This window comes from Podarcis bocagei (genome assembly GCF_964188305.1).
Source record: "Podarcis bocagei genome assembly, chromosome: 6".
Lineage (NCBI taxonomy): Eukaryota > Metazoa > Chordata > Lepidosauria > Squamata > Lacertidae > Podarcis > Podarcis bocagei.
The window spans coordinates 7872672-7933641 of record NC_138130.1 but is presented as its reverse complement, the minus strand read 5'-3'; the positions used below and the strand labels follow the sequence as shown (position 1 = coordinate 7933641).

At 42.3% G+C, this 60970-nt stretch overlaps 1 protein-coding gene and 1 long non-coding RNA gene across 7 annotated transcripts; one reads left to right on the top strand and one right to left on the bottom strand.

Annotated features, from left to right (window-relative positions):
- Positions 1-23521: 23521 nt before the first annotated feature.
- LOC308589745 (uncharacterized protein) lies at positions 23522-25270 on the bottom strand. Of its 2 annotated transcripts, none has more exons than XM_081199157.1 (2): positions 25151-25270; positions 23522-24469 (listed from the first exon to the last, which is right to left on the bottom strand). In XM_081199157.1, exon 2 carries the CDS (start codon positions 24411-24413, stop codon positions 23715-23717), a length of 699 nt encoding a protein of 232 aa, XP_081055283.1. In that variant the 5' UTR covers positions 24414-24469; positions 25151-25270; the 3' UTR covers positions 23522-23714. The 2 variants fall into 2 exon arrangements, with proteins under 2 accessions (XP_081055283.1, XP_081055282.1); XM_081199156.1 differs by having other exon boundaries at positions 23522-24501; positions 25151-25246.
- Positions 25271-26975: 1705 nt separating this feature from the next.
- On the top strand, positions 26976-41047 carry LOC308589433. Of its 5 annotated transcripts, XR_014009227.1 has the most exons (5): positions 26976-27100; positions 28038-28112; positions 30878-30971; positions 32484-32665; positions 40807-41047. It is a non-coding gene; the product is annotated as an uncharacterized lncRNA (long non-coding RNA). The 5 variants fall into 5 exon arrangements; XR_014009224.1 differs by lacking the exon at positions 30878-30971 and having other exon boundaries at positions 32522-32665; XR_014009225.1 differs by lacking the exon at positions 30878-30971.
- Positions 41048-60970: the final 19923 nt, after the last annotated feature.

Here is a 60970-nt window from a genome sequence, read left to right as displayed (position 1 = left end):
ATTGAAAACTCCAAGCACCTTCAGGCTTTCACTGGTGACTTCTGAGTAGGGCTGACATATTTTTTTTTGGGGGGGGGGCAAGGACACATTTCCCAGGACACATTTACAGGTGGGCCGGGGGGGGTGTCGAAAGGGGAGGAAGAGAAATAGTAGTAATAGTGTGTGTGTGTGTGCGTGCAGTAAAAGATGAAAGGTGTATTCAAATAATTAATAATGACAATTAAAAATGAAAATGACAGACCCTCCAACATTTTGTGAGAAAAGAACGGGGAAACCCCTACCATCCCGCATGACCGCCGCTCGCCCCCTCCCTGCCACTAACACCTTCCTCGTCCACCCCCTCCTTCCCTCCCCACTCTTACCTTTGTTTTATTTGGCCTCCTGCTACTTCTCCAGAAGGTACAAGGCTGAGCGGCCCCAGGAAGGCCACCCCAGTCTGTGGCTGCATCACTCATTCCAGCGGCTGCCAGCTGCCGGTCCCACAAGTTGGATCCTCCTATCAGAGGGTCCATGTTGTGCTCGGTCCCGGATCTCTTCCCTAACTAGTTTGTGGGCAGGGCTTGCCCCGCTCCAAGCCGGTGGTGCCAGTTATGCCACTAGCCTTTAGTCAAGCAGCAGCGTTGGCAAGGCTGGGGGTTGGGGGTATTTATTTGGCAGCGCGATGTAGGGACCTCCTTTTGCTTCGCACTGCCGAACACCCGCCCACCCACCCATTAATTAGGTCGTGTTTGGCCTTGCTTTGGACTTTGGTTGGTCACCTGTTTTGGAACAGGGGCTGGGTAGGAATTTTTCCCAATGTGGCAGATTGGCTGTGGCCACTTGGTTTTTGCCTACCTCTTAGCAATCATCACAACTTTGTAAGGTTTGGCGGTTAGGCTTTGGTTTAGGGGAATGTGGGGAGGGGAGGTGCGGCCATTACCTGCCCCTCCAATGAATAGGGTATTCCGTTAAAGGAATCCGGGGGTCTGGATCTCGTCTGGAGAGGGGCTAGGGCCATGCCAGGACCCCTGGGAACCCCAGGGGTGAGCACCAGTCAATATACACTGATGGAGCTCCCCCTGCTGGTTGTTTACCCTTCCAGATTCCCCGCAGGGGGGGGGGGGCAGGAGCCAGTTATAGTTTTGATACCAATGCCTAAGTAAATACCAGTCACACTTGTGTATTTAATAAAGCTGTGGCCAAAATTTGCCCATTAACATTTAAACTACCGTATTTTTCACTCTATAAGACCACAAGACGCACCTAGTTTTTGGAGGAGGAAAACAAGAAGAAAAAAAATTCTGAATCTCAGAAGCCAGAACAGCAAGAGGGATCGCTACGCAGTGAAAGCAGCGATCCCTCTTGCTGTTCTGGCTTCTGGGATATCTGTGCAGTCTGCATTCGCTCCATAAGACGCACACACATTTCCCCTTACTTTTTAGGAGGGGAAAAGTGAGTCTTATAGAGCAAAAAATATGGTAAATTCTGTCTCCACTGTGTCTTTATTTCCATGGGGGGTGGGGCACAAACAAATGGTACAGAAAAAAAAAGAAAACCCAAACGTTTTGCAGTTTTGTTTTGTTTTTTTAAAAAATCCACCCGTATGGTGATTTTACCTCTGAAAAAGAAAACATGTCTGGGGAAATCCAGCAACCCTAATTCTGAGTTACTTCTTTGAGCCTGGAATCTAGGTTGGTTCTCTGCCTTCACCTGATCCTTATTGCCTGCATGATTTTCATTGCAGCTGTGGATACAACTGGTTTATTGGATTGTACCATTGTTTTCCTCACAGCCAGTTTTATGTTGAAATGCAGGGAACTGGCTGTGATTGGGTTTCAAAGCCTATTTCCTATTGAAATATGAAATGGAACAAACCCTCAAAGTATGCTTCAGTGACTTTCAGTGTTTCATGCCCTCTTAACAAATGCTTATTGTTACCTATTCTGCTTGATATTTAACAGTGGTCAAGTCAAGTATATAAGATTAGTGTGTTCAGTTTATTTTGTTTTCTCCAGCTCTAAAATGTGCTCAACAATTTCTTCTGAGATCCTATTTAGGAGCTTGTTCTGAATGTACTTCTGTGTGTTTCTAATTCATCACATATTTTGTGTCATGACAGGTTCTTAGATAGAAAATATGCACTGTTATTTACTCATGGTTATCCCAAAGGCTGAGGGCGTCTTAAAATACGAAAACAAAACCCCGGTAGGGTGGAAATGCAGCAATTCCAATTCTTTACATTTCTACTCCCCTCAGAAGGAATCCGATATGAACTTTCCCTTCTATTTTATCTCCTCTTCCCACCCCTTGCTCTCTGACTCCATACTACTGCAGAACGTAGTATTTCACTATTTCCAACTTTGTTTTTGGTCAATGTTTCACAAACAAGTGCAATCTTTCGGCAATTTCCAGTGTAAAGTTTTTTCACCCTTGCCTCCAAAAGCCAGACAGTTCTGACTGAGAATTGATCCACAGCTACAAGCCATTTAAGACCATTTTGTTCCTATTGTTTTAAAGCGGGTAACATTTTCTGAAGTGGCACATCAAATGTTGTTTGACAATCAAGCTGTGTTGACAACTTAGCCCCCATTTTGATATGTTTTCAGGCAGTTCTGAGAATTTCTTGCTGTGCAAAGGTGCTGCAAAACATTTTCTAGTTCCAGTTTGTCATGTGATAGAAAGTTTGAAATCCTTCAGATGTTTAGCTAGAGAAGAAGCCTACACATTTGCCTCAAAGTTTTCTGTGGGACAAATTCAGTGGACCTTCAGTCTCAGACTTCACAGACCCAGTCAGGTTTCTTGTATTACCCACAAAGGATCCTATAGGCAAGCCACCATAAAAAGTAGCTGTTAATGTAAGTATGGGTGTAGGAGGTTGCCTTGGTGATAAATAAATGTGTTCTCTGGACATGGGGTGAGTGTCTTAACTCTGCAAGAAAAGTCTTAGCCCTCTTTTATTAACACAGCTAATCTTATGTAAAAAAATTCCGCCCACAGTGAACTCTTCATTCCTTAAGGATTATCACCTTGACAACCATATTGATTTTTGTGTGTGTGTGAGCAGCAAGTGCATTAAAGCAAATTAAGGGTGCTTATAAGTGCTATGTAAGTGCCATGTGGACTCTGATAATGTAGGCACAAGACTACACTCTCTTATTCCGGACTCATTAACACGGAGTGACTTTCTCTTCTCATTCTGTCCACACGATCAGTAGAACTAAATAGCATCAGCACTCCATGGATACAAAAGCCTTTAGAGTAGGGCTGTCATCCAGTTAATGTAGTAGTAGTAGTTGTTGTTGTTGATTATGATGATGTTGATTAGTTATATGGAGACCATGCAAAGGATTTGCTTGTCAACCTTTTGTTGCCTTTTGTAATTTTCCATGACAACATGGATTTCCATGGATAACATGCTCAATGACAGCCATGGATGACCTCACAGTTATAGCAGAAACATGGGAGAGACCACCAATAGGCTAAGAGTCAACATATAAGTTTGTTGGTGATCTCCTGCATGACATGAGTCACTCTACAGTGGGGGCTGGGTTCCTGCTCACTAAACCCTGCTACCTCTTCAGCTTCTGACGCATCCTCCTTCTCCCTCTGAACTCTCACCATCATCCCTCCACCAACCCCCTGGTTCTGAGGCTTCTTCCCCTGGGGGTTTCTTTGGGGGTTCTCTGGCTGGTGCCTCCCACCACTTCTTAGCATCCAGCCAGTCCATGAGAGGAGGCTGGTTAAGCTACCCTTGAGCTCCCAAGCAGAAATGAGTAAGTGGAGTAAATAAATTAATATGAAAACAATATTAGAAAACTGTTTCCGGGAGCAGAGAACACTTAAACAACCTACCAAATTCCATATCCTCATCCCTAAACATATATTTTTAATAATTCATATTCTGTTGATAATTCTAGCTGTACTACTAGGAATAAATGGGCTGTCTTTCACAGGACAGCTCAGCTGCTGATCTCTCTATAATTAAAATAACCTTTCCAATCTGGGTTGTTTTCCATAGCTTTCCAGTCTGGGTTATTGCTGTTACACTGGCTCTCAACAGGCTAATTTCATTGCTGCTTCCTTCTCCATAAGATTTGCTCTTTTTCCAGATTCCCTAAACTTCTGACTTGTTTTGACTGCATCAGCACTCTTTTTCAGTGTTCTGTCTCTCCATTTTCTCTGTTATTATTTTCTTGAGACGATGAAATCTGGCAACCATTCACAACTATTTTGCAAAAACAGCTGTATTTGCTTTTTCTTATATAGAAGTTCCTTTCCCCAGCTATGGCCACCTGTGAACTGTAATATAGTGCACAAAGATAGCTTGACTTTTCATTGAAAGGTTAACAACAAGCTGAAATCCTACAGGGTGTGTTATGGTTTCTTTCTTCCAGTGGGCATTTCCCACCGTGCATTAGCACCAGTTCCTTACATTTTGTGCACTTCCAATTCTTATGATTTTGCTATGAAGGCTGCTGCTCTGCAACTTAATATGGATTGCATTTATAAAACGGGGCATTTTGCTATACATGTTGGTTGCAGAATACAGTTTGCTTCTGGGTTTTTCATTATTTCTTTTCCTTGATCATCAGCACTGTTGTTGTGGGCACCTGTCTGTCTCACGAGACAATGGAGTGTACCTCTGGGGATGAAGTCAAACCGCTGCCTTAGAAGCACCAAAATGACCTACTTGGGGTGCAAGCCTGGTCCATGTCTATGGAGGTCCTGGGCTGGCCAGATGATAAGACCCCCCCCTCTCAGCCTCACTGATGGGGTCCAAAGGAAAGCAGAAGAATATGTTCAGCACCAGCTTGGCTTGCAGAAGTTGCCCATAAACACACACTCTCCCCACCCCTTGACTCATAAACTTTCACTCTATTCAGTTCATTAAAATACCCATCCATATAATGCTTGTGACAGCAACTCCCTTCTGAAGGTTCCTAGGGCTGGAAGTGAGGCAGCACAGGTGAAACCAACCACCCCCTGATGGCAGAGTCTCCCAGTTCTTCTGGAAGCAGCTCCTTTCTGAAGGCTCCTAGGGCTTGGAGGATGGGACAAGGCAGGTAGGAAAAGCCCTACCTGCTGGTCAAAACAGAGGTTCTCTCCTCACCATGACAGTGTGCATACTTCACACGTGGAAGGTCCCAGGTTCAGTCTAAGGGACCTCTGGTTAAAGGTACTGGGAAATACCGCAGCTGAAATGCCATTGCTAGTCAGAACGCATATACATTCCCCATCACTTCCCACCCCATGCTAAACCTCTGCGTGTGGAGCTGCTGTTAAAGACGAAGGGAGGAATTCAATATCATGCTGCTATACAATACAAGCCTTTCCATTTGCTAGTGAAGACAAGCTTCCTGTCTCCCCAGGAACAGAGCCTCTTGGGTGGGGGCACATGGAAGGAGAAGGAAGAAAGCCCTCTTGTGAAAGTGGGACTCATTGTCCCAGTTCCCGCTAGTGCAACTGTTTAGTTGAATCTTTCCCAAGGAAACAGGGTGTTCAGTTTTTAAGCCAGTTATAAAACACTCCCCTGTCGAGGTCTAAAGCTATTGAGATGAAATAACAGACCAGACACACCAAACTTAATTGCATGCTGGCAATCTGTGACCAATATTTTAACTGGTCACTATCTGTGCACACTCCTGCCCCATCAATGGACCAGGAAAGAACACCCATCTTTCTACCCCCTCCCAACTACTTTCCCATGACTTCCCTGCTTCCTATTTTGGCAGCAGTGGCCTTTGCCTAATGGAGGACAGATGTGCAGCCCTGCTTTCCACCACAGACCTCAAAGGATGCCCTAGCCAGGGCCATGATGGTGACTGCTTGTATTGATACATTATAATGTATTATTATATTATTGACATGATTTCCCCCTCTGCATGGGTAGAATCATTGTCTGTTCATACCAGGCTTCCTCAACCTCGGCCCTCCAGATGTTTCTGGCCTACAACTCCCATGATCCCTAGCTAGCAGGACCAATGGTCAGGGATGATGGGAATTGTAGTCTCAAAACATCTGGAGGGCCGAGGTTGAGGAAGCCTGGTTCATACGTTCTTAGCAGGGGAGGTAGAGTATTGAGGGCAACTACCTCTGCTTCTGGGACGCGGGTGGCGCTGTGGGTAAAACCTCAGTGCCTAGGACTTGCTGATCGTATGGTCGGTGGTTCGAATCCCCGCGGCGGGGTGAGCTCCTGTCGTTCGGTCCCAGCTCCTGCCCACCTAGCAGTTCGAAAGCACCCTTAAGTGCAAGTAGATAAATAGGTACTGCTTTATAGCAGGAAGGTAAACGGCGTTTCCGTGTGCGGCACTGGTGCTGGCTCACCAGTGCAGCTTCGTCACGCTGGCCACATGACCCGGAAGTGTCTTTGGACAGCGCTGGCTCCTGGCCTCTTGAGTGAGATGAGCGCACAACCCTAGATTCAGTCACGACTGTCCCGTACGGGCAGGGGTACCTTTACCTTTTACCTCTGCTTCTAAGACATGGACCCAAATTTACTCTTTCCCACCTGCTACTTTTTACTTCTTTTGACGCCTCCCAACACTCCTTTCCCCCTCCATAGAATAGGGAGCCAGCCTCTCTCTCCTTGAACCCTCTCCCTTCCTAGCACATGCTCCTTTCCATGGCAAGGCTTCATTACCACAAGCACAATACAGTATTTGCTGGCACAGCAAATCTTAGGACAGGACAGCTAGTTGCAGGTGGCCTCAGGGAACTGCCATGTCAGACCACTGGCTTCAATTGCTGGTTGCTTTTGCTGGTTGCGTGTCTCTTTTCTCACCTTCACAAGTGTTTCAGTTTGAATGCAAAATATTGAGTCTGCCCTTAGGAGAGAGAGGAAGATTCATACAGCTAAGGCTGGGTTGGCAGCCTTTATGTTGGATTTCTAAGTGTTTGATTGCCTGTCTGAATCTTTTAGTGGAGTAGGTGACTGAGGTTTATACAATAATGAAAGGGAAATAAGACCACATTGTTATGTGGCAGTATACTCTTGGCAACTGCAGAAAAAGACTAAATTGAAGGCACAGACAGGTGGCGTTGAAAAACATTTCAAATATACTTGTATCTCCCACACATAAAGAGCAGGAACATTGGGGATTGTTTATGCAGATACATGACAATGGCAAATGGGCTGAAGCTCAGATTATGTGGCCTGAAGTTGTCCTGATCTGGAATTTTTGTCAGCTGGGAATAAAGGCACTTTCTTTCTTTTTCTTTTTTGTAAGCAGCACAAACAATAACAAAAGCCAAGTTTGTTAATGGAAGCATTTCCACAAGCCATCAAACTTGCTTCATTTTGGCCTGAATAGATAGGGAAATTGAAGGGATGTTTCAGTACATGTTTCTTCAAAACTATAAAAGGCTTAATTGCAACTTAAAAGAAAGCTAATGTAGACATTTCTGTGTCTGATTTTTCTGGTAAGATTGCAGCCATCTGCTTAACACTAAAATACTCTATCTAACCAACATTTAGACTGGACCAATAGGGGACTGATTTATTTATGTCTACAAATCCCACCATTGAGTAATGTTCCACCTTTCTGCTTTTTAAAAAAGGACTTCAAAGCAACTTGCAATAGAATCAAAACATAAAAATTAAACACAGGTAAACATTACGGCATATAACACCCTGATTAAGATAGGAAACACTAACAAAAAAATTAGATTTTCAGGAAGATAAAAGTGCTTTCACCCCGTGCTTACATGTACAGTAGTACCTTGGTTTAAGAACAGTTTAGTTTATGAACAACTTGGATTAAGAACGCTTCAAACTCAGAAGTAGGTGTTTTGGTTTGTGAACTTTGCCTTGGAAGCAGAACATGTTCCGCTTCCTGTTGAGTGTGTTCCATTTGTAAATTGAGTCCCCCACTGCTATGGGAAAGCACACCTTGGTTTAAGAACGCTTTGGTTTAAAACGCTATCAAAGTTTTGATAGCTCAAGAATGGAAACATCAAGATCTGCTGACTATTGAGGAATGGCAAACAAAGATGGTAGAGTACGCAGAATTAGCCAGGTTGATGGGACGAATTCGTGAGCCGGACGACCAGATGTTCCAAAAAGACTGGAAGAAATTTATAACTTACCTTGAGAAACAGTGTTTACATATAAGAACACTGGCAGGTCTGAGATAAACCTTACAATGTATAATTGATGGAGCATTCTATATGAGATTATAGAAAGAACCATGTATAGATATGAACAGTAAGCTGATATAAATCAATGTGTAAATATTATAGTGTGGAAACAATAAAACCAGAAGAGGGGTAGAGGGAAGTGGTAATCATGAGAGTTTTAGGTTACTAATATTGTAAGAATGTATAAATATATAATAGGAAAATCAATAAAAACAATTGGAAAAAAAAGAACGCTTTGGTTTAAGAATGGACTACCGGAACAGATTAAGTTTGTAAACCAAGGTACTACTGTAGTTAACACTGGTGCCAAAAGATTGTCTGTATGGAAGGTATTCCACAAAACGTGTTCTTCCTAACAGAGAGCACGTGCTGCGGTGGGGGCCAGGAGGCCCCCCTACTGTTGCTGGGCAAATCCATTTGGATGTTCTCAGGCAGTGATTGGGTAATTGCGTCTCCGGGTAGATTCCGATGTTGCCAATTTGGGGGTGGGGACAAAGGTTTTAAATACTGGGCACACAGCTTTGGGCGTCCTCTTGGGCTGTGTTCACCGGATCACCCGCCCACCTTCCCTGAATTTGGGTTTGGTTTTTTTTGCTTTGACCTTGCTATGCCTGTCATGGGGTCGTCTGCTTTGAGGCAGGGGTCTGGTAGGAATTTTGTCCATTTGGCTGATTGGCTGGGGCCATTTGGTTTTTGCCTTCTGCATAGCAAATCGTCACAACTTGTAAGGTTTGCGGTTAGGCATTGGTTAAAATTGGTTGGTGGAGGGTTAAGTGCCTACCCCTCCAATGGTGGTGCGGAAAGGGAATTCCGTTAAAGGAATCCAGGGGCTTGCCATGCTTTCGTCCAAATCCCTGGCATCGGGCTTGGACCGTGCAAGCCCCCAGGAGTATGTGGGTAAGAAGTGAGGGTCTGCTGCCCAGCTTCATTTCTCCCCAATATTGTTTTCACTGACTGGCTTCCGCTGGAATCTGGAAGCCAGTTCTGTCCCTGGGGCAAGGACAGATAGTCCTTAATTCCTAAGCAACCACTCACATATGTGTATTTAAATAAAGTTGTGGCCAAAATCATGCCAAAAACCTTAAACAAAAATTGATGTGTGAAGTGTGAGTTTATTTGGGGTGGCTTGGGGACCACGACACGCAAAAGGGGTGTGGCCACCAAAAACACCCTTTTTCTAGTCAGTACTTACTTGACCTCAGAAAATGGGCATGTTCAGATGGGAGCAGGCCTTTCGGGTATGCTGATCCAAGACATTCAGGGTTATGCACGTTATCCCCACCACCCCCAACCTACACTTTGAATTATTGTATAAAACAAACAGGAAACCAATGAAGATGTTTTGACACCGCTGGATTATGCTCAGGTTAATGAGTTCCAATTAACAGCATCGCCACCACAATTCCATCCACTACTGAGGCAACGAAATCCCAACTAACTAGACTTGGAATAAGCCACACTTTCCCAAGTTCACACATAACAGGAACCTATGGTTTAGTCATTCACTCATTTCATTCATTTTCTTGGTATGCTGCTTTTTCACACACACACAAATCATGTGCAAAGCAACGTACAACAAAGCAGGGTTGCACAATTTCATGATAACATAGCAAAACAAAAGCATGATAACAATTTCATAATAACATAGCAAAACAGAAATATAATAACATACAAAACACATTTCAATACCATAAATATAACAGGATCAACTGAAGAACATTCAGCATCCACTAGCCAAGTTGAAGGAAAAACTTTCACTCTTTCTCCTCCATGTGAGGAAGTGGAGAGGAGATGGGAAAGCCTAGGTGGATTATTTGGATTATAAACCACATCTTAGATATGTGTTCTGAAGTGGACCAAGAAGGTGCTAGTACATATCTTGCCCCAGTCACAAATGCAATGGGTAGCATTTGTCAGAGCCACCCTCCCAGCTTCCTATCCGTCATCCAGTAATAGAAGGAGAATAATCTTTCTCTATGTTGTAAGCAGAGTTGGGAGACATCTGGCTGCCTCCAGGGAGTCCAGTTTTATCTGAAAGGCCATTTTCCCATAACCATATTCATCTGCCAGCCTTCAGATGTCACTGCGTGGTATCAGGCGATGGGTTGGGTGGGGGGCGTTGCTGCAGGGAACATGCTGGCAAGGCAGACACCTCCCCCACCCCATGGGTAAACTTTGACAGGTTGGTAACTACCCACCTGTCATCACTATGACATCAGATGAATGACAGATGGGGGTGGAGCTACTCACCTGTCAATGTTGGCCCTTGGGGTAGGGTGGGGAGATAAATATCTGGACCACAGGCGCTTTATAAAGTATTTCACACACATTATCAGGTTGCAGGGATAATGGCTGCGAATCACTTTATAAATATTCTATTCACTGATAGTTATAATGCCACTGGGACGTACTGATGCACACCTGGACTCCTTTTGAATTTGTTCTTGTCAGTTTCACCTTTCTTAATGTTGTTATCGATTAAGAGAAGTGGGCCTGGGAACAAATGTCCCCTCTGTGAAACTCTGAGGCGATACAATCCTCATGTGAGGTCCACATCATACACATTTGAATCTGACCATAAAAGTACATTTATTCCAGTAGCAGAAATATAGTGCTGTATGTCCCAGTCTGAAGGCTGCGGCACTGTGGGAGAGATATTGCTTTTGCAAGCTTCGACTGCCATCTGGTGGGTCTTCTTTTACTAGCAAGCATAGTTCAGAAATAACCAGAAAAGTATGGCCTCTAGACCCCTGCATCTTTAATGCCTCCGGTATGTTGTTGATTCTGTTCGCTTCGCCCTTCTTTCTCCTTCCTTTGGTGGCAAAGACAGATTGTGGCTCTCAGGCGGAAAAGTTTCCCCACTCTGCTGTAAAATCCTGGAGTAAAGGCTTATACCTTACCCTCTTACTGACAGCTTTGTACTGCACACCTCTGACTGAGTAGTCTGAAGTGTGCTTATCTGTAGTCCTGTGGCGAGGGTTGCTCTGGTCATTTCTTGTGCCGTTATGTTTTCCTTCAAAATTTAGATGGCAAGCTTCTTGATGCTGTCTTTGCTTCTTAAGTTACACGGTGATATATACCTTCTTTAAAAACAACAACACACCAATAGCAGTAAAACCTTTCTTCCACCATTCCCAAGTAACTTTAGACTCAGGGGGACTCATAACTTCCTCATCTGCTATTATTGGGTGTTCCTAGAAGTAAGTCTTAAGTTTTAAACTTTTTATATATACCGTATTTTTCGCACTATAGGACGCGCCGGCCCATAGGACGCACCTAGATTTATCCCCCCCCCCCAGGCGCGGGGCTGGGGTGGGGGAAGCCCGAGCTTCCCCAACCCCAGCCCCCAGAACGGGTCCCAGAGTGATGCCGAAGCTTCTGGGAGCTTGCCGGGCTGGGGGGATAGCTTCCTGAAGCCTAGAGAGCGAGAGGGGTCGGTGCGCACCAACCCCTCTCACTCTCCAGGCTTCAGCGAAAGCCTGCATTCGCCCCATAGGACACACACACATTTCCCCTTCATTTTTGGAGGGGGAAAAGTGCGTCCTATAGGGCGAAAAATACGGTATATAAAAATCACCTGCCACCCTTGGGGGCTTCCAAGCAGCCTCTTAGATGATTGCACTTCCTAAAATGTCTATGGGAAAGCAGCCATTCTACTTAAAAATGCTAATATAAACCTGAAAAGTATTTTGACAGTGAGAAAGGAACATACGTAATGCTAAATGTACAACTGTTTCAATATAAATTTTCTTTTGTGTGTGTTCCACAAAAGTTCCTCCTCCTTCAGTTTGGGAATCTTGGATGTTGGGAAAGACCTTTCTCTGCCTCAGACCCTGGAGAGCAGATGTCACTTGGAATAGCTAACACTCTGCCAGTCAATAGGCTGACTCTGTAAGGTGCTTTCTTGCATTCCTGTGTTTTTCATGCTTCACTCCAAATGAATATTTGCTCTCCTCCACTCCTTCAAAATAATGTATTCTGCCCTTTCAAACTAAGACTTCCCTATAAATCCATCAAGAAAGGTAATAGAGGACAGGGAATGGCAGTGCGTGAGAGTGAGAGAAGGAGGGAGGGAGAGGTTTTCATATTACACTTTTAATTGAAAGGCATAGCCAAATGAATGGCTGGTGGATTTGACACTCTACCCAAGATGTGAGTCAGATCTTCCCTTGCACTACATATCAAGACAAAGTCTATTCATGGTTTAAACACTAAATAAAATTTACTGTCTCTTATAGTGTTAAATTAAACTGATGCCTGCTTCAAGTGTGTCAAGGCATAATGTTGGAATACGTCTATCAGTAGCACTTGTAAATCAGATACCTGCTGCAGCACTAAGTCAGGCATCCACTAGGGAGAGCTGTTGTAGAAATATATAGAATAGATGCCAAAATTAAACACAATTTATATACAGATAATAGAAAGGTGTCAGTGGTTAACCCCGGATATATTTTTCAAAGTTCTGTGTAGAAATGATAGTTATTTTCTCCCATGTTGTTTTATTCGGGGGTTTTGTGTGGGAGAGGATAAAGAAAATGTATATTCTTCAAGGATCAAGGTTTTGAGCTCATATGCAATCATAGCCTCACAAAGCAGCTTCTCTGAAGCTTCCTTCTGTTCTGCACAGGTGATAAATCACGCCAAGTGGAATAAAAAGACTTGGAGGCTTCATAACATAGTTAGAAGATTGGGAGAGTTTATGGAATGAAGGTATTAATTTTACAGCATGTAGTACGCTTAAAGAAAATGTTATGAAAATGATGTATAGGTGGTATTTAATACCAGTTAAATTGGCCAAAATGTATAGAACAAAAAAAAAAGATAAAGAAAAAAGAATGTTGGAAATGTAAGGAAAAGGAAGGTACTTTTTACCATATGTGGTGGATGTGTAAAGAGGTAAAAGCTTTCTGGAAAATGATATATAATGAGTTAAAGAAAATGTTTAAAAAGACTTTTGTTAAAAATCGAGAAGCTTTTTTACTGGGTATAGTGGGTAGAGAGATACCGAGACAAGATAAAAAAAATGTTCTTATATGCAACACTGAGGCAAGAATTTTGTTAGCCCAAAGATGGAAACAACAGGAGCTACCAACAAAAGAAGAGTGACAGATGAAAATGATGGACTTTGCAGAACTGGCGAAGCTGATGGGAAGAATCTGGAACCCGTGAGACCAAGCATTCAAATATTATATTTGAAAGACAACTGTAAGCAATTAAGATCATTAGCAGGGTTATCTGAAGATCTGTAAAGTGAAATTGCTACCTATTCAGGCTGAGTAATATAATATTTTAGGTAATGATGTAACAAGGATAGGAAAAGAAGCAAAATGTACCGTATTTTTCGCCCCATAAGACACACTTTTTCCCCTCCAAAAATGAAGGGGAAATCGGGGTGCGTCTTATGGGGCGAATGCCTGCAAGCCTCGCGCACCCGGCAGGAGGTCCCACCGGGTGCGCGAGGCTTGGGGCGGCAGCCTGTCGCCCGAAGCACGGGGAGCCCTCGGGAGGGCTCCCCCTGCTTCGAGCGAGTGTCTGCAAGCCTCGCGCACCCGGCAGGAGGTCCCACCGGGTGCGCGAGGCTTGGGGCGGCAGCGGACTGCTTGCGCGCACGCAGAAGCTTGGGGCGCGCTGAGCTCAGCACGCCCCAAGCTCCTGGTGTAGCGCAGCGATCCGCTAGCCCTGGGAGAGCCCCGCGGCTCTCCCAAGGCTAGCGGACTGCTTGCGCGCACCTAGAAGCTTGGGGCGCGCTGACCTCAGTTTGCCCCAAGCTTCTGGATTAGCGCAGGGGTCCGCTAGCCCTGGGAGAGGCGCCCGGCTCTCCCACGCTAGCGGAGACCTTGCCGGCACGCAGAAGCTTGGGGCGCGCTGAGCTCTGCACGCCCCAAGCTCCTGGTGTAGCGCAGCGCACCTGGGGGGGAAATAATTTTTTTCCCCTTCATTTCCCCCCAAAAAATCTAGGTGCGTCTTATGGGCCGGTGCGTCTTATGGGGCGAAAAATACGGTAAAGATGTAAAGTTTAACTTTGTAAACTATCAGACGGGAGGGAGGGAAGTCGTTAGGCTCAGTTGAGCCAAAGAGATAAAATAAGATGGTATAATGTTACGTAATGTGATTACATGGAAAACCAATAAAAATCATTTATACAAAAAAATAAAAAGACTTGGAGGCTTGTCCATTAATATCAGGCCCTGTAATTGAGAAATCCATGCTTTATGAAGGTCTTATTCCAGTGTCTTCCAGTATCAGGCAATAGTGAGTTTTGCCACTGACAAAGACTGTGTTCTAAGACTTTTACATGAAAAATATTTGGCCTCCTTTCCATAATAAGACAATGGTACAATTTTAGAGTCCAAAAGGAACATTTTGCTTTGTGCTTGCGCTTGTTTCATTTAATATATTTTTCCAAAAAAGTTGCACTTGGGGACAAAGAGAGAGAGTCAGGGTTGTTGCAGCAAAGCAATCAGATTGTGCTATCAGTTTTATTTTCCTTAAGCGATGCACTACTTTTAAGACATTTTATTATTATTTTTGCCAATATTGATATGGATGAGGCCTTTCTCCAAATCTTGTCCCATTTCTGCATTGTCAAAAGACTCTCCCAGGTCTTTCCCCCATTGAATCTTCAATGCCATTAGAGGAGTCAATGTTGCCCCTGTAAATCTGAAGCAGTCTTCATCCCACCTCAAAAGTACCATATTTTTGCTCTATAGGACGCACTTTTTCCCCTCCAAAAATTAAGGGGAAATGTGTGTGTGTCCTATAGAGCGAATGCAGACTGCGTGGCTAAGTCCAAAGCCAGAACAGGGAGACGGAGTGCCCCCACCTCCCGCAAAAGCAGGGAGGAGGTCTGGGAGAAGCGCACAGGCTGTGTGCAGCCTGTCCGCTGCTCCTAGAGCTGGGTGGGTGGTCATGTTTTTTTCATTGATTTCCCCCTCTGAAAACTAGGTGCGCCCTATGGTCAGGTGCGCCCTAAGGAGCGAAAAATATGGGACTACTTTTGTTGGTGATGAACAAGATGGGATGGAGCTGTCTTTGAGGCAAGAAAAAGCAGTCATAGGACAGAACTGTGGTGAGCTGCCTATTCCTACTCATGAACAATGTGACTTTTGCAGGGTACTACAACATTCTTGGCTCTCAGCCTGATTAGGAAGAACACAGGAAGTTGCCTTATTCCAAGTTCAACCATTGTGCCATCAGCTCAATATTGCCTGCAATAACAGAGAGCAGCTCTCCAGGATTTCGGAGAGAGTGCTTCCTAGTCCCCCCCCCAACAATTTATTTATTTATTTATTTATTTTTAATCCAGACCTTCACAGCCTCTTTCGCAGCCCTATCTGGAGATACCAGATATTGAAGCTGGAAGCTTCTATCCAATTCAGGTGTTTTCCCACTGAGCTATGGCTCTTCCACATAGGGATGGAAGGATAGATCAGTTTTGATTCTCTCAGTTTCCCATTTTTTCAGTCTTAGATTCAGTTCTCCGCATTTCACTTAAAAAAAACCAAATGAAAATTCAGTAGAATTTTCACAATACAAACATTTTATATGCCATTTTGACTAATGTACACATATTGGCAAGCAATGTTCTCTCATATAATGTATTATTGCATGGTAAGTTCACTAATCATCTTTTCATTTCCATCTATAATTTCCTCTAATAAATGCATTCTTGTAAACGCTTTTGGTTGGAGAGCAGCATAGCAAAAGGTGTGTTTCACTTCGTGTGTGTGTGTGTGTGTGTGTGTGTGTGTGTGAATTTGATAGAATCAGCTTTAAATATGTACTGAGTCAAATTTCTCCTCTACCTCCTACTTCCACACGTACATGAGCACTCTTGTACACATAAAAGATTGCAGGCTCAAGCAACAACACACAGTTAAGTTGAACAGACTGATGAAAGGGGGAGTTTTCTTTTGAATATTGTTTCTTAGGCACAACATCTCTAACTATTTGAAGTATCCACGTTCTTTATACATAGTCTTCATAAGTCTACATTAAGTTCTCCTTGAACAATGGCCTCTATAATATGTTTCCCCACCTCAAAAGGCTACATTTTAAAGTTTCTATTGAACTGTGATAAACATTGAATTAGAATACCCACTTTTAACAGATACCAAGCAGCTACCACTTATTGTCTCCTTATTTACATCTCACTCTTCCTCTGAATTAAACGGCTTTCTGACCTTGGGCTACAGAGCTTAAAATGTGACTCATTAAATGTGTGTGTGTGTATTCCTCAGGGATGGTATAAAGAATTCCAAATTTGTACTGGCTTCATATTTATTCTTCTTTAGGCATTCTCTCAAGCCACTGACAGACTAAGAATAAATATGAAGCCAGTACAAATTTGGAATTCTTTAATAGTTAGGTATTACTGCACTCATAGTGATATGTAATCCACATACGTATGAGAGCTAAAGACACAATGGATAGGTATCAATTTTGTATTTAGGAATAAAAATTACATACTTTCAGCTACAGATAAGTATAGATTTTTGAGATAAATTATGTGAAGCAGTTTGAGTCCTTAGGAGCCCCAGTCGATCAGATACTGGTTCATCTTTTTCAGAATGCTTTAGCTGAGATTCCTACATTGCAGGGGGCTGGACTAGATAACCCTTGGGTCCACAATTCTTTGATTCTGCGAGTATCCTGTTTTCCATTGTGGTTACAAAGGTGCTTCTGAGGGGTCTATAAAGACAACATGAATGAAAAGCTCTCTTACTCACTTCTACTATATGCACTTGGGAAACTGGTATCCACAGCCGGGTAAACAATATGGTGCCCTTGAAATGTTATTTGATTCCAACTCCCATTAGTCCAATCAACATAGGCAATGGTCATGGGAGGTAGGAGTTATAGTCCAATAACATCTGGAAACCACCATATTGGCTATCCCTGTTTGAAATCTTCCATTTGGCAATTGATAACCTTCACCTTCCAATAACTTGTCTAACCCCCTTTTAAAGTCACCTAAGCCAGTGTCTGTCAGTACAGCTCAGAGCAGTGAATTCCTTATAAGAGAACTATGTGTTGTGTGGAGGAAAAGCAGTCCATAAGTTCTGAGATCACAATCCATCCAAAATGAATCACTCTGAAATGGTCATTGATTTCACTGGGAGACACTGAAGCTGAGCTTAACTTTCCCCATTCGCAACAAAGGGCTTAGGTTTGGCCAAATTGTGTCCTGTGCTGATGCTGATACAGAACCTGTGGCCAATAATGCTGGATACACACACACAGTCTGCAATAGGGGTATCAGGATGCCGGACTAAATTAACCATTGGTCTGACACCGCAGAGCTCTTTTCCAGGTACAAAATATTGGAATTTATTGCTCGGAGAATGCCATCTCTCTCTCTCTCTCTCTCTCTCTCTCTCTCTCTCTCTCTCACACACACACACACACACACACACACACACACACACACCAATCCCACATCACATCACAGAGGTGTAGCAAGCCCAGGTGGTACCCAGTGTGGAAATGTTTTTGTCACCCTCCCCCCCCACAACAGCTAGGTTTAGGCTTGGGAGTCGTGGGCAGGTGCCGAATGTCCGCCCCCTTCCTACGCCTCTGCGCCCCCACTCCCATGACTCCCGAGCCATCAGGGAAAGGTGGGAGCTATGCCACTTTGCGGGGCACTGGCAAAGCTGCACAGCTCGTCCGTCTCCCTCCCTCCCTCCCTGGCTCGCTGTAAAACAGCAAAGCGGGAGCCGCTTACAGGAAGCCAGGGAGGCTGGGAGGGGGCCCCCCTGGCTTGCCGTAAGTGACTGCTGCTTGCGGCAGAGGGATTGCCACTCGGGTGGCGCCGGCGGCAAACCACTATGTACAGCGCATGTGTAGCATCGCTATGCAGAGCGCATGCATGTGGCATGTGTGACATGTGTTGTACGTCGTCGCCGGCATGTCCCAAGAACCATAAGGATGATGGCAGGCTCCTCTGCTCACAGCTGCAGCTGCAAACGGAGGATCCTCCACATGCGGCTGCACCACCGTAATGGCTGCTCGCGCCACTGTGCCTCGGCCGGGTGGCAGGGCAAGCACCCCACGGGGTGCCTTCTTGTCACCACCCCCAGACATGGAACATGGGGCACACCACCCCTCTGCTCCCACCTTGCGATGCCACTGATCACAGATACCTCACCTAAGAAGAAAGCATTTGATTCCTTGAACAAAATCTTACAGAATTACAGTATTGGCTTTGGTCCTTCTTTCTCAGACAATTGTGCAAGCCAAAAGCCTGATCTTGTTTTCCTAATGAAAAATTAACAGCGAAAGGATTGCCAAACTAAACAAGAGATTGCTGCTCAACTGCTGAAGGGTACAGCATTACTCAGAAGGTATCACTAGCAAGGCTGACAGGAGGCATCCGTTTGACTTTAACACCGGGTACAATTGCATTGGAGGGATCTGCAACTGAAGCAGCTGAATTGCTGTTAAGTGCCTGGCTTCCAATTAAAGTGCTTATTTCTGGATCTATGCCCAGATTCCCCACCAGCAAGGTTAGATTTGAGTAAGCAGCCTGGGCTGAAAGCCAAGGATAATTTCCTAAATCCCCTTGTCAAGCTCATATTCATAGAAGCTTCAAGGAAAGCAGAAGCAAAGAAAGTGATGGAAATATCATGACCCAACTTGGGCTGCTTAAGACTTAGGTGTGGAATGGCCTCTAATGTAAGGAAACCCATCTGAGATGGGCAATATCACTCTAGTTCTCTAACGCCGCCATAAGATTAATTTCATTCCTTTACCAGCTAGGATTCTAGTCTACCAGAAACAAAATAAACATGTGCGTATCTATTTTATTTTAAATGTTTATATGCTGCTATAGTATAATAATACCAAACAGGTTTACAATAATAACTATATATAATAACCAAAACATAAAAATTAAAATCAGAGGCCATCAACTAACCATGATGGAAATATGTATCTATTAATTGCTGGTGTAAGCCAGGGGGCATAGAAAAGTTTTCAGCAGGTGTTTAAAGGTTGAAACAGAAGGTTCTTGCTGAATCTCTATTGGCAGAGCATTCCACAGATATATGCTAACAGGTTGTGTGTCCTTAATTTGCCTTCAGACCAAGCAGTTTATGTAACAAAATTTGGACGGAGGAGCTGAAATCAATTTGAGATGGACCCCAGTTATTTATCAACAGAAAATCTTTTTAAAAACAAACAAACAAACAAACAAACAAACAAACAAAATTAGGATTGTCTTTGTTGCTGCAGGCCTGCAAAGCTTTGTGAGACAATGTTAACAATTATTTAGCAACACTCTGCTGCATTGTATCATTTTGTTTATTTGTTGAATTGGCACTTGCCCAAGTTGATTGTAAAAGAAGGGTGGGGAACTTCTTCCAGCTTGAGGGCCACATTCCCTTCTGGACAAATTTTCAGGGGCCACAATGGATAGGCATCAATTTTGTATTCAGGAATGAAAATGACATACCGTATTTTTCGCTCCATAAGACACAATTTTCCCCTCCTAAAAAGTATGGGGAAATGTATGTGCATCTTATGGAGCAAATGCAGGGGGGAGGCAGGCAGGAAAAGTCCCCAAGAACTGCACACAAACTCCGCGTGGCTCTTCCGGGCTTTTCCCCAGGAGGGAGAAGGGTCTGACATGGCCACTCAGTCCCTTCTCCCTCCTTGTAGAAAAGCCCGCAGGAGCCGCACACTCTTTAAAGGGTACGCGGCTCCTGTGGGCTTTTGCGGGAGGTGGGGGAATTGCCATAGCCGCACGCAGCCTCTCCCGGCACGAGAGGATGCGCGTGGCTAAAGAAGCCAATACAGCGAGCGCGATCCATCCCGCTGGCTGTCTTGGGTTCCTCTTTAGCTGCACGCAACCTCTCCAGCCGGGAGAGGCTGCGCGCGGCTATGGCAGAAGCCAAGACAGGCAGCGGGATGGATCCCGCTTGCTGTCTTGCCTTCTTTGCTCTTTGGGGCTGGGGGCCCGGGCTTCCCCCGGCAGCCCTGAGAAGCTCTGGGAGAAGTGGACAGGCTGCACGCAGCCTCTCTGCTGCTCTTTGGGGCTGGGAGAAATAATATTTCCCCCCCTTGATTTCCCCCTCTAAAAACTAGGTGCGCCTTATGGTCTGGTGCACTTTATGGAGCAAAAAATACGGTACTTTTTTAAAAAAAAGATATTTTATTAAATTTTCACAGTAAAAAAAACAAAAAGCAAAAAAGTACCAAGTCACACAAAACAAAAAACAATACGATACAAAAATACAGACATAAAACATACATCATACTTAAGCCAACTTTCCATAACCCTCTTTCTTGACTCCCTCGCATCTCCCTTTCCTGTGTTCCCATTTACCAAATCATGTTCAGCAATACTTCACCTTCTCTCAAAATTTGTTTTAAATTAAACATTTCAACTATTATGTCTCCAATTTTACCCTTTGTTATCAAATATTTAGATATTTAAGCTTGACATATTATTCAAATCTCATCTTTGTTCTTATAGTTCAATTATTTTCATATTTCTTTCAACTGGGTTACTAATGCCATGTTGTCTTTATATCCTGCATCATTCTAACATTCATACATTTTACAATACTTTTGCAAATAGTCCTTAAATTTTTTCCAGTCCTCTTCCACTGTCTCTTCTCCCAGGTCAAAAAATACGGTACTTGCAGCTACGGAGAAATATTGATTTTTGAGGCAAGAGTGGGCAGCGCAACAAACGTGCCTTTGACTAGTTTCCAGATCTCACTCTGCCCTCGATTCACTATCTAGGCAGGCAGGATCAGAGTTTAAGAGCACCTTCCAGCCACGGAAGCCGGGTGGCTGTGGGATGTGGCCTAGAGGGGGGGAGGTTCCCTGAGGACCAGATAGCAAGGTTTAGAGGATCCCCATCCTGCCATAAAACAATACAAAACATCTGTAAAGACTGACAATTGTAAATCTCAGCACAAGACATGCTAGCTAGCAGAGTTCATATTTTTTAAAAAAACCCAACAGATTCCAACTGCAGAAGTCAAAACCCCTTAAAGGACAACAGATTTTATGCAGGGCAAGAGAGAGTCAATTAAACAGGCCTGCCTTGATATGCGTTGTACATCACTAAGAAGGCTTTGGACCTGGTAACTTCTTACTGAATGTCAGAGTTCAGGATGTGTGTGGTTTTTTTAGCCATGAGAGGAGACACAGAGGGGGATGCACTCCTCCAGATACTAGGGACACAGACTGTTTTAGCTTTTGAATTCAAAGCCAGCACTCTGAATGGAGCCTAGAAACTAATTGTCCCAGTAGGGCCATAGCTGGTGTACAAAGAAAGCCGGAAAAAGATACTCCTGGCCACAGATGTTACCTGATCATCAAGCAGTAATGCTGGGTGGATGACAAACACCAAATAGTTCAACTCATAGTGCTCTTGTAAATGTTGCTCAGTTTATAGAGGACTTTTCTTATTAAAATATGAATCAATTATTATGTTGTTTGACTCGGATAATTATTCTATTTGTGAGGAGCAGATAAATACATTTTGCCTTACATAACCCTTGCAATCCTCATATCAGATGCCATGTCTGTGTCCAGTCATACAGCGGAGGGGAATGGAAAGGCCATTGTGTAAATTCATTATGATTCAATTGTCATTTGACCTTATAGGAAACCCATTTAGGTGAAGCAGGTCAAATTCTCTAATACAGCTAATTCTCTCTTGACAGCATTTTCCCTCTGCCTTGGGTCTTCAAATATTCCAATTGCATCATAATAAAAAGAGGAGTAAAACAATAAAAAGCACAATAAACACCCCATTCCAAGCACACATAATTTATGCAATAATTCAATATATGTAGCAGCAGCAGAAATTGCATAGACTCCAGAGCCCCTTAAGATATGTCTCCAAGTCAAATGCTTATCTCTGTGGCACTTCCGATTTGGATGGATTCCAACTCCTACTATCCTTTACTATTGCCTGATGGGAGATTTATGTCCAGCAGTACCTGAGGGGCCACAGTTCCTCCATCCCTAAACATAACGGTTTTAATTGGAAAGATGAGCTCTTGGGGCTGCAAATTCTACAAGCATGGGGGACACTTTGTAGAAAGATAGCAGAGGACAGCCATGTCTATGATGGCAGTGGAACTCACAACAATGTTTTAGCAGGTGTGCTCAAATGAGCAATGTGGGCAGCTAAAATCTGTGCTTTCTTTATGTTTCCCAAAACATTTGCCCAATTATGGATAACATCTTTGCATATTTCTAAAACTTTGAGATTGTTATTTTATTGGGCAAACTTTATCAAACTGCTAAATGAATACACTTGTGTATATTGTCCCTGTAAATATATTGAGAACAAAGTTTTAGCTTAATTATTCACAGGAAATAAGCAGATCATTTTTAAGTGCCGTTAATCACATTTAAATTTCCCAATAATGCATGATAATTTACTAATGTATTTATGGAAAGTAATTAATTTCCCTATGTGAAAGTAAATTTCATCATATTAATTCATGAAGTCTAATTAGAATACAGTGCTTGTTCATTATTTAAAAGCTTGGTAGCTGGAAAATATTTTCTATAGAATCAAATTTTATAGAAGTCTAAATAATGCTGTAGAAACTGCCTTTGTTGGATCACACAACAGGTCCAGATATTCCAGCATTTCATTTCTGAAGGTGCCTCTGAGAAGCTTAGAAGCAGAATATGAAGGCAACAAAATTATAATGGCCAGGTTATTAATATCAGCTTCACAACAATCTTATATGTATTTTCCAAGGGGTAAGCTGCACTGAACTCTGCATTGCTTATTTCTGACATAATTCATAAGGTCACTTGTAATGCACACTGAGGTTTAATGTCACATCTTCATAACCTCTTCTTAACATCCCCAAATGGAGAGCTATCTTAGGCAGGTTTTTGGAGCATTGGAAAGTGATATTTTCGTATATTATTGTTTTAGAGTTCCATATTTTTTCCTGAAATCCAGTACACATCTATTTAGGATGATGCCTCAATGGGCACCATTGGAATTACTTTGAGGTAAGTAACATTAGGGCTTGACCGGTCTTTTAAATTATGTTGGAATCAACTATTGTATCAGAAGGGCAACAGGCTAGAAGAGGAGGACTAAGACCAGATTAAGAACTTTGGTGAGTTTATTTACATGGATGTTGCAACCCACCTGCCCGTATTCTTTGGGATGGGACTGGGAAAAAAAACATTCAAATGAATATATCATTTCTATAAACCAAGCCATGCCTAAGAAATATGTTGGAGCATTCACTTAAGGGTTGGTGTTTTGCTGAAGAGTCAAAAAGTAGAAAAGGAAAGGAAATAAACACATGGATGCTAGCAAGGGGCAATTACATGATGGAGGGTGGGAATGTGGCAATCGGGGAGGATTTTTACTGGTCTTGAAATTAACTGAAGCACAATTAGAAAAGAAATCTTACAAATAAATGATGTCCATGACATTTATTAACACCCTTTGGAATTAAGGCTGCAGACATCAAGTTGTTTTAGTGCATATTAATGCTTAATTCTTGGTAAATACCTGTAGCACAATTATTTTAGCTTGTTGGGGTCGCTCTCTCCCTTTTAACCAGTATGCCAGAAGAACCACATGTTTCTTGGCTGAATATTCAGATCAGGGCTCCCTGCCCTTCTATCTGCACACTGAGGCTTCCTTGGAGGAGCGTCTTCCACTGCTGCAGAACTTCATTCTCTTCCTTCAGGGCTTTATCCTCCTCTTCAAGAGCTTTCCTTTCTTCTCTAAGAGCTTTGTTCTCTTCCTGGAGGGCAGCTTCTTCTTCTTGGAGGGCTCGCCTCTCTTGATGGAGACATTTTTCCTCTTCTAGGAGAGCAGCACTATTCTCCCTGAGAGCCTTGATCTGTTCTTGGAAGGCCTTGTTCTCCTCCCACAAAGCAGTGAGCTCCTCTTGAAGAGCCTTCTCTTCCATTTTGAAGGCCTCATCCTGCTCCTGGAGGGATTTGATCTCTTCTCGTAGAGCCTTATTCTGCTTTCGGAGAGCCTTTTCCTGTTCCTCAAGTGATTTTCCCTCATCCAAAGCGTCCAGTTTGTTCTCCTTGAGGACACTGCCCTCCTCCCAGTCAATATTGTTTGCGTCTCGGAGAGTACGATTCTGTTCACGAATAGCTTTGTTTTCCATACGGAAAGTCTTGTTGTCTTCGCGAATAGTCCTGTTCTTTTCCCAAAGGATTTGCTTCTCACCCCGGAGTGATTGCTTTAGCTGTCTCTGGTAGGACAGGTAGGTAGAGGAGCATGTCAAAGGATGAGAGCTACTCTTGCTTAAATATTTTCCATCCTTGGATTCTAGCATTTCATCCCCCAGGGCAGGGGCTTCATTCAGTCTGCTGGATCCACTAGTTCATCAGACTGAAAGTAATGTGAAGTGTCAATGAAAACAACTACAGGAAGAAGGCAAGTAATCCAAAATTAGGCAAATTACATTCATTTTGGAAACTTTATACAGAACAGAAACAAACCTAATTCACAATCACACTTGCTCTTTCCACAAGTCTATTGATTTCGCTGAAACTAACAGGCTGAACATAAAATGTTTTCTTGGAAGCCCATGCCAGGGCCCATATATAGGGAGCAGAGCCCGTGGTCTGCTCATACAATGTCCTCAGGTTCAATCCCTGTTAAAAGACTCTCAAGTAGTGGGACTGGGGAAGACTTTTGCTTGAAACCTGGGAGAGCTGTCTCAAGTCAGAAGAGATAATACTTGACTAGACCAAATGTCTGACAGTTAAAACCTCTGTGGGTATCCAGATTCCAGGACTCCCAATTTGTGAAACATTATCCATTAAAATTGTGTGAACACCTTCTTCTGTTTCTAGAAGTGTTACTACAAGATTAACACAGCCTAATTAACTATAAAGGAGCTTCATATGTTCAGTGTCTCATGGAACTTGCTATTTCATCAGTCACAGCCCTAAACAGCTTTAAAATGGAGAATGGGTAATATAATCTGTTGGGAATCCTTTGGGGCTTTCCCACTTTATCAGATTCCATGCCCCAAAATGTATATTTTCATGATCAGATAGCACTTACCTATACACTAGTCTCAAGTCAATTTGTTGCCTAATAACCTTTGGCGACTGGAGCTGAAAATGTGATGTTGAGTGGCCCAAAGTGATGTCATTACACACTGGCAACCTCCATGAGGCAATAATTAGGGGTCTTCATAATGGTATCCAAGGGGAACTTTTCAGTGGAGACAAATTTGCATATGACATAAGAGCTTAAGGCAGGTCTATCCTTTGGCAGTTTAAGAGACATGTTCACCAGCCAGTTGATGTCTTGATGGGCTGACAGAACGACTGCAGATCAACTACCACAGATGTGGTGTCCCCTCACCTCACTTCAAATGTACCATTTCTCCATGGCACCAGTTCACCCATTTAGTTTGAAATGCTAATCACATGAACCAAGGTCGCCTCCAGGTGACCTGTTTATTGAGCAGCCATCCCCCATTGGTTTGCACAAAATTTGCAGAGGGGCTAAATGATGTCAGTTATTTATTGAGAATTCATTTTGTTCGTGTGGAGGTTCAATGCTACTGCATTGAGCAAACATCACCCTACATTTCCCAGCGCATTCTCCTCTCTCTTTCCTTTTTGCAAAAAGTAGGATACTTGTCTTGGACGTGAGGTTGTTGTACAAGAGCTCCAAATCATCTTTAATTGCACCACCTGAATTTGCCAGTATGTGACTGAATCTCACTGAAAAACAGCAACGGTCTGGAAATGCCCAAAATCTACTAAGAAGCTTTGTGTGTTAATAACAAGTCCTAACAGTTGTGTAGGATCTGTGATGGCCTTCTCATAAACGGAAGTTATCTTGGAATGCTGCAATCATTTCATAGTGATTGTGTAGGTGTGAACTAGACGCATGTGCACACATATCAGTGAAGTGCATGTGTGCGCGATCCAAATGTCAGTGATGGACATATGTGTGGGAACATGCTGAAATAATTCTAATTAATCTTTATATCTCTCTCTGTGGAAGCACAGGCATATGTCACAGAACAGGTATCACAGAACAGAATTTTAGCCCATATTTAAAATGTGTGCTAAATGTTGGTTATGACAAACCATACAAAGCATTTTTAATAGAATAAAGGTAAAGGTAAAGGAGGGACGCGGGTGGCGCTGTGGTCTAAACCACAGAGCCTAGGGCTTGCCGATCAGAAGGTCAGCGGTTTGAATCCCCATGACGGGGTCAGCTCCCATTGCTCGGTCTCTGCTCCTGCCCACCTAGCAGTTCAAAAGCATGTCAAATGCAAGTAGATAAAGTAGATAGGTATCACTCTGGCGGGAAGCTAAATGGCATTTCCGTGCGCTGCTCTGGTTTGCCAGAAGCGGCTTAGTCATGCTGGCCACATGACCCAGAAGCTGTCTGCGGACAAACGCCAGCTCCCTCGGCTTATAGAGCGAGATGAGCACACAACCCCAGAGTCATCTGCGACTGGCCCTAATGGTCAGGGGTACCTTTACCTTTTTAAAGGTAAAGAACCCCTGACAGTTAAGTCCAGTTGCGAACGACTCTGGGGTTGCGGCGCTCATCTGGCTTTACTGGCCAAGGGAGCCAACGTTTGTCCGCAGACAGTTTTTCTGGGTCGTGGCCTGCATGACTAAGCCTCTTCTGGTGCAACGGAACACCGAGACCAGAGCAGCACACGGAAACACCATTTACCTTCCCCCTGGAGTGGTATCTATTTATCTACTTGCACTTTTTGGCGTGCTCTTGAAGTGCTAGGTTGGCAGGAACTGGGATCAAACAACGGGATTGTATTCTTGGTTTTCTCTGTTTGCCAGCTTCCACAGTTGCTATGTTTATATCATTGTTCCATGATTACCATGTTAGCAACATTCCAGGACAGGATAGCTCTGTTATGTTTTGTTTCCCAGAATTCTTCTCTGTGAGAAGGTGAAACATCTCTACATTGTTATACAAAATTCTGATTGTATCCCTATACTGCATGGTGGCCAAGAGGCACAGGTGGGAAGCTCTGTGGTGCGCCTACATAAGCCACTACCAGACTTTTACATTGGGAGTGGGGTGTAATTCAATGTCTGTCAGGGACTGGGCAGAGGAGGAATGATGGAGACTGCCTCCCCAGCCCAACCCTTCCAGAGAAGAGGAAGACAGTTCAGAATTACAACAGGGGTTTGAGGGAGGCCACAGCTCAGACGCAGATGAGGTGAAAAGTTGGGAAACAATGGGAGAGGAGGAGGAGGGAGAGGAATCACCATGGGGGTGACAGCTGATGGACACAGTGTCTTTAGAAAGCATTCCAGACCGCCCGCCCCCCAGAACACGGAGGGCCTTGAAAGTAGAAGAGCAAAGAGCTCAAAGGCAGAGGGCATTTGTCAGTACCCATAGAGGTGATGACGAATGTGGAAGTGGGAGAGCCGGGTGTGTGTGTGGAGATTGACTCGGGAGAATGCCATTATCCAAGAGGCTGGGTTCTAAAGCATCTCTCTGTAAATACTGAATAAAAAGCAGACGGTAAGAACATTCCTTGTCTTTGTACATTTCTGGGCAAACGGCCATGACTAAGCCGTTTCTGGCACAACGGAACACTGAAACCAGAGCAGCGCACGGAAACACCGTTTACCTTCCCACCGGAGCGGTCCCTATTTATCTACTTGCATTTTGGTGTTAGGTTGGCAGGAGCTGAGACAGAGCAACGGGAGCTCACCATGTCGCGGGGATTCAAACTGCTGACCTTTCGAGTGGCAAGCCCAAGCAGCACAGTGGTTTAACCCACAGCGCCACCCGCGTCCCTTGTAGGGCATCTTAGCTAGCCTTTAAAAAGAACAACAGGCTATCATTCACAATTAGGGTCTTATAGCTGTTTTGACACCCCAATAATAATAATAATAAGCAGAAACTGAGGAGGAGAAAACAAAACAAAACTATTTGTCCCATCCAGACTAATGAATTCTCCTTGCAAAATCTTGGCAATGAGCTTCTCCCAAGAATATTAAGGAACTAAGTGGACACTTCTGTGAGTACAATATTGATATCTGTGTACAAATTTGTTATTCCATAAGCGAGAGCATATAAAAAGTGAAACGCTATCCCCCCACCCATGTTGGAAGAAAGAGTGACCTTTCAGATTATGGGAAATAACTTGAACCAATGAATCCAAGTCACAAGAAGGGAGATTCTGGCTAAACACCAGGAAGAACTTTCTGACAGTAAGCTATTTGACAGTGGAACAGGCTTCCTCGAAAGGTGATGGACTCTGCTTCATGGGAGGTTATTCAGCAGAGGTTGGGTGGCCATCTGTCTTAAATGCTTTAGCTGTGATTGCTGCATTGCAGGAGTTGAACTGGATGACCCTCGGGGTCCCTTCAAATGCTACAATTCTACGATTTTTATGATTTGGCAGTGAAGCAGCAGAAAGTAAGCTACACCATCAGTGTGCTTTGACCCACTTGCCCCAAAACCAGGGTACCTTTTATGCAATTAAAACTTGCTGCCTAGACAAAGTGATTTTTATCTTCATAGTATAATTTCATGCACAACGTGTGCTTGCAAGAGCACACACAAACACAACGTGCAACTGATGCACAATATAAAGAGCATTTTAAAATGTTCCTCTGTTTTATTTTCACATACAGACATACGGTAATTTCATATTAACATTTGGCTTCTTTGGTGCTTTTCCAACCTTAATAATGTTGCGCTGACATGGCTTGGTATTTTTCGGGGTGGGTGTGTGTGTTTGGTTTTAAAGGCTTTCAACCCCAGTGATTTCTTTCCCCAGTGGCTTCTGAAATTTATGTTGTTGATTTCAACAAGCTGAGTACCTGGATGAAGATGGACTGTTTGCTTGATCTGCAATAGATTAGCTGGGTACCACGGAGAGCAAGAGCTGATGGTCTGGCCCATCTGCGCCTCCATCACTGTGGCTTGAAGCCACTGCTCTCTTTTTCTGCATGACCAACTGACTAATTACTATTCCTGGCCTCTTCCAATCTCTTCAATTAATGCAGTGCACAATTGCACATAGCTACAGAGTCACCCATCATGCTTTGGAATCTGGGCCAAGAATTAGGCTCAAAGTCCCAGAAGCACCTGTTAAGAATCCAAAACATCCAGATGGCACGGTCTTTTAGGGAAGCGTCAAAGATTGACTTATTTGTCTGTCTTATTTTTGGTTTAAGGTTATAGACACAATTGTCTAGAAGCCACAAGCCAAAGTGCTTCACACAGAACAAAAGATAAACAATACCTCCCTCCCGATCTATGGATTACAGCAAGAAACCTTTAATTTGTATATCTAAATCTTTATACACTGGTGGGGTTCATTGGTTTTTTGGGTTGTTGTTTTTTTGCTTTTTAACCCCAGAAGCATATAAATGGGATTAGTCTGTGATTACAAGGAAAGCTCTGGAATAATTAGAAGGATTTACTCACAGCTGTAAATCACGCACACAAAAGGGAATTATTTCATGATTCTACAGTATAACTTCCAATTTAAGAGTTTGTTCATTAGAAAACATCGTTCAGGTTGGCCCTGTTCTCACTTGGTTGCAGTTACAACAGCATCATGTTATTGGATATCACATACCCTCCACAAATAGTTGTGCAAGTTTTTAGTTACAGAATATCAGAAATTAAGATATTACCATCAGATCTTCTTAGGACTCAGGTGGCGCTGTGGGTTAAACCACAGAGCCTAAGGCTTGCTGATCAGAAGGTCAGTGGTTCAAATCCCTGTGGCAGGGTGAACTTCCGTTGCTCGGTCCCTGCTCCTGCCAACCTAGAAGTTCAAAAGCACGTCAAAGTGCAAGTAGATAAATACCGTATTTTTCGCTCCATAAGATGCACTTTTTTCCTCCTAAAAAGTAAGGGGAAATGTCTGTGCGTCTTATGGAGTGAATGTGTGGTCAATCGCTGGCTCCCTTTCTTGCCCCGCCCCCTTGCCCAGGCCTCCATTGTTGAATGTTCTGCAGACAGAGGCTGTTTGTTTCCCCAGCGACATGTGACTGGCTGATTAGATTATCTGTCTAGAAACTGTAGAAACGTCTCCCTTTCCTTTCCTAAAGAAGCTGCAAAACTGTGAGTTGAACCCCATAAAAACAGGATTTTTCCCCTTTGCAAAAGAAGTTGCACAATTGTGAGCTGATCCCAAAAAAACCCAGGGCTTTCCCCCTTTCCTCCTCTAAAAACTAGGTGCGTCTTCTAGTCAGGTGTGTCTTATGGAGCAAAAAATATGGTAGGTATGGCTCCGGCAGGAAGGTAAACGGTGTTCTGGTTCGCCAGAAGTGGCTTAGTCGTGCTGGCCACATGACCTGGAGGCTGTATGCCAGCTCCCTCAGCCAGTAAAGCGAGATGAGCACTGCAACCCCAGAGTCGTCTGTGACTGGACCTAACGGTCAGGGGTCCCTTTACCTTTACCAGATCTTCTAGGGTGTCGCAGGATGCATTTGTTTTTCATGGACCCCCCTCTAAATTAAAAAAGTAAGCAAGAACTTCTGAAATAAACACTGTAAGTAAGCAGAATATTTGGAACTGAAGCAAAGGAAGCATCCAAGAAGATAATAGGACATGTGTTCAACATTAAATTTGTGGCATACGCCAGGGTTCTAATTTCTTTGGACTCCTTCTTTACCACAGGTTCCCTTGAATGCTCCAACACATTCATTATGGTCTTCCCATGTAATCTTATTTGTTCAAAGCAGAGTTAATGGAATCTGTAGATGGCATATTTTATCACTGTGGCCCAATCCTGCTAGAAGATATTTTGTGGGCTTTCCACAGGAACTACTCATGGAGGAAGAGGTGTCAACAATACTCCCCTAATGTGCTTCAGACCATGTCATCAATGCCCAAACATCTGACAACTGAAGGAAAGGTGTGGGTTGCTGTTGTTCTTTTAACTTTTACCCCTGAAAATAATTTAATAGATATTATCTTAATTGACTGAAAGATTGGCACAGGCATTCCCCAACACACACTCAGAGCACCAGTTACAGATCTTGTGTAATTCTGTTAAATTAGAATTGCAGAGGTGGGATTTGTTTGTTTGTTTGTTTGTTTTAGAATGGAACAAACAAACAGCAGCTTAATCTTGGAAACCAACTGGGGAGGAGGGTTTGAGAGGATAGACCAAAACAAAAAGAAGCATGCATGGATATTTTCCGTCAAATTCCACTCATTGGTTTGGATTGCAAGGGGCAGAATAGAAAGCAATAAGGTGACTGGGGTGAAAAGCAGGAGTGTGTGGAAGGGATGAGAGAATTTATCAGTTTTGGTTTCCTTCAGTTCCTCATTTTACCAAGCTTAAATTCAGTTCTCCACATTTCCATATCAGTTTTTGATTCCCTCCCCCCAAAGTCTTCATGAAAATTCACTTGCACATGTTCACATGCATTTTTGTGTATTACAGTGGTACCTCGGGTTAAGTACTTAATTCGTTCCGGAGGTCTGTTCTTAACCTGGAACTGTTCTTAACCCGAGGCTAATGGGGCCTCCCGCTGCTGCCGCACTGCCGGAGCACGATTTCTGTTCTCATCCTGAAGCAAAGTTCCTAACCCGAGGTACTATTTCTGGGTTAGAGGAGTCTGTAACCTGAAGCGTATGTAACCCGAGGTACCACTGTATACATTTCATTGTAAATCAATTTCCATTAATATAATGCATTTGTGTGTGTTATTTTTACAAATATGTGCATTCCTGTGCACCCTTTACTTGCCTATGTGGCTACACACTAATAGGAACTGAATTAAGGGCCTTTAAAAAAAATGTATGACCTGGAGCTATGTTTTTGTGTTGTGGTGATGGGTCTTCTGAGGAGATTAAGAGAGTGCATATTTTACTGTACAGAAAGCATTCCTCTATTTGTTAACTAGCTGGCATGGTGCTACCTTCATCATAATTGGTATTTGTCTTCCTAACCCAATGTAAATAAATAAGAATAATTACTCCTGTTCAGTGCACCATTTGTCATTTCTTTGGAGCGCTGCCTTAATTACACAGTGCATGCAAATAAGTGCCAAGATACCCGGACTTGTAATAAAATGCTTAACCGATGAGCAGTTTTAGAAGTGTAAATTAAAATGTAACATGTTGTTTCTAGCTATTGTGATTACACTACACATGTATTTAATTTCATGTAGAATGCTTCTTCACATTTGCTTTTGTTTTCAGATATCAGCATGAGTGAATAAATGCTTCATATTGGAAACAAGAGTACATTAAGTTAATCGGCTTCTGAATGTGCATTTCTTTAAATAGACCAATACGACCAGCTTCCTATTTGAGCAACAGACTGTTTTGTCTATTCAGGTCCATGGAAGACACTATTTCACTCATCAACTGTATTATTTTTATTTATTTGTTTGTTTGTTTGTTTATTTATTTCTAGGCACAATCCACCACCACCCCATCTCATGCTGTCCTTAGGTAGAATGAGGCAGCCACCTCAAGCGGTAGATGCTGGGAGCAGCCCCTCCATTTCCCCAGACACTCTGAAGCTTGCCTGCCCTGTGCTCCCTAAACTAGCCTGAAGACCCCAGTGGGGAACACGCTCTCATTGGCAATATTGAAGTAAGGATTTGATGCATAGAATGGGTGGGTGCCATCTTGTCTTTGTTTCCCACAGCAAGATGGCTTGTATCCAGATTTTCAGCTAAAACCTGAAAATGATCTTGGGCAATATAATGCAAGGGATACATTAAAAACCATGCACTTGGAAACGTTCTTTCCCCTCCTGCATTCCTTCCCACAAATAAGTTAGGTGGTCCTGAGGCAGGGAGGCAGACATTTCAGCTAGACCAGGAACATGAGTTGGATGTTTGCCATCACATGCCTTCCTCTTGCTGCTTTTTGCAGGTGGCTAACACATGACCTGGAAGCTGTACGCCGGCTCCCTCGGCCAATAAAGCGAGATGAGCGCCGCAACCCCAGAGTCGGCCACAACTGGACCTAATGGTCAGGGGTCCCTTTACCTTTTTAACACAATACTCCTGCTTTATCCACCCCTCCATCCCTCTCCCAGGGATCTCAATGCCCACAGAAAATTCCACAAGTATATTTTGGAAAGATGGATCTAAATTCCAAAATCCATAAAGCGTGGGTGTATATATATTTGGGTTGGCTAGGGCTCTGGGGAAGAGAGGACTAAGGGGTGGATATTTAGGAGTGGACACCTCTGTCTGGCCCAAAATACTGACCAGGCCTTTGTCACGCAAAGGAGAGACAAGAGCTCCACTGAGATCTGTGCAAATTCCGTACCACAGGCATAGCTGCATTCATGAAGGGTAAATAAGTGCAGATTTATATTCCTACCAGATTCTGGGATATGTTTAATGGTTCCAAGCACTGTACGTCTCATTGTTGGCCTGACTGAACTGAGGTGATGGCCTTAAGGACACCCAACTCTTTCCTGCAGTTGTATTTGCAGGGGAAGGATTGGGGCGGAAGAATCAGCATATTGTTCACCATTACTGAATCCCTTCATTAAGTAACTGCTGATAAGCTTCTGATACACCCCCAGGATTTGCTCATACACAGTTTGAAGACTACTGTAGGTAACCCAGGGGACATTTAAAGGAAGGTTTTCTTGTTAGATATGCAGGGTAACATACCTTTCGAAGGAAGCATCCTTATTCAGGAACCTTTGGGGTTTTCAGTTTCTATCTATTTCTCTATCTGTTCTGAACCCTCTAAATACATCATCATCAGCATAATCACCTTGATCAGCAACCATTTTCTTTTCTCACAAGGATGGCTGGAAACTCTTTGGCATGGCATTAATAGCTGGCAGAGAAGCGGCTGTATCTGATTATCAAGATTGATTGATGACATTATCTGGATACCTTAAAATGCTCAGGCCCGAAATAGATCTATTAGTTTTTGAAAAGGCAATACATTTTGTTGTTGACAAAATTTTCCAGGATGTATATTTATCACCAAGATGGTATCAAAATGAGCTAATTAGTTATTTTAGTGGTATATTTTTGCCTCCACAATGGAAAACACACATTCCTGACATGCACATCTAAGGCTGTCAGCTATAACCTAACATATCTTTGTACTTGCCAAAGTAATACAATGCAGTGCACACAATTTGGCAAAATTCTGTCTTAACGGTTGACAACCTGTTAAGAAGCAAAACTTTTATACAGTGGTACCTCGGGTTACAAACACCTTGGGTTACAAACACTTCGGGTTACAGACTCTGCTAACCCAGAAGTAGTGCCTTGGGTTAAGAACTTTACCTCAGGATGAGAACAGAAATCGCGCGGCAGCACTGGGAGGCCCCATTAGCTAAAGTGGTACCTCAACGGTTTCAGGTTAAGAACGGACCTCCGGAACGAATTAAGTTTTTGAATTAGTCTCTCCATACTTTATGAAGTAGATAGGAGCCTCTTTCATTTTTAACTGTACCTGTACCATACTCTATGTGCGGCTACCCTTCCAGTTGATTCAGAAGCTGCAACTAGGTTGCTCCCTAACATGCACATATGACATGCGTTGGCTGCCCATACCAGCTTTAAGGTATTGAGTTTTAGCCACAAAGCCCTAAACATCTTGCAGCCAACTTATTTCCAAGACTGTCTTTCCACGTATAGTTCGCCTAGGCCACTGTCAACTACAGGTGGAGCCCTCCTGACAGTGCCATGGCCTACTGAAATTTACTTGGCCAGGGTTCAGAGGAGGGCATTTCTGTTGTGGAATGAGCTCCCTACTGAGATCAGGTATACATTGACTATGGGGTGCTTTCACAGACAGTTAAAAGACCTTTCTGTTAACCTTGGTAATTCCTGACTGTTGATATCGAGTTCTCTCTCTCTCTCTCTTTGGTTCTGGTTGCTGTATTTGCTGAAATTACGTGTTATGACTATTTAGATGTGTTGTTGTTCTTTATCAATTTTGATTATTTTTATGTAAACTACTTTGGGATTTATAAATAAGAAGTAACATGTAAGTTTTTAAAACCAACCCGCCAACCTGTCCCAACCCGTCCCAGTGGATCCAAAAGATATTTTGCACCCCTTTGCTAAAGGCAAGATCAGAACCCAACTGTAGCAGTACTAATTTGTAGTGGCTAAATATTTATGATTTGGGTCCACACAGCCTAGAAGTCATGTCACTTTATATGAGTTATGCATAGTGAAGTTCAAAACTACCTGGACATAGACTTCAAGCCTTGGGTGCCTGCTGTCACCTCGGTGTGTTTTTCTGTTCTGGTTCGTAAATCTCATCTTACAGCTATTCTCAGGCAACCCTAGAACACGATTGGCCTCCTTTTTTCTTCTCATCATCTCCCACTCTTTTTTATCAATAAGATGTCTTAGAAAGCTGCTGGGAGAAGTAAGAGGATAAGCCAGTGCGTTCTCTGCCTTGCTCTGATAAGTTTCCAAGGCCACATGACACTGCCTGAATAGCTGGTTACCTTCCTGGTTCCATGATATCTGATTTTTAGCCACACAGCATCATCTGTGTGAAAACCCTGCATTTAAAGATGGTTAATAATAATAATAATAAATTTTATTTATACCCTGCCCTCCCCAGCCAAGGCCAGGCTCAGGGCGGCTAACAAGCAATAATAAAAACAAGTTGAATGAATACAACTGAAAAACAAGATTGAAATACAACATTAAAACATTGAACATTAAAATGCAGCCTCATCACAGGAGGAGAAAGGAAAAAAGAAAGAGGGGGAAGGAATCAAATTGACTCCAAGCCAAAGGCCAGGTGGAACAACTCTGTCTTACAGGCCCTGCGAAAGAAATCAGATCCTGCATAGCACCTCTTAATCATCCCCCCCCAGGCTAAATATGCTCAGCACCTTTAACCTTCCTTTATAGCTAAGGCCCTTCTCTTTGTAGCCCTCCTCTGACACAATACAGTTTCCTTCTTAAACATGCAGCCCAGAAATGGACACAGTGCTCCAGGTGAGGTCTGACTAAAGCAGAAAGAGCAGTACCACTATGTCTCATGATCTGAACACTATACTTCTGTTCTTGGTCATAACCTTTAAATCCCTAAACGGCTTAGATCAGGGCAATTTAAGGGCCATCACCCATGATACAATTTTGTTCATCCTCTGTGATCAGCTTCTAGTTCTATCAGCTGCTGAGGCAGAGATGGTGAAAATTCTGATAGCACCCAGAATGTGGCACCCATTGCGCCATAAGATTCACTGTACCTTGTTTCTTATTGTGTCCCATCTCTAAAGAAAAGTTTGGTTTTAGACTCCTGATTGCATTGGTTTTAACCAGCTTCTCACCTTTAATAAAGTATTGTCATTTTAATATAATTCCTTAGTGCGGAGACACACACATTGAACTTGCTTGCAGGAGCAACAGCCTAAAATATTCTGAAACTGACTCTCTCTCTCTCTCCCATCACTAATGTGTGCTCTATTTGATTGTGTTTGGTCTAGATTTATTTTCCCTTTTCAGAAGAGGGCAACCAAAATGATCAAGTGGCTGAGGAAAGGTTACAACATTTAGATTTATATATTTTTAATTAAGAAAGAGAGAGAGAGATGATACAAGTGTATAAAAATATTCATGTCATTGAGGGAAAGGATAGGGAAGAAATCTTCTCATAATACCAGAAATCTGCTGTCCGATGAAGCTGAATCTTGGAAGATTCAGTATAAACAAAAGGAAGTAATTTGTTCACACAGTATATAGTTAAAATATGGAATTTCCTCCTAAAAATGTGAAGGCCACTAACTTGGATAACTTTAAAATAGTATTAGACAAGTTCATGAGGGAGGAGATGGCTGAGATACCCCTTCAGGAGATATCAGAACAACAATTAAGGCAAGCATAAATTGGATTATTTTTCCCCCTACCATCCCCAGAATTGTTTCTCCAAATTGCAAAGATATTCTACCACATCTCTAACATTAACTGCATTTGGACATGAACAGGCTACAGTTCCCACAAGGAGATTGAACCTATGATGCATTTTCTCATGAGATGTATCATGGATATGTGTTGCATTCTAATAAGATGAGTAATCAGATAAGCATTGGGAAAGGGAATTGTCAGATTTTGGTCTTTGTTTTAGGGATGGAGAATCTGCAGCCTTCAAATGTTGTTGGATTCCAACTCTCCTCAGCCCCAGCCAGCATGGTCAATGGTTAGGGATTATGCGAACTGTAGTCCAAAATATCTGGAAGGCCACAGACTCCTCTTCCCCATTTTAGTTGTATTTTGAAAACGAGGACTGGGCAGAACGGCACATAAAATAAAATAACAGAAAGTAAAAAAAGAAATCACGACACTAAAACAGTTGATAATATAATTTGCAGGCACAATCATTTCTTAAACAAGGAAAGCAAGGACATAAAAATAAACTATTATATCAGTATGAAGTCTCTAAAGCATAATGGAATGGAAAGCCAAACTGCACGTGCAGCAATTTTGTATGTGCCACTGAGCTGGCTTTAAAAGGTCCTCTGGCAACTGCCTGCTAAATTAGGCATACTGTGTTGCACAAAACAAATTCACTGTATGGAATGCCCACTTGTTCTAGCAGCTCAAATTGATCCCTGGAACAGCATTTCCATTTATTTCCATTTAGGCAATTGCACCTTGGTGCATGATTAAAAAGCATTCTCTGGAATTTAGCACAGTTTTATTTCAAAGGCAGGTTTGAATTATGATGAAAAGCCTGCCGATATTTCCAGAGAGTAACCTGAGACCAGAGATTCTCATGAACACATAAAACTGCCATTTCTTCATCTAGCCCAGTGGTTCTCCAAGGTCTTAGGCAGGGACCTTTCCCAGTTATGCAATCTGAGATCCTTTGGGAACGCTGATGATTAAATACTCGTTTAAAAAGTCATACACCTTAATGAAACAGAACTCTCTAAGGGGATTACACAAAGCTATAAAAAGGCAAACAATTTTCTCAATGCTAGATAAAAACAAAATGCCACAGTTGAAATATGTGCTGTACCTCTGAGATGTGATCCCTCCATTTAGAGGGAAAGATGGGGCTCATCAGTCTGGGAAGGTAGTCCACCTAGAAGGAAAACTCTGATCCAAAACCTCAGCTGCTTTGAAGGATGTCTTTGGGAGGAGAAAAGGCTAAGGAGTAAACCCTACACAAATCTGGAGTAGAGTCCCTAAGACAGTTGGATGTTGTCTTCTATGCCTCTTTCTGGCAACTCCTGCAGCCAAGCCAGTGCCAAATGTGTTGCTCTGCTTTCCTTTGAACCACATCAGTGAGGCTGATGTTGTCTGGGCAGACCAGCACCCTAGAGAGGTCACTTTGGCGCTGCTAATGCAACAGTTTGACTTCATTCCCAGAGGCTCACTCCATTGTCTCTAGAGATAGGCTGATACCAATAATGTTCCCTAGAAGACCACACTGAAACTGCTGTGGGTGACAGTTTCCCTTGCAGATGGATGCCTTGTACTGGATCAGCTCCCCACTCCCATGACTGACTCCCCAAAAACCTGAGTTCACACCCGGGTCAAAAATGTGAGCTCAATCATGAGTGAAGCATCAGAAGTGTTCACTAAACAGCAACAAACCCAGGGTTTTCATCTGTGATGACATAGGTCGTAGTCAGTACCACAAATGGGATGGGAAGCAAGCAAACCATGCCTCTCTTACTCAGTGCTGCCCCCAAGTATATACCATTTTCTTTCTCTGCCTGGCTCTACTAAACAGCCATTGAACTTTCCAACCTACTCCTAATACAGCAATTAAATGTGGGGTGAATATTAAGGCTTTTCCAAAACAAAACATGATTTTACTTTAGGTTTTGGTAAAGTAACATTTGAATAATTTTTTTTGGGGGGGGTGGGTAAAGAAAAAAACCCTTATTGTACAGTTTGACTAGTTATAAGAACAAATAATTTTATTTTTAAAAATAAAATAAACAGAGATAAACAGATCCAGCCATGCCTGTTTTGGCTGTTTCCCTAATTAAGCCAATGTTTTATCAATCTTTATCCCTCAATTCTGTTTCTGCTGCAGTTCACCCTTGAAGTGCTTCAAGCTCTGCCTCTCTGACTCCACAATCACAGTCTCCTACCAAATTTTCTAGTTTGATTTACATACAATATTTTCACACACCATTCCCAATGTTTCAACCAATCAGAAGGATAAGTCTAGTTTCCCCTTAGTTTCCAGCTTCCTGAGCTAAATCCTCCTGTGAGGAACATTCTGAGGTAAAATCAGTGTTGCAGTCACACTTTGTGTTTTCAACTGAACAAAAGCCTTAGGAATACGCATAATGTATGAAGAAGACTAGAGTGACAGCAAATCTAGATTTGCTCCTCAATTCATCAATCTCTTGATGAGCTTAAGCTAGTCTTCACTGGTATACTGTATCCTTTCCCCAAGCATAAAAAAACCATGCGGGAATTCTTTTATGTAGCGCTGTTAAATAGCTTAAAGGATCACTTCTTATACAGAGAACTAAAGGGTTCATTTATATATAATATTATGTTCATTGCAGCTTTCAGTTTGTGAATTTGAACAGATGTTACATATAATTCATTTTTGGGCTAGAGTCTCCATGTCTCTATAGCATGATTATTATAATTGTGAATGATATTTCCAATGGCTGGATAAAAACTCAACTAACTGTGTAGGTCGGATTATTTCAAACAGGTGCTCCCATTGTTATACTACTAAATATGCCAATTAGGGATATTTATAGACTCCACACAATTTAAATTAGATGTAACTAATCTTTTTTGGCATCTCTGAAATACAGCAAAGGGGGAAAACATTTAGATTTATTTAGAGCAATTTAAAAATATGCAATCTGTATTTCAAGGGGCAGAAGAAACATTTTTATACATGTGTAGTTTTGTTTGAGTGTGCCCTACTGTAGACATTTAGCTTTCAGAAAAGGTCTATGTCTTGGGATGTTGTGAGTTTCCATGTTTCTTCTGCCCCAGGTGTGGAAACTGTGCACTATTGCAAGGATGCTCACTGTCACAGATAAATGTCCTGGGTGGCAGCAGGTTTGAGAATGCTGCCACTGGAATCTAGAAAAAGATGTGTGGATGCACACTGAACTGGGTGTTGAGCAACAGTTCATCAGATGTGCCTTGTGCCAGGCACCATATGATGAATTGTCAACAACAGGAATACACATATGAATTGGATCCCCATGCGAATCTTAGGGAGCAATCCTATGCTCAAGAAGCTGATGGAAAGCAAGCTGGTGTACAGACACATTGAATCCAAACTCCATTCAGCAGTGGGGCTACTGCTGGCTGAGGGAAGACAAGCCACCCCTTTTTGCCGTCTTAATTTATGCTGGGCTGCCAGGTCATGTGCAAGACTAACTGGATTAACTTTTTAAAGCTAAAGTTCAGCCTTCAACTGGGATTGAGATTGTACATTTGTGTTCAATTGCCATGTTTAGAATTCACATGGGAGGAGCCGGCATCACAGCTACTTCTCATGCCAGTGTCACCAACCTTGAATCAACACTAAGGATGAAAGAAGTCATGTTGATGACACCTTTCATGTGACCTTGAGATTTTGAGGAAGCAGAGTAGTGTGGGAAAGTGTCAGGGTTTTGCCGTGGGTAGAAGCCCAGAGTCAGGAAACCCAAGTCAGAAAGATAACAACAACAACAGTTGTTGCAGCACCAGAGAATGACCAAAAACCAAGTTTGCAAACGCAAGAGACACCCAAGTAAGACCTTGTTGCTCAGAATTTTACTGGAACTTTTTAAACTTTTTCCTTCCCAGGAGGAGACCGTGGTTTTCCTGGGTAGAGTCAGTCTGGATGGTTCTGCCCCTAGCAGTTGTGGTGATGGAGCTCACCACATGGAGCAGTTTCTGACAAAAAGAGGGAAGATGCAGCAGCTGCCATACTGCTGAGGTGATGTCAGAAGGAACCCCTAATTGTTATAAAGAGAGCTACAAAATGCCAAGAGCTTCATTTTGTTGTTGTGAAAAAGCTTTTTAACATATAAATGGCTAACTCAGAGTTTCCACTTCATTGCTATCATTTTCTTTCCCCTTCATCTTTTCACAATGACATGCCCTGCATCATCCACTAGTGTGAAAATTTGAACAAATAGCCTCAAATAGCAGAGGCATAGCGTAAGTGAAAGTTTTTATAATCTTTTAGGCTATTCTTCACAAATTGCATTTCTGTCATGGCAGCTACATTTGAACCTTATGCTTTTTCTGACAAAATGGAAACAGGTCATCTTTATTTTTTAAATGGCATGACAACTTAAATGCATTTCCTAACTACAAAATCATATTTTCAAGGAGAAAAAGAAATAGAAAGAGGTATCAGGCACAGGTATAAAAAAAGTTAGAGATGTCATTTCAGTTGTATAAATGAAAAATTGCATACAAAGAACTCTTAAGCCACCAATAATTACTTGAAACTCATTTTTCCCCATTGGCAATTTCTCTCAATATGCAGCTTTTTAATTTTAAAATGGCATTGTTAAAATTATTTTTTACTCCTGCAAATGAGAAAAGATATAGAGATAATAATATACCATAAAATATACATATAGGAATGATGGAAAATACAGGGAAAAATTGAATTCTTGCTTACTATCTGTATTAATGAGTTTCACAGTGTAGCTGGGATGCTTAATCTGCCATGCTTGGAGTCATATGAATAGTATAATTTCCCAGACAGAAAGGGGGGGGGAATGCAAGTTGGTTTCTTGTAATTTAACTTTATAGAACTGCTGCAAATTAAGTATAAAATATTGCTGGCAAATTAGAGTTGCAGATTTAAATAGGTTTGCTGCTGCTCAACAGCATAAGATATTCCATCTCTGGTGTTTCATTAGTAGGTGAAAATTCAGCGCTGCATTAGAAAACAGGGGAGTAAGTGCCCATATAATAGGAACTCTGCATGATTCACAGTTGAAAGTTGTATCCTATTCCCATTCCCCCCAAAAATAAGCATGTTAATGATCATGATCTCTGTAGCACATAATGGCATGGAACTGATAGCAAGTTTTAGACCTTTTATTGCAATGTGGAAACCTCTTCTTCCCTCCCCCACAGCCACCCCATTTGTTTGTCTTTTTTGCTCTGAAATTATGCATTGAATCAGGTATAGCTAGAGCATCTATTATATGAAAACATGATGTTCATATGCAATAACGTTTCACACATGCATCACCTACTCAGTTGAGAGCATGTAACTGATGGCGTTGCAGTGAATGTAGACTGCAGAGACCAGGTTCTAATCTCTGCTTGGCCATGAAGTTCACTGGATGACCTATGTGATCTACTCCCTGTCTCTTAGCCCAGGCACGTCCAACTATGAGTAGGGTGTGATTTACAATGCAATATCAAAAACTGGCAGTGATCTACCACCCTCCGAAGTCATTTGAGTTAAGTAAATAAATAAATGGATCTTCATTTCACAGATACAGTAGTTATGTTTGGATATCATTGTGACAGATCCACATAGTTGTTAGATGGGCAAGTAACTAAACAAGTGAGAATAGTCAAACTATATTTTTATATTAGTTTACACAGATGTGAGGAGCCAGTCAGAGTGCGCCGGGCTTCTCTGTCTTCCCCCTACTGTTGCTTTAAATCGCAGCTGACTTCGTGTCAGCATCCCCATGACTTTCCTCCACCTCTCTTCCTCCTACTGTTGTGTTAAAGCCTTTTCCTCCCTCAGACTCATGGAGTGCTAAGGGGGCTTTCCCCCATGTGTTTTGTTCTTTGCCTTCCTCACTTTTTTTTTTGGGGGGGGGGACTCATTTCTTATTCCTTTCATTGCATTTGAACTAGTGGGTGAGCAGGCACAGAGAGTTTCGTTTCCTGCCTCCCCCTCCCCCCACCCCCTCCCCCCAACACTGAAGCTCTAACCCCCAAGAAGGCAAGCCGGCTTAAGGAGGAGGGAGGAGGAGGAGGAGGAGCCTGCGATTGGTCAGAATCAGTCCCTGGATCTCCGAGTCGATCTCGACTTAGCCTAACCAACCTCTAATGATTTTTGTAGAAGTAAAAGGCGACAAGCCTATGTCATTGCCCTGAGCTCACACAAGGAAGGGTTGGTTACAAATTTGATTTTGTAAACAAATAATTAAAAACCCAGTTCTTTGGACGGCAAACACAGGATTCACCCCAAGGCAAAACGGAGCCTTCCTCAATGGAACCCTTCCTCTTCTTTGGCTTTCATTTCTGTTTCCTCATCCAGTACTTCATCTCTAACCCAGAGATTCAGCTAGGCATTGACTGAATCAGAAAACATGAAGAAAATTGCCTGCTAGGTAGTGTTCTGTCCTTCTGTTGCCGTATTGGCTGGTATTATGTGTATCCCATAATGTGCACTAAGAAAGAAGGTGGGTGGGCACACGCTGGTCCCAACATGGTTCTGCCCATTGGGATGGATCATGCCCATAGTTTCCAACACAAGATTGGATGTTTTGCATCAGACAGATGGCCACCAATGTATAATTTGCCAGTGACAATCACCTGTTACGATGGGAGTGAACAACTAAATTGATGCCCAGCTTGCTCCAATGAAAAAAGATTCTTCCATTAGTCCCCAAGTTAGTTTCTTTTGTGAGCTAGCTTTGGCAATCACACAATCTGAAAATCACACATTCATATTAGTGGGAAGGGGAGGGAATCCAATCAGTAGTTGACAGTCCCAGATGCCGAAATCCAATATATCTTTCTTAACTACTTTCCAATGAGGCAAGGGCCAGAATATTTTACTTTAAATTCATTAATAATTGCTTTCACTTTAATGCAGCCCACAAGAATTATTTGCTACTAAATGTAATGAATGCACTAAAACATAGAGGGTTTTTTTCCCCCAAATTAGCAAAGTGTGAGCAGAGTCTGTGGCTAAACCAGTGTATTAGTATGTTGATCTGTAACTTGTAAAACTATACAGTTCTGCAAATAAATTAATAAGTAATCTCACATTTATAATGTTCCCTCTTTTTTCGTTTCTGGATTCAGACAATATAAACTACCAGGTGTATTTCATTCCTTGTTTCTTTGGGCTCATGGGAAATATATATCAGAGGAACAATTTTCCATTAGTTGCTCCATTATTCCTCAGTTAGTCTTCAAATTAATCAGCATATCGGCCATTATTACCACACACAGACACTAAATACAGAGTTAAGGCTATGATTAGTGCTTGCATTCCCCCCCAATATAGATTTCAATTTTAAAACCACCGATCACCATATGTTATTAGAAAGAAGGGGCTCATTTAAAGCCACAAATAGCAAATAGTTCAGAATTCGGGAAGAAATGTGTAGTTTATAAAGTACTTCACAGTCTACATTAGTACGAATCAGTGCCCTTCCATTTACATGCCTATTACAAGACTGTTCCTTGAAGTCTTGAGGCTGAAAAGAAATTCATGCTTGGTTTGATCTTATCATATTCCTGTGAATCAAACCATTATAGCTGTTCTCATATTTCTAGTCTTCCTTTTCCCCACTCATAAGAAGATTTTCTCCAGAAGATGATATCCTAGGCATAATAACCTATTCTTAAAGGGCATTTGTGAAACTTAGATTGCATATTTAAGGATGCATGGAACATTGTTGAGAAACTTTGCTTGCCTTATCTACACGGTAACACAGCCACTGTTACTGTATTATTGCCATCCCCAGGGGCACTCTTGAAGTATAGAACAACAAAAGTGTGTGTGTGGGGGGAATAGTTTTACAGGATTGGAGATTGATTTGGATTATGTATGGATCCCAACCAAGCCTGTGGTTTTGTATCTGTAAAATGGGGGTTTATAGTAGAAGGGACCGCAGGATTGATCAAACCAGGTTCTTTGTTAAGTTAAAGGCCCTAGCCATGCTTGCAAGCACTCTATTTAAATGTCTAAAGAGATGGTCAAGAACCTGGTGGTGCTTCCAGAGGAGAACAATAGGCCAGAAGTTAGCCTTTATCTGCCTGTGCTAGAGGTGGGAGACACAGAAACATGCTCTCTGTGCTGAATCCAAAGCTATGGCTTTGGGAACCCCCACCCCCATAAAAATAAAGGGGAAATAAGATTTGTTGGAGTGTTAATGTTGCAAGCCCTACCATCATACGTATGCTCATTATGTTGTTGTTGTTTAGTCGTTTAGTCATGTTAAACTCTTCATGACCCCATGGACCAGAACACACCAGGCACTCCTGTCTTCCACTGCCTCCCACAATTTGGTCAAACTCATGTTAGTAGCTTTGAGAACACTATCCAACCATCTCGTCCTCTGTCGTCCCCTTCTCCTTGTGCCCTCAGTCTTTCCCAACATCAGGGTCTTTTCCAGGGAGTCTTCTCTTCTCATGAGGTGGCCAAAGTATTGGAGCCTCAGCTTCAGGATCTGTACTTCCAGTGAGCACTCAGGGCTGATTTCCTTCAGAATGGATAGGTTTGATCTTCTTGCAGTCCACGGGGCTCTCAAGAGTCACCTCTAGCACCATAAATCAAAACCTCATTATGTATCTATGTGTAAATAAAACCATATATCCTAAAGACACCAGAGTCTCCAGTGACCTTCATTCCAAAGAAACCAAACCATGGATAAGTACTGGAACCCCTGAATTCTTGAACATTTATGATAGGAAAAGGTTACAGGATTTCATGAGGAAGTTACAGGACATGCACAGATTGGCAATGAAGCTGTATGACTGTATCACAGCTTTGGCAGGCACAAACAGTATTGAAAGAAGAATCACTTTACACTGCCCCGATACCATCACAAGCACAAATAAACATGAATTCACAATAAAAAATATGTCTGAAGGGACCCTTCTTCTTTGTCTCTCCGATAAATGGAAAGAGAAATGAAAAGATGTTGAGGAAAATATAGACTAAAAGGTTGTAAAATGGAAGAAGTACAATATTCTTTTTACATTTTCTAATAGACGAACTGGCTACCCCTCTGAATTTATATTTTGAAGATTAGCTATTTGACTGGAAGCAGACAAATAGATTTTAGGAGTCATAATTTCAAACAAAAAAACCATTTCTTTCTAATTATCAGTGTGCAATTTTTTATTGTAATAACTTTGAAATCTTGCCACACTTTGATTCCATATATTAAGTTTTTTCTTAGAGATAGCACATCTTAAATCTCATCTACCATCTGCCCTATATTATAAATTTAGTTTAATTTAACACTGTATATTTAAAATTCCAAATTAAAATTACAGGATGCATTTGTACAGCAATCTTCTTCAACAACTTTGCTGCATCTGACTTAAAATTAATTCCCCAAATACGCAATAAAAAATAATTATTGCAATCTGTGCAGTACAATTGATTACTCCCATCTCCCATCTAAATGACTGGGGTAATAATATAGGCCTACACAACAGGGTTGTTTTAAAAATAACCGAGATAAAGTATATGAAACACAGCACTTTAAAGCTCAGTATCGTTACTAGTGTGAGTTACATGTGGGATTAATGGTTTTCTCATCTCAAGCCGTTTTGATGAAGATGCTTATATAAAGAAGAAGAAGCAGAAAAGGGACGGAAGTGTCAAAAGACAGGTAAATCAACAGCATCAAAACAAAACATATTGAAATCAAATCAGTGGTTGTGTTTACACTGAGTTATGGTTCAATGTTGACAGTGGAAACATTGTTGAGTTAAGAGATGGATTTAATTTAGAAACGTTCTGTTTGTGTTGCAGAATTGCATGAACACATGAGGGCCACTGTTCTGCTGAGCTGAACAATTTCAAACTTCTGTTTCAACAGATAAGCGACTTTGCAGTGTGGCTCTTTACAGCATCGCCATTTCTTGGTACACAGAAAGCCCTGTCCTGAGCTCCCTTTCACTTTTGATAGGTGTAATTTTGGCCTGCTGGAGTTACGGGGTTTTTTGACCACCTCTCCTAGGAGTTGTATTGATGCTGCCTTTGTGTGTTTCATTTGTTGCAATACAGATGTTGCTTCCCCTGTTCTACATTTTTTTTAAAAAAGACATCTTCTTCCATGCCTAACAGACATCAATAATAGGAAAGGAGATCCCGTTTTTTTGTTCAACCTTGTTATGCCACAACTGCTTTTTCCTTAATCCCTTCCTCTGCAATATTCAAGAGCTGGAAGCTAAAGATTTTTTTCCATAAGACATGGTACCTCTGGTGAACTTTCTCATTTTATTTTGGCATGTGTGGAATTTGCTAGATGAATCTGGCTTTGCAATTCCAAAAGTGTTCCCATCCTGGGAACAGGGACGGCTTCTTCCCTTGAGCAGACAATCTGCCCACCCCCAACTCATGATGGGACTTGGTTGCAGAGAGAGGTAGACTTTACACCAAAGGCAGGAGAAGATCTCAATCAACTTTATTTGGACACCGAAAGGATGAAGCATCAGCAAGAACAAAACAAGAAAGCCTACAATTTCATTTTTGTACCTGTACAGCTGTATTTTACTGTTCTTACAACACGTTTTATGTTATTTTTTATTATATACAGATTTGATGTTTTTTAAACGTTAGGTGCTCTAAATTATTATTATTTCATAAATGTAAAGGCTAGCAGCAGACTCACAGCTTACATTTTCTTGTAAGAAGTGATCCTTAAAAGATACCACAACATTATTTTGCAGATCTATCCCATCTACCACAGCACACAGTGGACTGGTTCAAGGTCACTCAGTGCAAATCATGGTCAGGTAGAGTCCAGAGATCTGAATTAAATTACATTAGTTAGCTGGTGCTAACCTTTAAAGCCCTAAATGGCCTCGGCCTAGTATACCTAAAGGAGTATCTCCACCCCCATTGTTCTGCCCAAACACTGAGGTCCAGGGCCGAGGGCCTTCTGGCAGTTCCCTCACTGCGACAAGCCAAGTTACAGGGAACCAGGCAGAGGGCCTTTTCGGTAGTGGCACCCGCCCTGTGGAACACCCTCCCACCAGGTGTCAAAGGAAAAAACAACTACCAGACTTTTAGAAGACATCTGAAGGCAGCCCTGTTTAGGGAAGCTTTTAATATCTGAAGGACTATTGTATTTTAATATTTTGTTGGAAGCTGCCCAGACTGGCTGGGGAAACCCAGCCAGGTGGGCGGGGTATAAATAATAAGTTGTTGTTGTTGTTAGATGCACGCAGTTCAAGGTCAATGCTCGACTCATGACACTGGCTCAGTCCAACCACAGGTATACATCCAAGGCTGTCTCTGTGTTGCATTGCTGCTGCTGCTGCTGCTGCTGCTGCTGTTGTTGTTGTTGTTGCTGCTGCTGCTGCTGCTATTTCCCCTGAAGGGACTCAACCTATTAAGAGGGAAGCAGTCATATGAAACAGGCATGCACACAGTTGTGATGAGCCCCTTTCTCAATCTGTGTCTTTGCTTTGTGTCACTAAGGTCACATCCCCAACGTGCACCACATTGAAAGCATGTTGTTTTCCACAAAGAATCCTGGATGCTGTAGTCTGTTAAGGTGGCTGGGAATCGTAACTCTGTGAGGGATAAAATACATATCCCATGATTCTTTGGGGGCACCATGTGCTTTAAATGTGCATTACCTGTGTGTGGTGTGGACATGACCTGAATTATTTATCCTCTGTTTTTACTAACACTCTTAATTTGGTCCTTGTATATGGATACAGTATATACACTCAGTGGCGTAGCGTGGGGGGTGCCAGGGGTGCCGGCCACACTGGGTGCAACATTGGGGGGGGGCGCGTTTGGCTGGCCCTCCTCGAGGAAGCAGGAACCCCACTGTCCTCGGACCTCCTCCGAAGGCTGGCGGTGGGGAGGAGAGACCTTCTCCCCGCGCCAGCCTTCAGATGGCTGTCCTGAAGACTTGTGGTGGGAGCAGTGGCGTAGCGTGGGGGTGCAGGGGGGCCTGCTGCACCTGGCGCAACATCTGGGGGGGCGCGGAAGAGACTCGAGTGCTAAAATCCACGGGTTAGGGGGCGCAAATTACTTGCCTTGCCCCGGGTTAGGGGGCGCAAATTACTTGCCTTGCCCCGGGTGCTGAGAACCCACGCTACGCCACTGTATACACTCATGAAATGAAAGTGTTTCAGAGATTTCTAATAACAAGCTTAGAATCTCCTCTAAAAGATGTGCTTTTCTGTAAGGATGTATGGATTTGTCCTAAGAGGTCTCGGACAAAATAAAAAAAGATACAGAAATCCATTTTCAAAAATGGTTGTGTCCCCATACCTTTAAAAGCAGGGGACATGAAGATATTAAGTACCTAATTAAACACCTGCTTAATTTCTGCCTATCTGTCTACCCTTACAGGCACAAAAATAGTAAAAAAGAAAAGAAAAGTTGGCAACTCTATTTTCAAAGAGCTGAAGTTACTACATTTAATAGATTAAACTGGAAAAAATGGAAAGTTAATGGAGGGATTTTTCAAGAAGAAAAGACATTCTTGACAAGAGAAAGTGGGAGAGGCAAAATATTATTACTTTGAAATTACAGATCAGCTTTCAATCCAACTCTGCAATTAAAACAATGCTCATTTAATGAATAGAAAGATTAACAGCATAAAGCCACCTATTCTTTTCAAGAAATAGGAATTAAGAAACAATGTCAATAGCTAACTATCCACCTTTCTCCAATACAATTTCCATGACAATAAGGAATGTGGCTTTTCTACATTCTTCTGTTCTTATCAAACCAGACTAGGGTGCTACTTATTATGAAATCTTACAATGGTTAATGAATTGAAAAGTGTTTGCTTGAGAATGTGCTTGGTGAATGCGACACAAATGTGGATAAGACTAGTTTTCTCAAAGTAATTCTGTTTATAGAGAACAAACGGACATTTGAAGGGAGCGAGGAAAGAATGCTAATCTTGGTATGGGCCCTCATTTTTTTGCCCTGTGCAGCAATTGAAGACCTGAGGTGTGCTAGCACTGCTAGCAAGGGCTGTTTTTTAATCCCTGCTCCTACCATCACTGTTTTTAATGCTCTCTCAACTCCTGAAATTAGTATCAGTTATGCGGAGGCTCCTCCTGGGTTGCCCCTTTTCAAGATAGCATGTGAATTAAGCAATCATGGCAATCTCACATCTTCCAACATTTCACTGATGAAAACAGGGACATGCCTGAAGCAGCAAGGACCATCACGGACCCCACTCCCCACTGCTGTAACTCTTTCCTAAAAGCTGTACCCCTTTTGATGCATGCTGTGTTCCTTTATTACTCAACAGGCTGCCCTCATGAATTGAAACAAGAGGCCCTCGGCTTTTCTGAGGTTATGCCAGGAAAAAACAAACAAACCTAATTGCCTGCAAGATTTCTTCAAAATCTACTTCAGCAGGTGGCTGTACGCTGCCTTGATGTTTGTGACTGTGCATTCGTATGGATGGGCGCAAGGAACACATGTTGTGGGTTCACCTGAGAAAAGCGCATCATGCACACATCCCCACAGAATATCAGCAGCAACTTCTTTCCACCCCCCTCTTTTTTAAAACAGGTAAAAAGAATGCAAGTTTGCCTCTTGTTTGTGATGGCAGCAGCAGCACCAAACTTCTTTTCAGCAGCTGCCACTCCCATTATCTCTGTCCATTGCCCACATTAGCTGGGGTTGATGACAGCTGGTATTCAGCAACATCTGGAGGGCAGCCCATTGAGTACCCCTGCTCTGGAAGGATGTTAACTCACTTCATTCTGCAGAGGAGAGATACCAGATGCCAGCTGGTGGTTAGCGAGAAGAGGTTCATTGCTCCTGCTTTTGCAACGGCTACTGCGGGTGGCGCAAGGGACGTGGGTGGCGCTGTGGGTTAAACCACTGAGCCTACGGCTTGCCAATTGGAAGGTCGGTGGTTCGAATCCCTGCGATGGCGTGAGCTCCCGTTGCTCGATCCCTGCTTCTGCCACCCTAGCAGTTCAAAAGCACGTCAAAGTGCAAGTAGATAAATAGGTACCGCTCCAGCAGGAAGGTAAACGGTGTTTCCGTGCGCTGCTCTGGTTCGCCAGAAGCAGCTTAGTCATGCTGGCCTCATGACCTGGAAGCTATATGCCAATAAAGCGCGATGAGCGCCGCAACCCCAGAGTCGGCCACAACTGGACCTAATGGTCAGGGGTCCCTTTACCTTTTTGCAACAGTATCAAAACTACATTTCTTCTGCCTACTTAAATAGATGGGGAAGGGAAGATGAAGCTGCCACAACCTGCCCTTACAGTCAGTGACTCCATCAGTAAAATAATTCAAATAATTATTCCCCAACACAATAAAAATGATCACCTTCATTCCAAAACACACACACATTGCCACCTATAAAGGGCGTAGCAAAGCTCAGTTATTCATCTCATCCAGCCCTAGTTTTAGCAACTGTATGTAAGAAAGACCAGGAGTGTTTTCTCCATCCATAGGAAGCAGGAGGGCAATCCATTCTAACCCCCTGCTAGGTGCAAAGCTGCTGTAACATCTAGAGCCCCATCACACATAAAGGTCAGGGAGGAAGGAGAGACAGGCAAATTGCTGTGCCAACCTGGAACTGGTGCAGCGATCAGGCCCAGAATGGGCTGAAGGCCATGAAGTGATGAGAGTAGGATCAGTTGGAGATGTGGCAGATTCCAGGCCAGCTCAGCGCCTCCCCACAAATGGAAAGCCCTATTTGGGGGCTTTCTGCTATTCCCCACTGATGGGGATCCCACCAACATTATTCCACATATTCAGTGAGCCTCATGTTGGCTTGAGCAAAAGGGTGCTGAATGGGTGTGGGGAATTCAAAGATATTAAATATGTACCAATTCACATTAGCTGAAATTTTGTTTGGGTACAAGATTTGTTTGTTTGTCTTGAATCTATTGGCAAACAATTCAGATAAAGCCTATACTGACTTAAGCACCGTATTTTTCACTCTATAAGATGCACCAGACCACAAGACACACCTAGTTTTTGGAGGAGGAAAACAAGAAAAAAATATTCTGAATCTCAGAAGCCAGAACAGCAAGAGGGATCGCTGCGCAGTGAAAGCAGCAATCCCTCTTGCTGTTCTGGCTTCTGGGATAGCTGCGCAGCCTGCATTCGCTCCATAAGACGCACACACATTTCCCCTTACTTTTTAGGAGGGAAAAAGTGAGTCTTATAGAGCAAAAAAATACGGTAGTATAGCCAAGATTTCATATCAGAGCTCTATGTACCAATGTTTCAATAACTGTTATTATAAATATACTGATAAGTACTCTAGCCCTTACACTGCTGAAAAAGAAGTAGCTTTGATGAAATCATGAAGCAGAAAAAAACAGTTAATAGTAAATTTATGTAAATACTACATTATTTTGACACAGGGTGCTCAGTGCATTGAGTACTTAACAAACTCTAAAAGACTAGCAATTTATAGGGGGGGGGGGAAACATACAACTGAGCCTTAATCAAAGAAAGATCCAGAAGGTGGTGTGATGCTTCTTTCTGGTGTGGTGTCAGTTCACTATTATAACCAGACCTGCAGGTCACACATTCCCTGTAACATTTGGTGCAATACCCAGATTTGCTCTCCTCTTCTTTCCTTAGCCCCTCTCTAAACTATTTTCTTCCCCTCTGTTTAAACCTGGGTAGGAGAAGGTTTTAAACCATAATGTAAAGGAGAAGGATGAGGAGAAGTACTTTGCAAATGACTTTTTTTTAAAAAAAGATATGGGCTTACCAGTGTTCTGTCAAGTCTAGAGAATAGTGTTCTGTCTAATACTGGAACAATACCTAAGAACTGCCCAAGAGAAGTGAATGTTCCCATTGAACTCCTGCCTGCCCGCCATGTGAAAATCCATTGCGCTTTAAAAGTATCCCTATTCAAAAGTTACCAACACACCAGAGGTGGAATTTCCAAAAATCACACAATTTTCCAGGACAACCCAGCTGTATGGCAACCCATTTCCTTAACAAATACCTTTTTGGGAGGTGGGGGGTGAAGCTCAACAAAGTTTTGTATGGATTTTCACTTTTTGAAAAATAGCAATAGGGTCCCCCCCCCTGTATTTGTGGAGGTTCTGGCTGGGGCAACTAAGAACTCTGGAAAATCAAGGTTCTTCATTGTGTAGGAAGCCAGGACAGAATTAAAGGCTCCATGGGGCAAATATTCACCCCAAACATATGAGGGGCTGGCCATTAAGTCACTTGACTTCAGAGGCAGAACTAAAAGCACAGCCCTGTTTTAGCTGTGTACTTCATTTGAAGAGGAAAACCTGAACAGGGCTAATGTCAGATTACGGAGAGATTTCTTGAATACCTCTGGTGATCAATCAAGTGGAGTATACTTTTTTTTGGGGGGGGGGTATCTTTCAACCATAGCTGACCAAAATCTGCTGTATCATAAGAATAATTATATATCTGTAGTGATTCTGATTTGTTTTTAAAATGAAGAGGAGCTGTCATTCACAGTCGTTTACAGGACTAGGTAATAAATTAGTTAATGTCATAGTGTTATGGTGGTTGTGGGGCAAGTAATAATATAAATCTGAGATTTAATCAAAGTATAATTATCGCCCTTGCACAAGTTCCTATGGTTTTATATCCATAAGGATATGCATTACACATTTATTACCAGGCTGCTACCATCGAGACGCCTATTTTAATCCCTGGTCTCCACTGAGATGTTTTAGGAATATTTTAAGCAAGAGATACATGCTCTTCCTCGGTGTCTCCTTAAATACCTGGGTGTAGGAAAAATATTTTAAATGTTCTCTCGGTGGTAAAGATATCCTTTTGATTATAAGCATTTAATTATACCTTGTTATCTTCTTGGCAAATGGCCGCGAATCCTTCCTGAATTTATATGGGAGATATTTCCACTGTAATTGCTGTTTGCAGGTATTCAGAGAACCCACTTCGATTAGCGGTGTTAAGGTCACTACTTGCTGGCGGTAAATCTTCATTGTGGCATTTTCTGTAATACCAAAGTTCAGCTTTTTGGGGGGCCAACATTCCGCCTGCTAATTCTGTTGGATGCACAACGAGTAATTTAATATTATAACACCCTCTGTACTTCCCTATGGGTGAGAAGTTCTAGGGAAAGCACCAAGTGGGTTTGGCTTCCTTTTGGAGGAGAGGAGTACCAGGGAAGCAAAGTGTTTTCATAATATTATTCATGATTTTACAATTTGAGGCTATGTGGAAGCAAGTGATGTACACGGTCATACAAGACAGCAGATCCACTACTTCGCCCCATAAACTGACTCCCTTTTAGCCTACTGTTCACTCTGTATTTCTCTCCCACTCTCTGAAACAAACACAGCATCTTCTGTGATGGCCTTGCAGAAACTTGTGTTCGCTGCCTGTCAGGGGCTCCAAAAATAAAGAAAAGAAAGAAGGAAAGGACACTAAAGAAAACAAAGAAGGGGCATGATGCAAGCAAGGCTGACGGGGACACCTTTGGCTGACCTGTGCACAAATCCTCTTTGCAGAGGTGGACTTTGGGCTCTCATATTTCAGTGCGACACTAAAAACTGGTGCCCCCTGCCTCTTGCGTTCCTGCAGAATGACGCTCAGTCCTGCCTCACCGGTTGCACCTCCCATTGCCATTGTGCCAGAGATGGCACCCTAAAACCGTCTCTGCTCTTTGCTTCCCACAAGTGGCTTTTCATGCATATCACTTCCATGCAGGAAAACCTTGTAGACCTCACCTACATTATACTACAATGTAGGTCAAGTCCATGGGGACCCAACTTGCCATGGGTAGACTTGGTAAAGAAGTGGCTTGCAAGGTGGGGCAGACCCACTATACTAGCTCTCCAGCAGGTGGTTTACTGGGAGGTTGGTTTACTGGGCAAGGTGGCAGGGAGGTTGGCTCAGAGCAAAAGGTGGAATGCAGTAATTCTGGATTGGCTCCGCCTGTGCCTTTCCACTAAATCTCCCTGCTGCTGCCTCTTCCTCTTTCCCAGTAAGCACTAAGGACCCACCTTACCAGGAAGCTAACATGGTGCATCTGCCGCAGCCAGAGCACTGTTTCTGTTAGCTACAATGCCAGTAATTCTTTCTCATGTTTGTCAGATGTGCTGATTGCCACATGATCTGCATGCACTTTCCCTACCGCAAAGTGATATAGTGAAAGCTGTTTTGTGTTACACAACCCAGATTAATATTGATTATTTATGGAATGAGTTATGAATACAGTGGAATCTCAGGTTGTGAACGTGATCCGTGTGGGAGGCATGTTCGCAACTCACAGCATTCATAACCCGCAGCGCCACATCTGCTCACAGGCACGACACGATTCAGCACTTCTGCGCAAAGCGTGATTTAGTGCTTCTGCGCATGTGTGAGCGCATGGAAGTACCTGTTCCAGTACTTCTGGGTTCGGAGCATCTATAACCTGAAAATGCGCAACCCACAGCATTCGTAACCCAAGGTATGACTGTAGTCCAAATAAGTCATGGAAGCAGAGTGTTGAGAGTAGTGTTGTTTCTAAAATTATTTCTTAAAAATGTAAATACCAAATAGGGCCTTTGGGCGGCTCATAAACAATAAGGTCAATAGAGTATCAAATAAAACAACCAAATAAAAATGGCAACGTCTTGGCCAACCAGCTAAAAGTCTCTAGGGAACTTCCCAGGTTAGTTTCTGTGTAGAAATAATTTCACAACATAGCCCTGCACTTTGTCTCTATTCTTTTATCTCAGCTAGTCTGGAACAGGGCCTGCCCTTGTGCTTTTAAGGGCCATATTGACACAGATGCAGAAAAGAAAAGATCTAAACTACACTTGTCTCATGCATGCTTTCTGTAGAACCTACCCCTGTGCTCCACTTCCTTCATTCTGCTCACCTGTGTGATGAACAAATTGATGCTGTTTTCTCCCTTGCATGAGGAGGCAGCACAAAAGCTGGCCTCTTTGTGGAGAACCCATCCAACTTCTGACATCATATGCATTAGGAAAAGGTTCTCCTCTGTCCAACTCTATCACATAAATTAGAGTCTCAACCCAGAAAGCAGGTGTCTCATCTAGGTCAATAGTCACTTAGCAACCTCTCTCTCTGTTTTTCAGAGAGAGCTCCTGCCCCTAATTTGACCCATGTCCCAGCACATTCCTCTCCCTTAAACTAATGGACAATACTGAGCCCTCCTTGCCCAAATCCCCCAGACTTAACTTCCCTTTGAACCTCATTTCCTAGCCGTTCACTCATACACCGCCACCCTAGAGGTAAAAATATGTGAATCATATATATAAGTCACAAATAAGATCTGAGCCCATCATTCATTTCTATGATGATGGGTATTTTTTAAGATACTTAATTTTAATTGCTGTGTGTGTTAAACTATTCTAGCATTGTTATACATCACTCTTACTCCCCCCCCCCCGCACAGTAGTTTTCACTGTGGAGACTTAACGGCAGTGAAAAGATAATTTTATCTAATGGTAGCAATAATACTGTGGTAAGTCAGCTGTGATAAGATCAAGGCACATAAATCACACTCCCTTCCTCCCTCTTTTCTGATTAATATCACAGGGTCTTTTGCTGTGCAGGGAACAGAAATCCCACCTCCAGCTCTGGGGAATTGTATTCAGAAACACTTCCCTCTGCCTTCCCAAATTCCAGCAGAGATATCCACCACCATGCCCTTTGAAACATACTTGCCACAAAGGCAAGAAACTTGCTTTTTTTAAAGGAAGAAAGAAAGCATCTAGCACAGAGGATCAAGATTGCTGCAACAGGAAGCAAAGTCTCATTTGTGGTCCTCCACAGCTTTTAATGTTTAATAGGATATTGTATTTTAATGTTTTGTTGGAAGCCGCCTGGAGTGGCTTGGGAAACCCAGCCAGATGGGCGGGGTATAAATATATTATTATTATTATTATTATTATTATTATTATTATTATTATTATTATTATTATTATTATTATTTAGAGTGACTTAACAACAGCCCTGCAAAATAGTCCACTGTTACTATTGCAGGTCATATGTGAGACTGAGACTCATTTGGATTTTGAGCCCAAAGTCTGCCATATAAAACACCCTTCAGCTTGCAGCAAACGTCTGCCCAATTGCATAAACTGCTTCCTCGGTTCCTGCTCAGCCCCAAATCAGTGTTCAAACGCATGAAGAAGCATACATGTAGACATGCTGTGCTTTTGTTTTGCTTTCTCTGTTTGTCTGTGTTTATTAAAACCCCAAATTCCCTATTGTTTCCTACTGGCAACTCTCACTTCCACCTCAGGGGAAACCAAAAGTTATGCCCAAAGTGAACCGAGGAGCTGGGCTGCCGAACAATTACGAGTCTATGCATGTACTAACCAACAAGAAGATGAAATGTACATTTTCTGAACTCCCTTCCTTGTCAATCAGCACTCAGCTTATGTTCTTCTGAAAACTTTAGCTGAGGGGAAGGAAAAATCAGGTGTGCTAGCACTCTGCCTAGCTCTTCTGCTTCCAACACTTTAATTGGGTTCTTAAAATAAACCATTGCAAGGGAGGGGAATCTCAGATCCTGTTCGGAGATTTCAGGTGAGCCCAGTCTTTAAGCCAGTGAATAACAAGGCTTCTCCTGCCTAACCCCAGTTCCCATTACCCTCAAAATGATTTTAATCCTGAATCCTAAAGTACCACGTACACAGCTGGGGAGAGGAGGAGGGCTGCTTTTGTGCCCTAAAACTGGCGAAGAAAAGTTTGCACTGTGTTTAGTACGTTAATTGTGTGTTGTTAATTTTGTTTCAGTGTTCCTGTCAGATATAAAAATACTTCCTTAGATGATTATTCTCCAAGTTTTCAAGGTAGTTGCCAAGAGCAGAAACAGACCCTCTGGCAGACAATTTGACATCTAAGGTTGTTGAGATGCAGTGATTAGGCAAATTGGCACAATATCCAAACTCGGCCATTGATTGAAGAGCTAGAACATGGCAATCCTAAATCAATCCCTTGCTCTTTGCTTTACAGAGTCGCAGGTACTTAGAAAAAAACCAAGGGATTAATGTTTTCACACTCAGTATTGTTGGAACATAGTGCAGCATAGCACCCTTTCAGAATTGTAATGAGAAAGTGTTGCTTCTAGTGTGTGTGAAACTCCAAATTATGTGCCTGGAAACAGCAGAGCAGACCAAAGGCCTTAATGTGAAAGAATGGGAAAAGAAATGAAGTCTCTTTCACAGGGACTAGTAAGATTAGACATATAAAATGACGAACACTGGGCAACCAGACAAGTAAACACCATTAATCTTTAAGCAGTATTTCTTTATGGGAGCCAAGAATTTAGGGAGACAAGAGACATTAAAAAAAAAAGACCCTGCAGATGGCACTCTTACACCATGCATGGTTTGAAGAAACCAAAAGTGTTATTGTTTTTCTCCTTCAGCCTTCAGTTTGTATACTTTTAGGGTTATTTTATCCCGACAATGAATTAAAATATAGTCAATGCCTTACAGTTTTAAAGAGTTTCGTGTAATTGCCATGGATTCATTCATTCATTTGACCTAAGAGTTATACATAATCCCAAAGCAATAGACTGCAATTTTTAATTTAATATATTAACATGAATCAGACCAAGTGTCATACAAAGAAGGCTTTAAAATTATACAAATTAGATGACAAATTGCATGGTACATTGTTGGAGATGGTTGCAGATCAATTTTTAACCCATTTCCCTATTTAAATAAATCTGCATTTTGAGGGATAATTTTTATATCTCTTTCAGTGGCAGCGCCTACAATGGCACCGCACTGAGTTTTCTGCAGTGTGTTATCATCAGCAAATGATTTAACAATACACATGTCTTCCTCTTCTTTTTATCAAATGCCAACTAGTTTGCAGGTGAAATCTTAAAAATAAATATATCAACAACAGTGCATGGTTCCTTGAACATGGATTCTTTTGTTGGAAAAATATAACAAGGCACCAGACAGAATAGACATGCATTCTTCTACATTTTTAACCACCAAAAAAAGAAAAGAAAAGAAATCAATTTTGTGAACACATCTTGTCTGAAAACTATGCCAGCGAGTTCAATATCTGTTGGGCCTATTAATACATTCCCAATCACTGCCCTACTTTATCACAGGCAATTAGAGCCGCAGTCCAATTTGGGCCACAGTGGTTTTGCACATTTATTCCCAAATCTTGTGCAATGGATATGAGCAGCAATCCAATGACCTCTTGTGCTGTCCGATAATAGTTTTATTCTTTACAAATGATTTACAGATCTGTGACAAATGATGCAGTGGAGAGGAACCCTGGCTCCAATTATGAAACAAGATAAATTCCTGATTCCAGTGACCCACATACGTTAGCCTCCAATCTTAATAGCTCTTTGTCTCTAGGCTTTCCACTCTAATGCAGTTTCCTTCATTTCGGCTATAAAAATCCTCCAAAATGTTAAGCAATTCATTTCTGTTTCAGATTTCAAAGGACAGACCAGTTCCAATTATCACTATGTATATATTTTATCCCTCTCAATGCTTTGTGGCCTCCTTTCCAAAGGCACAAGGCACGGAAACCTTGATGGTGTCTATTCTAGTGCTAACATTATGTTTCGTACTCCACTTTTCCTATTATACATTGTGATATTTTAACCAAGGTGCACATAAGACTAGATTCTCAGCATCCCCACAATCTTACCAGCAGCTAGTGAGAGAATAAGCCCACTTTTATCATCCTTTTGAGCAATAGGAAATGAATAATGTAACTTTTTGGCCATGAGTAGCTGAGACACTTGTTAGGCCTATGAAACTCATCACATTGTTGCTATTATTGTTTGATTTATTCCCTTTCCTTCACCCTAAGGTACCAGGGCCAGTCACACCAATTTATAAATACAGCATTAAGTACAATATTAACTATATATATATATATATATATATATATATATATATATATATATATATATATATATATATAAAATAGGATAGCCAATCTTGTGGCAGCCAGATTACTGGCTGGAAGGAGCTAAGCCAATACACCTTGCCCCTAGTATGAAATGTCCATGCCAAGTTTCAAGAATGGAGAAAATGGGCAACATTGGACATGCATATTTATTTATTAAAGACCGTTTCTAAACTGATAGCTCAGCTGGTTAGAGCGTGGTGCTGATAACGCCAAGGTTGCAGGTTCGATCCCCGTATACGGGGACAGCTGCCTGGTACTGCATTGCATGGGGCTGGAAGATGCTCAGGGTGCCCTCCAACTTTCCAATTCTATGATTCTATGAACAACCAATAATAATACTGTGTTGAGCTGTGTTGAATTTTCTCAGAGAATTTTTTCTCTGACAATCTTTGAAAGTTCTGTTTTGCTTATGAAATAATTTTTAATTCATTTTACAAGTATAAAATTATGACAAAATAACATAACACATATCCATAATTAAGAGATTCCTCTGAATCTCTGGACTTCCCACCTTCCCCTCTATGGATTCTGTTATTAAATCTTTTCTACTGCATCTCTTTTCAGTATATTTATAACGTCATTATCTCCATAATACTTGCTACATTGCAAGTGGAATGCCCTCCCATCAGATGTCAAGGAAATAAACAACTATCTGACTTTCAGAAGATAGCTGTGGGTAGCCCTGTTTATGGAAGTTTTTCATGTTTGAAGTTTATTCTGTTTTTAGTCGTCTGTTGGGAGCTGCCCAGAGTGGCTTGGGAAACCCAGCCAGATGGGTATGTATGTATGTATACATACATACATACATACATACATACATACATAATAAAGTGTTATTGCTATCCTGCTAATGCTCTCATCTGTTTACAGTGGTCTCCAAGATAAATTATAATTTTTTCCCATTCCTTATTAAAGTTTTGGTCTTCTTGGTTCCTGAGCTTTCCGGTCAATTTTGCCATTTTGGCATAGTCCAACAATTTAATTTGCCATTCTTCTCTGGTAGGGACTTTATCTTCATTCCATCTCCGGGCTAGTAGCATCCATGCTGCCGAAAGTTTCCTTTTTCAAAGTCCTCCAGAACTGAATGGGAAAACCATGCCATACAAACATTGCCTTTGCGTGCTCCCAGAGGAATTACTGGAAAACATGAACTAGTCCTATATTTAGGAGAACCTCTGCTGA

Coding starts and splice junctions, on each gene's coding strand:
- LOC308589745 (XM_081199157.1), bottom strand. CDS start 24,413: ATGCTAGAATCCAAGGATGGAAAATATTTAAGCAAGAGTAGCTCTCAT.